General features: G+C 36.8%; 3 protein-coding genes and 2 long non-coding RNA genes across 5 annotated transcripts in view; 4 read left to right on the top strand and 1 right to left on the bottom strand.

The window, feature by feature from the left end:
* The first annotated feature begins 7,297 nt into the window (after positions 1 to 7,297).
* LOC117342442 (filamin-A-like) lies at positions 7,298 to 34,465 on the top strand. The gene is made up of 20 exons (XM_033904600.1): positions 7,298 to 7,771; positions 15,996 to 16,191; positions 16,556 to 16,621; positions 17,073 to 17,286; positions 19,015 to 19,126; positions 19,692 to 19,879; positions 20,474 to 20,629; positions 20,722 to 20,853; positions 21,614 to 21,749; positions 22,055 to 22,192; positions 22,531 to 22,704; positions 23,928 to 24,071; positions 24,629 to 24,754; positions 25,248 to 25,394; positions 25,909 to 26,013; positions 26,328 to 26,513; positions 28,039 to 28,320; positions 28,581 to 28,730; positions 29,710 to 29,877; positions 30,563 to 34,465. Exons 1-20 carry the CDS (start codon positions 7,459 to 7,461, stop codon positions 30,802 to 30,804), a joined length of 3,375 nt encoding a protein of 1,124 aa, XP_033760491.1. The 5' UTR covers positions 7,298 to 7,458; the 3' UTR covers positions 30,805 to 34,465.
* An 8,711-nt stretch (positions 34,466 to 43,176) lies between these two features.
* Positions 43,177 to 46,412, bottom strand: LOC117342160. Its single transcript, XM_033904172.1, has 2 exons — positions 46,081 to 46,412; positions 43,177 to 45,704 (listed from the first exon to the last, which is right to left on the bottom strand). Exons 1-2 carry the CDS (start codon positions 46,207 to 46,209, stop codon positions 44,067 to 44,069), a joined length of 1,767 nt encoding a protein of 588 aa, XP_033760063.1. The 5' UTR covers positions 46,210 to 46,412; the 3' UTR covers positions 43,177 to 44,066.
* Positions 46,413 to 48,698: 2,286 nt separating this feature from the next.
* Positions 48,699 to 51,679, top strand: LOC117342331 (THAP domain-containing protein 1-like). Its single transcript, XM_033904468.1, has 2 exons — positions 48,699 to 48,951; positions 51,138 to 51,679. Exons 1-2 carry the CDS (start codon positions 48,738 to 48,740, stop codon positions 51,287 to 51,289), a joined length of 366 nt encoding a protein of 121 aa, XP_033760359.1. The 5' UTR covers positions 48,699 to 48,737; the 3' UTR covers positions 51,290 to 51,679.
* Positions 51,680 to 51,717: 38 nt separating this feature from the next.
* LOC117342332 lies at positions 51,718 to 55,560 on the top strand. The gene is made up of 4 exons (XR_004535792.1): positions 51,718 to 52,122; positions 52,754 to 52,925; positions 53,285 to 53,416; positions 54,138 to 55,560. It is a non-coding gene; the product is annotated as an uncharacterized LOC117342332 (long non-coding RNA).
* An 8,531-nt stretch (positions 55,561 to 64,091) lies between these two features.
* LOC117342416 overlaps positions 64,092 to 64,423 on the top strand; it is a 3,787-nt gene continuing 3,455 nt past the window's right edge. Inside the window, exon 1 of the long non-coding RNA XR_004535859.1 lies at positions 64,092 to 64,423. This exon is cut by the window's right edge and continues 28 nt beyond it. This is a non-coding gene — a long non-coding RNA (uncharacterized LOC117342416).

The raw sequence follows: 64,423 nt of genomic DNA, 5'->3' as shown, positions 1-64,423 counted from the left end.
AATTGTTAAATTGGGATATGTGTATAAAACCATAGACTAGTATATTGGATTTTATATCAATTCATGTAAATAAACACAAACCAATAATCAGATAAAACGCATCTTATTTGTAGGGTGATCTGACATGTAAATAGAGAAATCTAAAATTAGATTGGTGTCGTTTGGAACTCCAATGCGAGAAAATAAAACAGTAACATAAATATAAAGACTTGACGCAGAATGCACCTTTATGATTGGTTGAATTTTTTTCCCATAGTTATACGAAAAAAAAATCCGAAAATCGGGCAAAAACTATGGCGTCACAATACGGCCATTGAAGTTCCGTAATGATTTGTGAAAAATATCCCTTATCTGATCAGTTAAATTGCACATAAATAACTTTAAAAATCAATTTCATAAAATCAATCATAAGATTTGATGTCAATTATTTTTGTAGTTTCTCAAGGATATGAAAAAAACCTGTTTGCAAACTTGTAAGAATCCGCCACACGGATTCATACAGTTTGCAAACAAAGATGTTTTTCATATCCCAATGAAAATAAAATACGTACAGAAAGATTCAGAATAATAATAAAAAACAAAGCAATGGTTTAAGATATTCCATTCTATGAATTTCAAAAGAGAAAGAACAAATGTCAGGCCATCGCGTTCGCGTCGCGTAGCGCTTTTTCCGGTGTTTCAAATCATGTCTTCAGCTGTAAGATAAGCATGTGATACAGCTGTCACCAATCAAGTGGCCATCGTCTACATGATTTTGATATCAGAAATTATGCAAGATTTTGACAAAACCTTCGAATGAAACATTGTCTAACACTAAAAATGTTTCTATATCACTACGTCCAGAACATTTGTAATAGATTTGTCTCTAATAAAAATGCTTGGCATCGTACTGTGTCACGTAATGTCATATGAGCTCTGTTCGTGTTTTACTGTGGGGAGTATGTCGGTAACTTTGACACGAATCGTACACAAGGATGGACTGCGGATGATTTGGGGTTGAGCAAAAGGTCATGTGGATAGATCTGGTGATGAATACATTTAAGTCATTTAAATCAATTTGGAGGATTATAAGACGCTATAAAACCTGCTGTTTTCTTCTGCCGAAAGCGGCACTGGCGGACGGAGCTTATCCCTAGCTGTTAGATGTTGGAAAGTGAGAGTTTTTCATTGTCACTTTGTTCGATGACAAACGTATGGTACCGATGGTAATACAACTCTTCTGTATATGTTAAAGTATGTCTTGACGGTATTGACGGTACAGTCATGTGATCCAACTCTAAGAGAAAAGTGATGCGCGTCCCATATAGTCATCGTGCTTCGTCCGTCGTCATCCGCTGTCCGTCGTGGTCTGTGCGTACGTTTTTCAGATTTCAAACTTATTCTCAAGTTCCACCAGTATGTGACTGAGCTCAAACTTGCTTGAAATTTCTTTAGATAATCTTGACCAATTGTTGTTATTTTTTGGGTCGATCAGAATTTCACGATGGCCGACAGTTTGAAAACACATTTTAAACTCATAGAGCTGAAAATTGGTAGGGAAATTAAGAAAGGGGAGGGGGGGCAACAAAGTGTTGATATTTTTGGTCTCACAAAAACGTTTACATTGCAGCCATGTCGGCCATTTCTTAATATACTAGTAATTGCATAATCATGGTTTTCCTGAACAACACCTAATTCAAAATTCCTCTCATGTTCCACAGGTGGGACTCAGTTCTAACATACCAGAAGTGGTCCTGAAATAGTCCTAACCAAGTCTTGTTATTTTTCGGGGCGGTCTGAAATCAAAGATGGCAGCTATTGCCGCCATCTTAAAACACATTTTAAATTTTCCCCCATTCTAATAATACCGTATTGAGCTGAAAATTGAAAATGGATATTACGTAAGGGAAGCCAACAAACTGTTGTTAATTTTAAACCACACAAAAAAATTAACATGGCCACCACAGTGGCTTTATTGTAACATGATTGCGCAAACATGGTTTTCCTGAACAACACCTATTCACCCCAAGTTCCGCCAGCGGTATTCAGCTCTAACTTACCTTGAATGATCCCGAGATAGTCCGGACCAAGTGTTGTTATTGTTCGGGTCGGTCCGAAATACATGATGGTCGCGTGGCAGCCATGTCCAACAGTGCCACTATACCCGCTACTGAGTATGTATACTACAATACAGTATAAGAGACTTTTGAGTCAGATGACTGTTTATAGGTACATGGGCTTCTTGTTTATAGCTTCTTTTTTTTCTTTGCACAGGACAACTTGCAAGTTTCCAATTCCCCACTATATAGGCTCAAGTGAAAACTAGTGTTTTGGAATCGTTCAAGAAAAACCATAGTACAGCGTTAAGTAGAAATTGATTTGCATTTCCATTCAGACGAATAGTTCCCTCAAATATCCAGAAAGTAGCGAACGTGACGACAGGGTTTCTAATCTAATGCCATCGCCAAACGTAAGATTGATACAGCGTAATACATTCTGGGGTGCGCCAAGATGTGAATCCTCCAAGTCGTTCGGAAAATCGTTGATGAAGAACAGAAAAGTATAATGTAGACAAAATCCCTCCGTGTCTCAATCAACGATTCATGTTTATCCAACGAGATTTAGTTCCATTACATAGGAAAGTGCTTTTTAGTTTTAATGTGTGAATTTGGAAAGTACGTTCCAGTTAAATCCTTTTGGTTTCAGTTTCTGAGTCCCTCTATACAAAATGAATATGCAATACAGTATTGAATGCTTTCTTTATATGGAGGAAAGTAGCATACAGATATCTGTGAAAGGTGATTGTCGCCACCAAATCAATACTCTAACAATGCATGATGAACAAGAAATACTACACTTTTCTGTGATTTTTTTTCAAAATTCATAATTGATTTAGGCAAGATTCTCCAATTTTGGTCATACCATTTTGAGAAAAAAAAATAATTAGAATTTCTCTAAGTCAAGTATCAATACTCTGATACAACTAATTATTATACAACGAACAAATCATATTTTTATATCTTTATATTATCATACATATAATACAACTTCTTACAAAACAGCTGGCGTGGCATGGCGTGGCGATTATCGAGATTTTAGCTGAGACACTTCTTTACATTTGTTGATACTGCAACAACTAGTGCAGATCTCATTAATAGAGACCTTCAAAAAATGTATTCCTGGTCCCAAAGATGGTTACTTGATTTTAATCCCTTTAAACCCGAAAGTTTAACAATCAGTAGGAAAAGTGGACGTGTAGCTCTTCCTCTGCTTTACATGAACAACATTCCTATAAACGAAGTCAGATTCCACAGACATCTAGGTGTATACAAATCCAACAACGACACATGGAAAGGTGAAGATCCCAACTGCTTGAAAGAAACAATGAAGTCCAGACTCTCTAAGGTTTGAAAGATCTCAAGAGTTGAGAGTTTTTAAAACATGCATTTATCACTTTATGACTAGTAGAGATTTAGATGAATTACGTTTATTTCCCCTATTGGGCCCCGCCCCTTTGGCCCCTCAAGAGTCAGAGCCACCATTAAAGCAAAATCTGTTCTCCTTCCCCCAAGGATGTTTCTGATTAAATTGGGTTCAAATCCATTCATAACTTTATGAGAAGTAGTGATTTAAAGGAATTACCTGTATTTCCCCTATTAGGCCCCGCCCCTTCGGAACCTCCGGGTCAGAGCCACCATTTATGTAAAATCCGTTCCCCTTCCCCCAAGGATGTTTCTGACTAAATTAGGTTCAAATCCATTCATAACTTGATGAGAAGTAGTGATTTAAAGGAATTACCTCTATTTCCCCTATTGGGCCCCGCCTCTTTGGCCACTTGGGGGTCAGAGTCACCATTTATGTAAAATCTGTTCCCCTTCCACCAAGGATGTTTCTGACCGAATTGAGTTCAAATCCATTCATAGCTTTATGACTAGTAGCGATTTAAAGAATAACCTCTATTTTCCCTATGGGGCCCTGCCACTTTGGCCCCACCAGGGTCAGAGTCACCATTTATGCAAAATCTGTTCCCCTTCCCAAAGAATGTTTCTGATCAAATTGGGTTCAAATCCATTCATAACTTTATGACAAGTCTTGATTTAAAGGAATTACCTCTAGTTCCCCTATTGGGCCCGCCTCTTTGGCCCCTTGGAGGTCAGAGTCACCATTTATGCAAAATCTGTTCCCCTTCCCCCAAGGACGTTTCTGACCAAATTGGGTTCAAATCCATTCATAACTTTATGACTAGTAGAGATTTAAAGGAATTACCTCTATTTCTGCTATTGGGCCCCGCCCCTTTGGCCCCTCAGGAGTCAGAGCCACCATTTAAGCAAAATCTGTTCTCCTTCCCCCAAGGATGTTTCTGATCAAATTGGGTTCAAATCCATTCATAACTTTATGACAAGTAGCGATTTAAAGGAATTACCTCTATTTCCTCTTTGGGGACCCGCCCCTTCGGAACCTCCGGGTCAGAGCCACCATTTATGTAAAATCTGTTCCCCTTCCCCCAAGGATATTTCTGACTAAATTAGGTTCAAATCCATTCATAACTTGATGAGAAGTAGTGATTTAAAGGAATTACCTGTATTTCCCCTATTGGGCCCTCCTCTTTGGCCCCATGGAGGTCAGAGTCACCATTTATGCAAAATCTGTTCCCCTTCCCCCAAGGATGTTTCTGACCAAATTGGGTTCAAATCCATTCATAACTTTATGACTAGTAGAGATTTAAAGGAATTACCTCTATTTCTGCTATTGGGCCTCGCCCCTTTGGCCCCTCAGGAGTCAGAGCCACCATTTAAGCAAAATCTGTTCTCCTTCCACCAAGGATGTTTCTGACCAAATTGGGTTCAAATCCATTCATTATATAATTGACAAAGTATCCTCTGAGCTTTATTTCTTAAGGCAATTTTAAAAGTTTTTTCTAGATCGGCAATCACTCCAAACCCTGTATTTTTCTTTCTTTCGTGCATTATTAAAATATTCTGACATTGTGTGGGACAATCTTACAGTTGCCCAAACAAATATTATATTAGAAAGTTTAGATTTAGAGGCCGCTAGAATTGTAACGGGAGGGACAAAGCTTACGAGTAGATTTATGTTGTACAATGAAACGGGATGGGAAACACTTGCAAAACGACGTCAGGCGCATAAACTCATAAAATGGTTCATGGTATATTGTCCCCCTTCCTTACAAGACATTCTTCTGGATAGAAACTCAGATGTACATACTCATGCAACTAGAGATGGAGAAAACCTTCGTCCATTGCTTTCTCATGCTTCTTTATTTCAGATTTCTTTCTTTCCTTCCGTCTTCAACTGCTTGAACTCACTTCCTTCCGATGTTAAAGCGAATCCGTCATTGCGGAATCTTAAGAAACACTTACATGGACCTTCCATAAAAGTTCCATTATACTTCTCCTCTGAAAGTAGACATGGTCAGATCCTACATGCAGAACTCAGAATGGAATGCAGCTCCTTGAATAGTTACCTACTTGAAAGGCTTAATTGATGATCCTCTCTGCCCATGCGGATTATCGAACGAAACTAACTTCCACTATCTTGCGATGTCCACTATACGGTAATCTCCGCACGACTAAATTACCTCTATACAATATCTCATTATAACCTTACAGACAAAATGTTATTCTTTGGAGAGGTTGACCTTTCCTCCGAAGAAAATAATGAATTGATCAACTAGGTTCAAAGTTTATCATAGCTACTAAACGTTTCTGATTTCTTATATCATGCTAACATCACTTTGGATTTAAATCACGTACCCGAGGAACCATCAAGAAATAATCAATCCGGCAAGCTCACTACCCAACAGCTTGTCCCTCTTCCTGTGATACCCTTCACTTCCTATAGATGTATAAACAGTAGACGAATCAAACTTACGGCTTTTATGATTTAATCAAATCTTCTTTCACATATTGTTTTAGTACTGATCTTGTTAATCTCATTATTGTGAATGTCAATTGAAGGGAAGTGGTTTTACATACATGTAAGCTTTACAGCTTGTTTCCATACCCTGTTTAGTCTGGAAGCGATATTGTAATATTTTGTCTTGTCTGTATGAAACGAAATAAAGTTTAAACTAAAACTGCAGCTCTATTTAATGGACGCTCATACGGTTGAGAATGACAAAGGGAGATAACTCCAACTGTTCTTGGAAACAAACTTCTAAACTATCGCTTTACACTGTTTTCTTTTCAGATGACATTGTATGTAATCACAGCATGTGGCAAAAGGCGTGGCTCCTGTCAATTCGTAGATTTTCATCCATATTGCTTGGTTGACAAAAAAGGAAACCAAAATAGATTTCCTGTCCCGTCTAAACATTTCCTATGTTTGTCATTTCTTTGGTGTTGATTAGGTTTTCTTTTATTCGTTCTGTCTTCCTGTTATTTTTCCCGTATGTTTTCTTTTTCTGTTGAATTATTGATTGAACCCCGGCCGGTATTTTGCAAAGAAAAAAATGCGGAGCTAGTCGGGTAAATTGTAATCGCTATCTTTATTTATTTATTTATTTATTTATTTATTTATATACACTGTATATATATTTTCATCTATTTTACAATTTTTATACATATTCGTTTATAACAATAAACAATTATTTTATGAATAGATCAAGCATTTAGTTGAGAAATGCTTTATATCGATTGATACAGAAATACAACCACATTGATGTTCTGTGTCAATCATCAAGCTGGCAATGCTCAATCATATGTACCCAATTCAGCAATCCTTTAAAGTTCAGGGTGTATTTAGATTTCAGAATAAAGATATTACTGGATAAGTAGTTATTATGTTTATGTACCCTGATTGGCCCACGCCTAGCTGAGGAGATCCAAATATCTCTATGCTCAACCTTTTACCATCAGATATTTATGATTAAATAATCTTACTTCAAACTGGCTGTAACATTTTTTTTATCGTTTTATCTATCTGTTGAAACAATCTCTTTATCGATAATGTTTTATAGTTAGCGTGCGCTAAACATTAACTTAAATTTTGTGTATTTTCCAACTGCTTTTTTATTTATATATTTTTCTTTCTATTTCTTTTTTAATTAACACAATTATTTGTATTTTACCATTGAACTTTTCTAAAGTTTTAGATAATGTATTCCTTGGCGATAAAACAGTACGAATATAAAATTGTACTTCACTCGCGTATAAGGTACGTTTACCTTACTTGACTCGCGCATATCACGAAGGCGATAAACCACATATAGATCCGAGTTGTCCCGCGTCCTACTGTGCCTACCGTAAGATCCGTTATCGGCCAGGAATGTAATCAATGAATGCATAGAGCGATAAATTTCAGCAGCCAGTTCGTACACACTCCGTCTAAAACTGCTACACCTGTATTTACACCTGAATGTTACACCTGTGTGATAAGGTAGAATCAATAGGGAGCTACCTGTATACAACACTATACCTGCTTAGATTGAAGTAGCAATGGACGATCTCTGAAGGAACAATGAGTACGAAAGAGACTCTGTCTAACGGGGTGGTTCCCAACCCCCCGGGATCCGACCGCTGGGTGGACATCCAGCAATCTACATTTACGAACTGGGTTAATGAACAGTTAAGTCAGTATAGTGGTCGTTCCCTCACGGACTTAAGGACAGACTTGTGTGATGGGGTACACCTTGTTGCCTTGGTGGAGACCCTCCAACTCAAGAAGATTGGGCGAGTCTACAGTAAACCACAGGGTCAGATTCAGCGGCTGGCAAATGTCTCTTTGGCCTTGACCGCCATTACAGAGGACAACGTTAAACTCGTCAACATAGGTATGTTGCACCGATATCATAAATGTGCACGTCTGCAGTTAAAATGATAACAGAAATTTATATATGAGGGGAATTTAATATGTTAGCTTTGCTGTCAATGGATTTATGTGCATTTGTTAAAATGAACACTTTTATTGCGAATAGTTTAAAATATAATTATGATTTCTGTGTTTCGTTGTAGTAGAATGTCTTTGTTATATTCTACATGTATGTAAGGTAGAATGCGATTATGAGCTGTCTGTGGCCTCGTATTATTTGTAAATTATTACCGATATTTACTCTCTTGAGATACTCGCGTGCCATATCTTTATTCCAAGCTGTGGTAATTATTTTTCTACTTTACCCTGCCTGTGATTTTATTAACCACATTCAATTTTTAAACTTCATTTGTAACTGGTGTCGTGTGGTCGTGACTATGAAAGATTTTATGATACCTTCTAGCTGTTTGTGATATAAATAACTTAAGTTGTGAAGTGTGAGAAAATATAGCTATCTTATACAACAACAGAATCCATATCCTCACTTCCGGTATTATATTCCGGGATCTTCCTAAGCATGGCCTTCCTTCAAAACATTCCCCCTTAGTGATGACTTAAATTGTTTTTGGTTCTTGATCTTTCAGTTCTGACCCCAGGCCGACTCATACCAAACTCATTAAAATGCAAGCTCGTGATTTTCAATTTAAAACTCAATCATGAAAGGAATGCGCGACGAAATAAAGCTTGCCTATTACGATGTCTTCGTCGCAAAACTACAAACGGAGAAAAATATAATCTGTTTTATACATATCATAGGCATTCTCCCATATTAAGTTCAATAAAACTAATAAAGCAGGCGTTATGTCACTTTCATCGCAAAACTACAAACAAAACAAAAATATAAACAGTTGTTATATAATATAGACAATAAGCCATACAATTAAGGATTAACATAAATACGTTTTTCTGTTATACAGTCATAACAGAAAAAACTGGAGTGTACTCTAAATAAACCGCGAAGCGGTTTATGAAGAGAGTACACTCCAGTTTTTTTTTATGTTATGACTGTATAACAGAAAAAATAATTTATGCTAATTCTTATAATTTAATTTCGTCTTATACACACCAACATATTTCACTTTCTTTGGCGAACTCTTTTCTGTGATAAATGATTACGCAACGTCATCAGCCAATCAAAAATGACGTTACATTTCGCAACGTCAAAAATTTTGTTATGGAGGTATAACAAAATTATTTCAGCCAATGAAAATGCGTGTTTCATACAAAATTAAATTATAAGTTCAATAAAGAATATAGAGCAGAAGTAATGTCACTATTATGACGTCATATATACATGACGTTACGTTATTATCCCGGTGATGAGAAGATATTCCTCGTAAACTGTCGCTACATATATAGACGATAAACAATGAAAATACATTCGTAAGCAGGTTTATTTTTCGAGTTACTTAACCTTTCAGAAGCATAAATGTTGTACTATTGAATTTATTGAACTGTTAAATTCATTCCAGGGCCTCGATTTGTGTGAAATAAACAAACTTATTTAAGTAAATTTAGTGTTACATAAACACGAGAACGAAATCGTTTAAGATTAATTTTTTGTTTGTTTGATATAACATAATGATACAAATAAAACCAGATGATCGTTGTATTAGATTGAAATCTTAAAGTCTATCATTTGTTGACAGTCGCGAACAATACATTCTTCAACGGCCATATGTATTGCCCGAGGTCTTTTGATTAACGTCCATAAATCTCTAGACTTGATCGTATCGGCCAGTCCACCTGGCCATTTTTGTACAGATAACATCTACCATTCAATAGTCCCTAAAGGTTTGGTATCTCTGTTGAAAACCTAAATTAATAAATCCATTCATGAGTTTTTTCATTGTCTAGTTACATGTTTATCGGAATATTCCTTAATAATGAAGTTTTTTCCAAAACTCAGAATTGATGTTAGTTGCTTGATATTTTACATCTCGCTGAATTCCGTCAATATTCGGGTTTGGGAACTTTTGATTGAGATAGAAACAAACTTTTTTCTTTGCTTACCCGCAAGACCTGGGGTTCTACACATGTAGTTACATGTATGAGGATTTTGAGTATTTGTGTTGGAATGGCGTGTGCCCTTTGGAGACATTTCTATTCGTACTTAGGATAGAAACTTAAAAATAACGAAGTGTGGCATTTAGAGATAGTGGACGAATTCAAATATCTTGGTATGCTTTTCAAATCCAGTGGTAAATTTCTTAAAACACACTAACATGTTGCAGATCAAAGTAGAAAAAAAATGTTTTCCTGAATATCGACATTACGTATTTATTGTTTAAATATTTGTAATTTGTCCCAGCGCATTGTTGATATTTTTGTTGGCAGTTTTACTTACATTCTGTATGTAAATCTCTAGATACAAAGTACAAATGCCTTACTGTAAACGTGATTATTTTCGCGGGGGGTTAATTTCGCGATTGCAATATGTAAACTATAAGCATGGGATTAATTTTCGAGATCGATCCACTTTCGCTTGTAGTTCAAGATATCAAAATAATACGTGTGGGGGCATTTTCGCGAACAAAAGGAGGCCATGTAATTAGCGTAAATTTCATATAGATCATGTACTCGCATTGTCTCTGATGATAAATAAGATTAATTTAACTTCATCCTTAACTTACCATTATAACAAAACCTGAGATGTAGATATAGCAAGCGATTCTATCACAGAACTCCCAATACTTCTAAGTTAACGAGGCTATTAGTATCAATGACGTAAACGAATTATGTTATCTAAGTAAGTACAGTTGAGTGTAGACAAAAGGTTACACCCAACTATACTCAGAGTCTACCTGGAGTCCTATAATACACCAAGTCTGCCCAGGTTCTCTGATCAGACTATCCTATATCATATATATCGACACTTTGATGGTTATATAAAATGTATGTATAAATATAGATAGATTATTACAAGTTACGTTTGTTCTGTTAATATTACTGTTAACGTTTGTTTATTCTACTAGGAATATTGTTTTATTGTAAATACATGGTATCAATAATGCCTACATGTTAAATTTATATTTATTAAGAGCCATTAAAGAGGGTTATTCAATTCAGGCTGTCATCAGGTTTCTATGAAAGTTTATTGCTCATTATTTCATATTTTATTAAAATTATATTGATATTGTGCCACGAGAAATGTACATGTAAGGAATCCAATGTCTGATATGGAAAACATTTACTTTGTAGCCAACTTTCCACTTTAATAAAGAATTTGTTTAATAATATTTATTACACGTATCAAATGATTCAATTGTTTGACATCTAACCTATGAGCCGGGTGACTCTCGGAAATAAAGAACTAGGAACTGAAGTTTGTATGCTGACTTTATCGTCCCGTGACCTGTCAGTGTCATATTTAGGCGGGATCTAATTATAGTTGTTTGTGGCTACCTCACTGAAAAATATATGTGAGGCCCACCGCGTGCCATTCAGAGCTATAAGGGTAAAGTTTCTTGCCCAAGGACACAACCACGACAGTACAAGCCGGCTTGCTTCTCAGCTTTGAAAAACACAAACCGACACGGGTAGGGGGGCGATCAACCACACACCTCGGATCTTCACCTGAAGTTACGTGGCCGGCACTCTGATCGACAGAGCTTTCCCCGTCAAATGATACATGTTTTTTTTTTTACATCTAACCATTTAGTCGGATGGCTCTTGGGAATAAAGAAACCGAAAATAAAGCCAGGTCTATCCTTACTTAGGAGTTGCGTGGAAAAATGTACTTGACCCAACTTATTGTCAGTAGGAGGTTTCTAGAAACTATCTCAAGTGTCTTATTTTATACGTTAAAAGGTCCAGTGTCCGTGTGTGATTAGAACATAGATAGACTGCATACCCCATACACACCCGATATCGAGGGGCGGGAGATATCGTATTGCGTAGTTAATATACACGGTAATTATTATGATCAGCATCTCAACATTTAAGTTATAAATTGTTGAAGGGACAATTTAGTAAAGTTTGTTTATTTTTTATATTTGGCGCGAGTTTTTCCGAAACTAAAATATTCATACTGGACATTGGCTATGTGGATGATTACTATAACATCTGTTGCTGCGGATTTTGCCGGATAATCTGGATAGATATTTTCAATTCTGCTAGAATTATAAAAACCATGTTTGATTAACTTGTCCCTTTAAGAAAGACAAAGAACCACTAGTTTTTCTGCTCTAAGCCAATTATATTTTATGTCTTAAGATATTAGCCATTTATCTGTCATGTAATGTGTATAGCGATGGTAGCTGCTAGTTATTTATCTTTTTATTAATCCATTCATATGTTTTTATTTATTTTTATTATTTGTTAGTATTTATTTATTTATTTGTTTATTTATCTATTAATCTTTGTTTTTTTGTGTGTGTTTTTAATGATTATTTATTTATTTATTAGTCCTTTTTTTATTGTTTGTTTGTTTACATCAGTCGATACCGTGATAAAGGTCAGTAACCATTGACCAAGGTCAGTAAATAACCGTTACCTATACCACGATGGCAGTAGATATGACATTACCCCGTATTAATACATTATTAATAGGATTTGTCTCGTTAGGTATTGCTTTATGACCTATCAACACAATAATGTTATCTACGAGAAGTTTCCATGAACGAAGTGCACTCCAAATGAAATGCTACACCTAGACTCGGTAGCGTGATACAAGATAGATAGCAAAGGATACCGATTTTACTTACTCTGGTTTGTATAAGTAAAAGGAGAGACCCCCAACCTTACTCACGAGAGTGAAACGCTCAATGCTAAGGCGAAACATGTGTCATGGTCAAGGGAAACAGAAAGAATACTTGGATTTAGAAAATGTGAAATAAGGAAAAATCGAAAACAAGTAATCTCTTACGAATAACGTAATAAAGGGAGGAGATCGGGGTGGGGGTGGGGGGGTGGGGGGGGGGGGGGGGGATGTTACAGTTGGCCTCTCTGACATCCTGTCCCATATGACCCTGGTTATTGGTACCCCACAAAAGACTCTAATCTTCGTATTACCCGTTCTCCTTGACAATCACCCACATATGACCTTGGCCATTAATACACCCTAAAGGACACCCGTCCTCATATGATCCTGGCAGTTCCGAGGAAGTCCCTTCCTACAATAAAGAATTTTGAAAATTTGTACTTATTGAAGATTGTTTTATCTACACGCTGACATGAATGCCAGCCGAATGTAGTGCAAATGGTTTTAACTTCCTGGTAGCGTGCAACGTCAAAAGTAGGTCAACACTCCGCTGTAATCTGGAAAGTATGATATAAATATGGCGAGGGAGCCACTCCAGTCGTGTTGTTTTCATGTAATATACGTCATTTGCTTTTCTGAGAAACCACTTGACAGTTGGACTTCAGAGTCGCGGAGACATACCTACTGGGGACGGTTTATTATCTTTTATCTGACAAAAATAGCGAACTGGATATGTTTAGATTGAGATTACACAACCCAAGTAGTCGAGACCGATTGGCTTATTTATTTATTTATTTTCTTTCTTTCTTTCTATATTTATTTATTCACTTTTTCGGCAAGGCCGTATAATATTCTTATGACCCCGGATATGACGCAACAGGTGGCGTTACTGGTCAAGATGAAGAATGTGATTGGTCAATGAAGCGGTAAATACAAAATGCAGATATGCAGTTAAAACCGAAACAAAGTTATGATTGAATTAATTGATTGATTTATTTTACCGGCAGTTATAAACACAAGCATTAAAAATATACTGTTTATCTTTTTTAAAGATATTTCTTGTTTATTTTGTTTTATTTATTATTTTATTTATTTATTATTTTATTTATCTATTCATTTATTTATTAATTTTTTTTTTTTTACATTTTCTTTTCTTTTTTTCCCATGTGTCTTTTTTCAAAATAAAGTATGTTCAAATGACGTTATGATCGGTAGGTTTCTTGTTTGTTGGACTTTAAATGATGGCGGACGGTTAAGGGTATACATTCTTGTCTGTTTTGAAATGTCCTCCCAAAAGATGACCCGAGATAATTATCATGATAAGACCCGTAGTTGCCTTGGACCGTTCCTGATTACATTACTCTACCAACCAGCAAACATGGGCTTTGGTGGAGATTTTTATTTGCTCAATGAGACTTGCACACACTAGTACCGAACAGCATGTTTATTTTATGACGTCACAAATGATTCCTTCTCGATAAGGGGTTTTTTTCCTGTTCCTTCAAGAAAGAGAATGTGATGTTTTAATTAAACCGCCATTTGCCGTTTATAGAGACATATTTTGTAAAATAAATGCCACTTTTTTATTGTTTCTATAGATATTTGTAAACATACCGGCATGGTTGTTTGGAGCAATATAGGTCCCGAAATATGCATTTTTCGCACATTTTGCCAAAATGTCCTCTTCTAATTGTTTTAAAATTGCATGACAACGGCAAGGTCTATGATGAGACATGATGCATACTAGGAATTTATTGAGTAATTTCTCTGAAATCTGGGCCGAATAGCGTAAATAGGCTCCTACAGTTCCTCTTCCATTTAGATGATCCTTAAATATTAGAAACAGGACTGATATGGCTTGAAAACAACAGCCACGGGAAAACTTATCATTTTGAATGTAACAAATAATCCGACTTTTATCTTTAAAACGCCTTGTCATCCGATATTGCACTGTATTATGCTCGAGAAATTTAGATTAATACTGATATATTTTTGACGAAAGTGACGGTCAATTCCGAATTCTAACACATAAAATACTAGAGTCTATTTCTCCTACATACAGAAATACAGAAGGGTAATGTAGTTCGAGAGACCAAAATAGATCTAAGCAACCCCCCCCCCCCCCCCCCCCCCCCCCCACCATTGCAACACTTAATATCGTAAATCTTTCCTTTCTTTCCTCACTCTTCTGTCTTTCTTTGCTTTGTTTTCTTCTATAGATGTCTCCTTGACACCCGTCCTCATATAACCCTGGCTGTTGGTGTCACCCTGACACCCGTTCTCATATGACCCTGGCTGTTGGTGTCACCCTGACACCCGTCCTCATATAACCCTGGCTGTTGGTGTCACCCTGACACCCGTTCTCATATGACCCTGGCTGTTGGTGTCACCCTGACACCCGTCCTCATATAACCCTGGCTGTTGGTGTCACCCTGACACCCGTTCTCATATGACCCTGGCTGTTGGTGTCACCCTGACACCCGTCCTCATATAACCCTGGCTGTTGGTGTCACCCTGACACCCGTTCTCATATAACCCTGGCTGTTGGTGTCACCCTGACACCCGTTCTCATATGACTCTGGCTGTTGGTGTCACCCTGACACCCGTCCTCATATGACCCTGGCTGTTGGTGTCTCCCTGACACCCGTCCTCATATAACCCTGGCTGTTTGTGTCTCCCTGACACCCTTCCTCAAATAACACTGGCTGTTGGTGTCTCCCTGACACCCGTCCTCATATAACCCTAGCTGTTGGTGTCTCCCTGACACCCGTCCTCATATAACCCTGGCTGTTGGTGTCTCCCTGACACCCGTCATCATATAACCCTGGCTGTTGGTGTCTCCCTGACACCCGTCATCATATGGACATGGCTGTTGCGAGGACGTTAAACCCCTGAAAACGGAACAAATTCTAAATGCAATACGGCACCCAAACCCCTACATAAAATACAATTGAAAAATGATTATGTAAATATACTTGTATAAGCTTATTGCCCTTAAGCAGGCCGCGTTTCAATTGTATTTCAATAGAGTATTGCAGAGTATTGCACGTAAGTATTAGTGGGCCTTTTAGCCGTAGACGTACAATTGTAGACGCCGCCAAGTAGAAACACGCATTGATAGTCACCAAAGGAATGAAGACAAAGACATTTTGATCAAATGAACTTCGTACTAAGTCAGGGTTTTCTATTTGAGTGAAAGCAATCTACTATTGGGATAGTATGACATCTTGACTCTATTAATTCGACGTAATGTCCCCATGGAACAAACATCATGACTGATTCTCCAATATACATGTGTTATTAGGAACGCTTACACTCTAGGAACACCTGGGTCACCTCCCCTTTAATATTATCTAGAATATATTTCTGTAGTTACATGTATAACTAATTTAACTATAATCTCTCGTCGTGTCTCTATGTATTGAAGTTTCACATTATATTCATATTTCAATACCTGTGACTGATCTTTACCAACAAATTACAGGTAACGAGGACGTCGTCAACGGAAACGTTAAACTCATCCTTGGTTTGATATGGCATCTCATTGTACGGTATCAGATATCCAACCGGAAAACCAAGTCTCCGCCAAAAAAACTGATGATGAACTGGTTCCGGTTAGCCATCCCGGACTTGGAAATCAACAATTTCAACAAAGATTGGGAAGACGGGATAGCACTTCAGTAAGCACTGTATAGTTGATAATATTCATGGGAGATTTAATTTCGCTTTTTTCCCGGTAATTAAATATAGCGCGAAAACAAATGCCAAGCAAAGATGTACATATACAAATGTAGAGAAGGGTTAATTGCAGAATCATTTCCATTGGTTTCGTGGTTAACTCGTGCGACAGGGATAGTGCCAGTTTGAAGAATTCAATACAGTAGACCTAAAATTATTTAAACTTTATCATAAAGCTGTTTTGTTTAAGAAACGTAACGTCAAACTATCACGCCAAAAAGAAAACAGCTCTGTTAGACCAACAGAAATTAATTTTCTATATATACTTAAAAATCCAATAGTTCATGTATAATATATCATTTTCAGCGCCTTAATAGAACGACTCAAGCCAGGAACAAGTCCAGACTGGAGAAAACTACACAGCAAGAACAAGTAAGAGGCTGCTTTAATACATATTAATCAACTAAAACAGATATTTTCATTGGTTAATTACAGCTTAGATGTCGAGCTAAGCATGCGCCGTGAATATCAGGCAACCGAAGTTTGATTCAGATGGAAAACGCGCATGAAAATATTTTAAAATACATATATTGACATAACAAGATGATATTTTTAGCCAGAGTTGTCGTTCTTTTCAATTAATAGTAGCTAATGCAAAGAATATCAACGCTGGTAGGAGAAACAAGGCGTGAGCAAAAAGACTTAATTTTGGATTTCATGACCCTCGGCAAGAAACTGCCAAAATGAATGTCTATGTTATCTTAATCCATAATGAGACGTTAAACAAACATAAGTTTTAGTATTTATAGTCAAGCAGGCATTTTACGATTTCATTTATATGATTATACGGCAGATTTATATGAATTTGTGGACACGATTTCAGGGTAGAGAATTGTCGCAGTGCCATGCTACTCGCCAAAGAAAAACTTAACATACCGCGGGTTATCTCCCCTGAAAACTTTGCCAGTGGTGACCTTGACGAGCTGTCGGCCATGACCTACCTGTCCTACTTTGTCAAGGTCGACTCACCTGGTTATTATGACACGCTAAACTGGGTGTGCAAACAACTACGAACAACCGCCATCACCAACCTCACGGTACGTAAGAGGACTACATTTTAAGAGTGCTACCAGTTTTGGCAATTTTTAGAGACCCTGTCTGCACTGGGGCACGATCAAGCGACCGCGCGCTTCCTAAGTGGACACCATGCTATCACTTGGAAGTCGTAGAATTTCAGTTTTACAAATGACATTACAGAGAGCGTGTTTTCTCTCATCCCTACCGGTATCATACTGGTCTGTCCAGGTAAATACACCCATGCTTGCTTTGTGTGTATTACCTCGCTTCCGGTGTAGGATAGCCACACGCGCGCAATGATACAAAAGTAGGTCGCCGAACCGAAAGTAGATATATCTATAGATTTGTAAACACAATAAAAGAACGTGTTTTTTTTTACTTAATTTATATCATAAATAAAAAAAATATTATCTGATTACATATCTTGATTCAATTTATTGTTTTTTATTAATAAAACATGGAACTATATTTTCACGCGAAAGGACACACTAGCTTGGCCGACATCAAGTGATTTGGCTTCGCTTGCAATGACAGGGCTGCTGAAACAACGTTAGACTGTGGAAATGAATGGTTTCCTTCGTTTTTAGAACAGCAAACGCCGTTTGCATATTTGGGGTATGGTAAATCGATTGGCGCTGTTTTTTTTTATTATATGCAGTAGAAAAAAAGTTTGGATTGAGAAAAAATGGCGTCTATCTGAGAAAGCTATCGACAGATAGTGCCTATTTTTGCATATTTTAGGTTGGGGAATGAGAGAAAAATACTCAATCATATGTGATTCATGTAGGATAGGGATATTTCACCCTCTGGGTCACAAAATGTGGTAAAAACCTCGGCGGAGCCTCGGGTTTTACCACATTTTGTGACCCCTCGGGTGGAATATCCCTATCCTACATGACCACATATGATAGAGTCTTATAATCCGTAACACATCCAAACGCCTCTCTTGCTAATCAGCTGAAAAGTCACACTGAAAATTAGTTTTAATAGAACTCGTATACCCTCGGGATTAATGCAAACAGAAGACTTCTGTTTCTTATATGTTTCAAAGACAAATGAATGAGTAAATGATACAATTCATTAACGTTGCATTTGATATTTTGTGGCTTATGATCTTATTTAAAGTTTATATTTTAAAACGCACATGCATTACATGTCAAAGTGTTACATCTAGTTACAATAGTTATTGTGATTTATTGAAAACAAGATATACTGTTTTTAAACCATAGCAAAAGTTCCATGTTTCATAATTCTGTTTGAGCATCTCTTTTTATTATTTAAAATTCAAAGTGATTATGTCATTAATCAATCGACAAGAAATTCCGTCATATGTCATCTCAATATTTGATTCCTAACGTTGGATTTTATAAGCGACCATTTTCGGGATGGTGTAATATTTGTTATTGACTTGTTGGTATTTATGTATTTTGATGCATTTTAACACCTCGGTGCTATTTAATGCATTTATTTTTTGTGACATGGTGTTTATGCCCGTCGGTGGCGTAACATCTTATAATTTTACAGTAAATTACAAGTATTCTTAACATATTCTGCATGAAATGACTACTTGCATACTCACTTGCTATGTTGGTCGTCACAAGGTTGTGACGTCACGCCATAATGGAAACGACACACATTTGAAATAAACACGTGAAAATAACTGCAAATCAAATCATTGATATCTAAAAAAAAAACCATTTCATTCATCAAGATTTTTTCTATGTTTCCACATTCCTCTTTTTATACAGACTGATTGGAATGATGGTCGCCATGTTTGTTCCATTGTCCATTCACTTGGAGGAGAAATCCCAGGCTGGCCCGACCTTGACCTTAGTGATCACGTGGGTAACTGGCAGAAAGGTAAAGAATTTATAAAGATCTGCATGACAACGTCACGATATGGACACACAAGAATGACGTATAATCTAAAGCAATGTGACGTGAAGTAAAACTGAAATAAACAAATGGTGTAACAATAGCGAATTATATATCTATCAATATTCCATTTTCTCTCTGCATTACTTAAAATTGTTATAAAAAGTTTTGCAGGCAATCACATATTGCCTACGTCGTCTGTCATTTATAATGACCATTTGTAATATATAAAGACAGTTCATATTAATACAAACTACAATAAGAATAGTTTTGTTTTGAATGAAAACCATTGCAAGTGTTTAACATGCTGGATACTCATTGATATGAAGTGTTTGCTTTGTAGGTTTGCGGAGAAAATTAACTTGAAGTTGAAACACAAGAGTACTGTTTGTCTCCATAAGTACTCTTGCAAAAGTATTTATACCACGAAACCATCTGCATCGGTTGAAACTATGAATGGATGTACCAACTAAATTGAAATTGTGTTAGCAAATAATTATACTTCTCAAAGAAATTAAGATGCTACTTTATTTCTTCTATTTAATATCAGCCCTCGATGGCGGTAAAGAGCTCGGAGTTGAGCCCCTACTTAAAGCTAGTGAGATGTCCGATCCGAGCCTTGACCATCTCACAATGATGGCCTACGTCGCCAGGTTTCAACAAGTGACCCCGCCAAAACGTGACAAGGACAAGGTCAAGGTCACAGCTAGTCTCAACAACACCAAGACGGGAATACAGGTAAGTCTACCTGGTCATTCGTACAATTTAGGGCCATATTTCATCATGGACCAAATTAATAGTTATGCGTGTTATACCATTGTGCTTTCAAGATGTTTCAGTGAAATTTCACTTCACGGCTAAGTTGTATTGGTCATAGGATTAAGCAATATCCCCTAACGACCTTATTATGTCGGTAAGCTATTCCAATTTCACATTATATGATATGTCATTGCTCACATTTATACGAAAGTCGAATTTCAAGGGACACATAATGGGAGCTAGCTTATATCCGTCCACCATCCGTCAGCTCTTTCCCTCTTCAACCCTCCAATCCCCCTCCCCCCCCCCCCCCCCCCTAAAAAATAAATAAAGAATACGCCCGTCAACGATTGGTTTAAGTTATAAACAAAAAAAATCATTTTCGATGGCCTGAAACTTCATTTAAAGGAAGGACTAAGACACAAAGGTTAATGTTATTGTCCTTTTTGAGAGGTCCAAAGGGCCTGTTGCAGTTCAGATGGACATATCCATGATGCATTCATTTATATACACTCTAACAAGTATGTTTCATATGTTATACTTATAAATGGTTTTAAATGTATTCCTAAACAGACATCGTTCAGCGTGGAGGCAATGGACCGGGCAGTCAAAACAGATAAAGTGGAGGTGGAGGTCAAAGGTCCGAAGAGTCGTATTGATACCGATGTCCAATGGAAACTACTTAAAGCAAACTGCAGATTTACACCGCGGGAGGTTGGGGAATACCAGGTAAAGTGAAATACCAGGAACATGTATTTGTATCACTTGACAAGACAGAACTTCTCTTTATCACATCCTAACTATGATGTTTACCGTTGTAGATATCTGTAAGCTACAACAAAGTTATGGTCACTGGATGTCCAGTTAAATTTGCTGTGAAGGCTGACATGTCCAAGGTCCGAGTACTGACCACTTCCACAGAATGTACTGTTGGCAGCACACAGCAAATACAGGTATTTCTTACAACCCATCTTCGTTCCCACAATGTAGATCTGTTCGATTTAGTCAGTAATAGGCAAAGTTCGGCTGCTAGTGGAAGGAGATGAATAAAATTTTATGGTTGTTTTTAGTGTTTGTAGTAATCTAGGAAAAGTCACAAGTAATGTTTTATAAGGCTTGCATACAGAGAACGGGTATAAGTCTAACCAGATATTTTTTTCCGACATATTTCAAAGCCATTATAAAAACCATTTATAAAATTGTAGGATTTTATTTTCGTGTATGGGGATTCTATTTTTTTTCTGTAAGAACATCAACGGAAGGAAACAAAGCGTTCGGGTGGTTGGGTGTCACAGTGGTAACGAACTTTCACCTAGGCGTAATCTCTTATGTTAATGTACTAATGTATACTACTTTCATCAAAAATTATACCAATTAAATATTTTGAAATGAAAAGTTTTGCACCTGGGAATACACAACAACAAGTCTCTTCGATAATGCTAAATAGAAAAGGCATGCAGAAACTCTGGGATCCTACAAGTACAGTGGCAAAAATTGTCCTCTCGGACGACACAAAGGGGTTCTTCCCTTAGTTTCGGCAATGTTTTGTAAAGAAAAATAATGCAAGCTGTATTGCAGAATTGGATGGTCAGTCGTCTGATAGCTATGGAAAAGCTCGACAATATTTGAACGGTTAAAGGCCACCGTCAATAAAATTATATTCATAGAATAAACGTGTTTATATCGTTGGTACATAATATAACAATGTTTTAGGTAGAGGTCAATGATACCAAATATGGTGTTATCTCGCTGGAGAGTCACTCACCGTCCGGACAGGTATATGCTCTTCCAGCGGAGGAAAACCAAAAGGACGAGCTTTATGTGGCTAACTTCCGTCCGAAACATGTCGGTAAGATAATAATACAGTTGGCTATTGTCACACTTGCATTTTAATCGAATGTTCGAAATAAAGAGAAGTAAAAGTTTGTAATTTTGGAAGAAAAAGAAGTAAAGTATATATGAATTACATAGCGGTATTACATTGGTGCAATTACTTCTCATCGAAAGTGGAGAAGTATCAAAACATCACTTTCTTTATAACGTAACGCGAGGACATATCTTAATAAATCGGACAGCAATTCTAGAGACAACCCAATATATATTTGCATATTTTTTAGAACAATAATTTTGTTTTTGCTGTCTTGAACTGTGTAGGACTTTGGATGGTCAGGGCTTACATGGACGGGGAAGAAGTTCCCAACTCACCGGTGAACTTTGATGTATCTGACCCGCAGAAAGTTTGGCTTTCCGTGCAGGGACGAGGAGTTGTGGACGAAGTAGTGTCGTGTCATGGTGAGGTGACGAAGTTGTAGCATGTGGGGCGTTTTGGGCAGGTGTATCAACTGCTATAGTGTTTTGGTGGGGGTGGGGTGGGGGTCAATGTAGGGTTGAAATTGTCCTGTGCCATCAGTGATTGTGTGGCCGTTGTTTAAGAAATAATTTGCCGCTAGCTATAACATTCTGGATAATTTGATTTGAATCTGATTAGCAGAAGTACAATTAATATCTACATTGACATGTACATAAAATCCGGGCATGTAACGTTTTCAAGCTAAGAACCGGGGTGGAAACAACGGAACTAGATACACAAAATAGTATATGGTAATGATGTGGATGGTATCTTTCCTCAGTTGATGTAAGCAACGCTGGAACGGGGAAGGTCACAGCGGAGGTAACACATCTTGGTAAGCAAACATTATGTGACATTGCCAAGCAGGAAGACGGGAATTGGTCTATCACGTTCACCCCCTCATGTCCGGGATCCTTCTTTCTAAAAGCTGCCTTCAATGGCACAACCATTACAGGTAAGAACCTTAAAGAGCTTCAATCTAGGTCGACAGGGCTAATTAAATTGATATGATAGTAACTTACTTTCGCAATCGCTGTAAAAATAAATAAATAAAAACACAGCGTACCGTAGCAAGTATTTAAAACAGCTGTTTGAATGAAGACACCCTTAGAAATAATCGCCATAACTTGACATTTATTAAGTTACAGTTAGAGAGAGACTGAGTGTGAAAGAGAGTGGCTTAAAGAGAGGATGAATGAGAGGTTGAGTGTGAGAGAGAGCGTATGAGGAGGGGAAGGGTGAGTGAGAGGGAGAGAGCAAAGGAGGATGAATGACTGAGAGAGACGGGAAGAGAGGGTGATGCAGAGGGTAAGTTAAAGAGAAGGAGAGTGAGGGTAAGAGAGTCACGGATGAGTAAGAGAAGGGTTAGTAAGAGGGAGGGAGGGAGGGTGAGTAAGGGGAGAAATGGTGGGTGAAAGGGTGAGTAAGAGTGAGGATGAGTGAGAGAATGGGTAAGACGGAGGATGAGTAAGAGGGAGGGTGTGAGTAAGAGAGGATGTTGGTGAGTGAGGGAGGTGAGATTGAGGGAAAGGGAGGTTGAGAGAGTAAGTGAGTGTAAAGGACAGGATGGGAGGGGGGAAAGAGGGAGGGTGAATGACTGAGAGACGGGAAGAGAGGGTGAGAGAGACTGGGAGGAAAGGTGAGTGAGAGGGAGCATGGTAACTCTAACGCGTATACATTAGGATAATTTAACCGTCATAACTGTATTTTTTGTAACAAAGGAAGGGAGACAATTGTGCATATCCTCTGAAAATGTGAGGAGGTTCAGAAATTTCTTGCAAGTCTTGAAAGGCTATTAGATGCACTACCAATTACGTTACTGATAAATAAAGAATCATGGTTATTTGAATGGTAAATAACACAGTCATTTATAATCACATGGATAATGAAATTGTTCTTCTTATTGAATCCTATATCTACAGTAATCAGGGCTATACATGGTGTTCTGTCTGTTATGGCTCATATAAATGGCAGAAATGAATCAAATTAGTCGATATTGCCTAAACCTGACATGAATTAGGCTAATAACACATTCTCTTTCCTCTATTAGAGTTTTGATTATTCAATAATGAAGTAAACTATGAAAAATTATTTCCTACTGATTTCGATAATCAGCATGATATTCACATAACTCATCAACGTTGCAATAAGACGAAAATTAACTGCGATGTCATACAGGATGTCCGAAATTAGTGGATGTCGTGGACCCTGGTCAGATAACGGTGACCGGAGAGGGTATCTCCCGAGGCCTGAGTGGGAAGGAGTCCAGGTTCATCGTAAACACAGGGGACCTTGGAGGAAACATCGTCGTCAACATCAGCGGTAACACAAATCATGTTTTTATATTTTCCATTGACGTAGCTACCATGCATGTATCCTTGTACGCTAAAGCGTCCACAAATTTCGACAATATTGAGTAAAGAAAAAAGCGAGAGAGAAAAAGAGAGACAAAAGTCTATTAAGCATCCTTATAATTTTCGCCTAACTACGCCGTCATTTCCCAATAAAAATTTTCTAGCCATAATGTCATTAACTCAGTCAAGCCGAACTCCACCACACATTTATTCTCTTTATCGCCACTATTACTAAGTAACAACCTTTTTCTATATATAAATCGTAAACTGGCAGCCGAATTTTATTAATTTCTATTTTGGAACTGAACAAAACATCTACTTTTGCATGTAAACTCGTGTTTATAAACAGTTTCGAGCACGTGACAGGTAAATCATATTCAGTTTAGGGAGACCAATGATGTGCTTTAATGTTTTAGCATGGCCTTACATGATACTTTAAGATCCAAAGAATTTTTAATTATCTGAGTTGCTATATGTTCTTTTCGAAAATTCAATCTGTGATAATATGTTATGCCGCACTTTCAGTGGGAGACACCGAGGTTAACACAAAGTGGGAGGAAGTCGGCTCCACGGCTCACCAATTCTCGTATACACCTCATCAGACGGGGGTCTATAGTATTACCGTGCTATGGAATGACATGAATGTTGCAGGTAAGGTCCGATAGTGTCAGTTCTGTAAAACGGTTTCCATCTTAACAGTTATCTCATATAAATACATACATAAATACATGTATTTCAACAGTCATTCACTCTGTTGATTAGACTATAATTAAAGATTTTTATATATTGAGAGTATTTGACATTACATCAATGCAGCGTTGAGTGGTCATATGATTGTACGCAATAGAATGAAATATTATCAATCTTAAATGTAAATTGAGAGATAGATACAGTAGAACCAAACTTGAATTAAACTGCATCATACAGCTGTTTCGTCTTTCTATGACTCGGGAGTAATGATATGTTCATATGGCTAAAGTATTGATTCTTAGGAGGAGACCTCAAGCGAAAAACTGAATGTAAATATCGTGATATTGGCGGAGGTACGGGAGGCAATAGACCTATGCTTAAACAAGTTCATAAATTTGGATGTTGTATTAAAAGAGATATAATTATTCACATAAGATATATGTTATTCTTACAGGAAGTCCGTTCAAAGCCAAAATTACAGACAGGTCAAAAGTGAGACTGAAAGACGATCTGAGTGGGGACAAGGATGAGAATGATTATCTTGCCTTGGTGTGTGGGGCCGACACTGTTCTCCACTTCGACATCAGTGATGCTGGTCCAGGTACATTGACATACATTGAAATATAAACATAATTTCACGAATCTAGAAATTAAAGTCGACATTATTTGAGAAAGAAAATGTTGGAAAGCATGGCATACTAGACTGTCCATCATATTTCAGTAAAACGAAGATTTATCAAAGATTGTTGTCTTTCTTACGTAAAGACTGATGTCGCAAGTCTTTCATTACATTAGTAATATATTTGTCCGTTTTTACAAAATTACATAGTTGGAATATTCTGCTAAATTATCAATTTATTTCTATTGTGAACGAAACGCCACGATAATCAAGATGACTCTAATTTGCAGTCATCGTCAATGTCAAAATTTCAGCAGCTGATCTGAACTGCTTTTGGTAATCACTGTCACCGGAGTAGTATGCTAGTTCCGTTGTGATAGAAGTGTGCTTCAGTCATTTGGTAGACCCTTTATTCTATTCCACCACGGGATATAATATCCTGCAAATGTCGCCTTAGAGCTTCTAAATAGGTGATATTTCCTACGTTATTATCCAGGATCCTTCAATGCTGAAGTGCTGGCTCCTAGCGGCAAATTGCCTGTGAATCTTGACCAACCAGATGAGGACGAAGTAGCGGTCAGTTTCAAGGCCAAAGAGGAAGGTGAGTATTTTACAATTAAGACACTATGGCTGACCAGGACTTGTGATCTACTTACGACCATTTTGTTTTTGAGGTAGTTTAATTGTGTTTATATGAACATAAATCTGTTTGCGTCATGTTGATGAAGAAGAATATGTCTTACATATGTGATTTAAACTCAGTCAGTGTATCCTATAAACATGTTATGCTCGCGTATTCGATGATTTCGTTCCCGCTGAACTGAACTAACAAAGAAAATCAGATAGCTTAAACACAAAATGTGTCAGGAAGAAATTACCAAAGTCAATCATAATTCATAACACGCGTTTTTTCAGGGGATCACTATATACACTTGTATTGGTCAAATGTCCCCCTGGACTCGTCCCCTATTCTCTCCTACTGTCCGGGACCCATACTTCCGATTGACCACACTAAGGTCAAGGTCACAGGAAAGGGAATTAAGGAAGGTCGTGCTGGAGTTCGGATGCAATTCATGATTGATGGTAAACTGGCTGGTCCAGGTATGTATATCATTATTGTATAAAAAAGATAAATATATAATTTCATATGATATTAGGAAATCGTTTCGAATTTCCGAAATTAATTCATAAGTATCATTAGAAATATTTATATATTTTACATGAATTCAATTTAGTCAGAATAATGTCAATCAACGACGGATTGTTGTCATTATTGCAGGAAAAGTTTGCACACATTTATACATATATAATTAATAGAAAATGATACACTGGTTTTTTAAGGCAATGATATTTGAAAAAAAAAATGCTTAATGCGGATTTGAACCAGATTTCAATGAGTGGTTTCGTCGATGAAGAACAACGCCTTACGGAACATCTGGTCTTGTTTTCTTTTGGAAATTGTCAGAATATGACATTAAGTAAAAAGTGTTGCTAGATATAGGTTATCTAAAATACTAAAAATGCGTCTCTAAACTTCTCTTGCGTAGCAAAATCTCAACTAGTATTTTGGTTTCGCCTGTGAAAATCAGGTGACATATAGGTCTCACTATGTCAGCGTCGACGGTCTCGGCGTCGTCCTCACAAAAGTTTCCGTGTGATAACTCAAGTTCTCTTTGGTTGATCAAACTCAAACTTAATGCAAATCTTCATTGCCACAAGTGATTGCTTTGGATTGCTTTTGAGATTCGAAGTCAAAGGTCTAAAGCACTGTTACTACAAATATGAAAACTTGTTTCTATGCGATTATTGAAGTTCCCTTAGGCCGATTAATCTCCAACTTCATTCAGATCTTTCTTACCACAAGTGATTGCAGGGGATTGCTTTCCATGCCCGAACGTCAAAGGTCAAGGTCACTGTTACTGATAATAGAAATTTATTTCCGTGCGATAACTCAAGTTCCCTTGGGTTGAACTCAATCGTTTTACAGATCTTCCTAACCACAAGTGTTTGCATGAGATTACCTTTTTACTGGTTCATGGTTCAAAGGTGAAGGATACTGTTACTATAAATAGGAAATATGTTTCTATGCAATAACTCTTGTAAACATCGAATTTTTTTAGCAGCCGACACATCCACTTTTCCATGGAAAATTCCATTGGCTTCTTGTTTTCATAATTATTATCTAAATATGTCCGATAACCCGTATCGGATGACGTTTCAAGTTTTTATTGATATAAAGAAATAAATGCAAGTGTCGTTTTATTTAGACTTGTTTCACACTAATACATGTATATATAACTAGATTCAAGTTGATACTACACACTTCAAGTTCCTTACATCACCGACGAGTAGAACGAGAAAGCTGTATGGCACGGTTTCATATTTAATATCAGTCGTGTCTGTTGAACAATATCTATAATCATTATATGATTATTAATGTGAAAGAGTCTAACAGTATCCTAAAGAAATTAGATAGTCATAGTATTCCCTAACCTAGAAAACAATAACGAATACAATCTCGTCATTCGTCGCTTACTATAACCTTAATATATGTATGTCTCTTGGTTTGTTCCGTTAACCTACAACATTGTTTGATATCTTAGTTCATTGTTTGATACAAACACAGGGGTGCCAAGGGTGGAACTGCAAGGCCTGAAATCCAGTCCGACAGTTGACATGAAAGCCTTGAAGTATGACCGATACCGCTGTCACTACACCGCCCCCTCCCCTGGGGCTTACCTTATGTACATCTACTGGTCCGAAACAAAGCTGATAGGCGTTCCTTACAAGATATCCGTGTCCCACAGGGGAGCCGGGGGAAAGGTCAAGGTCTTAGGTCGCGGGTTAAAAGGCGGATTCGTTGGTCAAGAGCTCCGAGTTATTGTCGATACAACAGTGGCCGGTTACGGTGAGTAAACGTTGCCAACAGCGGCCGGATACGGTGAGTAAACGTTTTGCAACTTAGACTTGAGTCATAAAGCTGATTCACCATTTCATAGGAAACTTTTTCTTTAAGAGAATCGCATACTATAAAAAGTAGGTAGATACATTTTTTGTAATTGTTTTTAAATTTTTCATTTTTTATTTTTATTTTTTTTTTTATGTTTTTTTTTTCATTTTGATTTTATACTTTTTAAAATCAAATGTTCATGTTAATTATGTTTATAGGCGAGGTAGAGGCAGGCATGTCTGGGCTTTTACGACCAGCTCGATGTGATATCTTGGACCAGCAGAATGGAACATACACCTTACGACTGTTTCCAACAGAGGCGTGTAGACACAGTCTCTCAGTGAGATTCGATGACGAACATGTTCCAGGTACAGTATACATTTCTATGATGTTATCTATGCCATGTTCCAGGTACAGTATACATTTCTATGATGTTATCTATGCTTTCAACCATGACAGTTAATTCCATTTGTGTGTTTTAAAGCAGATAAGAAGGATGAGCTTACTGGTACGTTTGTTGCATCTAGCCCGAGTTTCATCTGGCCCTAACACTATGGCTGATGTAAGACTAGAGCGTACTACTGCATGTATATGCAAAAACATGCAATTCATCAACACCTTTTGGTCTCACTAAGATTTTGGTTCAGACAAAATAAATCTGGTATGACCGAGCACCTATCTTACATATACATTAATGAAATGTTTATCTATCTAGAAACAAACAAAGTTTACAATATGATATGGTGTCGAGTCAAGTGTAAAGCGAGGGTATATTCTGACGGAATAAAATATCGATATGCGACTAAATGGGTGTTTTGGAGTAAATCCATCTATCTTTTATCCACGTTTTAATATAGTACTGAGATATAATCCTACGGACCAGACATGGTATCAGGGCCATAGGAAACTCGGGTTATATTGCCTCATGGTGCATGAAAGTAAATAAAATACAAACGCACACACTGACACACACATATATATACAAAAAAAATACCAAAGAAACTCCAGCCTTGTTCTCAATTCCAACAAAAATTGAATCTGCCTTTTGGTGTACGATATTAAAAACTGCTTCAATAAACACTAAGCTTACATGCTCCAAATTATCCAGCAGCGATCTTCTACATAATCAAACATTAACGATGTTCCGTATCAACCAGTAAAAATTATCAGTGACAAGCAGTACTATGAATGGTGTGTTTTCATGGCTTCAGCAATTCCAGTTTTTCGCTAGAGCCTTGTTTACAGATAGTTAGCGTGCTATATCAAAAAGCCACGAATTTTCATAATGGGGAATCTCAAGCGAAAAGAAATCCCTATTGTACAATATAAAATTGTCCCGTTTGACAGGCAGTCCGTTCAGTATTCCGGTCGGAGAACCTCCAGATCCACGGAAAGTCCGAGTGTATGGTCCAGGGATACAGGATGGACTGATTCAATCATTTGAGAGCAAGTTTCTTGTGGAAACATATGGAGCCGGTGCTGGCCAGCTGGCAGTACGGATCAGAGGGCCTAGAGGTATGAACACATAAGGATATGTATAAGGTTCACTGAAAAATGATCTTCTTTGTTCTATTACGTCATTGAAGAAGCAACAATTATGCATCCTGAAGAATCAAAAGTTTCTTCTTTGTTCTCCATAAAGGAAACATAAGCGAAGCCCTCATGTATATACCATCCACATCCTGCATAACTTTATACTGCCTCTCCTATATCATCTTAACCTTTTGGTTGTATATAGTGATACATCCATTTTCCTATAGATGACTCACAAAAGATGTTAAGCATCTACACTCAGAAATCGGTGTAAAAACCATATCAGGTGTTATCGGCGACATTGAAATGCAACTGTGAGATCTTTATGAAACTTTGTTTTATATTCGTTTCAAAAATGTATATATTCAACGTGACTTGGTTAAATAACGAAGCCAGTAAATTATACACCTGCCCTCTATTTCTATTGTTTATACAATTATATTCCCCATGTTTCATTCTGGTTCTATAGGGGGTTGACACTTGGGGCCATCATTGTTTCATTTCACTCCCGCCAAATGGCAACTTCTTCTGAAATGAACTTAATACACCTACTAAAGTCATGTGTGGTTATTTCCCCATAAACTTCGCAGTTCATAACATTTTTTTAAAGTTAATAACCCCATGCAATCCTCAAGTAATCACAGGGACATTTTCTTTCTCCTTGTAGGTGCTTTTAAAGTGGACATGGAACGAGAACGACAAAACGACCGTACGATTCTGTGTCGGTATGACCCATCCGAGCCTGGTCAGTATGACGTCAGTGTCCGGTGGTCAGGACAACATGTTAACGGAAGCCCATTTTGTGTTCAAATCTTTGAGACTCGTGAAGACCTGCATGGATATCTGGAATCCGAGAAGGGTATTACTTTAACCATGCAGAACGGATATGAATGGACTGAAGAAGTATAGATTATTTAACAACCTGCAGCCGATGTTAAAACACTGATTTTATATACAGTGGAATCTTCGCTGTCAATGTGTTTCGCCCCGGAGACCAGACGTATGTGCCCATATCAAAAGAGAACCATATTTGTATAGATGTTAAAACATCATTGTAAAATAAACTGTATGAATTTTAAAAAAAAGAAGAAGAAGTTTATATCATTATAAATGAACTTACTGTAAACCAAGTCTTTGGTGGGGACTTTATTTCGCGTTTTAATGGATAACAGCTTTTTTCGAGATTTACAATCCTCAAAGGGCTACTCTACCTGCGATTGAAACGTTTCGTGACGATTAATTTTCGCGAAAATAATTCGGTTTACAGTATGTCATTATAAAAGCTGTAGTTTGGATTGAAGTTTTTTTAAATGATTCTAGCATTAATATTTCCATCAGGTATACTTCCTCACATTGTGTTTAATCATTCGTCAGTTTATATTTGAACATCCTTTTATCAGCCTGATTCATTGAAATGTTTTCTTATGGTATTTGTAAACATTGTCATTTCTAAATATGTTTGAACAAGAAATATCGCAATACGTTATGTTTGCCTACAAACATTATTTATTTTATCATTGACATCAATTTAAATGAAATTTAAAGTCACAGACGTACCATTGATTGATGCTCAGCAATTGCGCCATTCAACACAAAGCACTATGTTGTTTGTCTTTCACAAGACGACGATGACCACGACGTTTTCTTTGGAGAGGCATTTGCCGATTATATCGGCTGTAACCATATGTCGCAGTGGAATAGGGGGACTGTGATACCATGGTATTCTTACCTCGTGTGGATTTTCTACGAATTTGGCCACCATGTCTGGTGCAGATTGATTTTTTTGTATACAGGTAGCAGTTAATGCAATATCATTCTTGGTTAGAAAACCCGTGTTTACAAAATGTTATATAAAAACGTAGTGAAAACAGGACTTAAATAATATCTTTATATGTATCTACTGCATTTTAATGTACTGTATATGGTGCATTTCTGAGCTGAGTGTATATGTTTGACGTTGTGGAATAGATACAAAGCGAGACTAATAGATATGCCTGTGCGTGAACATATTTATTTCATTTTTTTCACAATTTATGTGTTTATGAATACATATTTTCATATTTGTATATTGAATGCATTTTATCATTCAAAGAAAAAAATCGCTTTACGACACCAATTCACAACGATCGACCTGAATCGATCACTCGGGGGAGAAAAGGTCACATGCTTTAAATCGATTTAACTTTTAATATTCACTAAAATTAGGATATCATTTAATATCACATACATGGCATACTTGTTCGTCGATGCCAGAAACTGCATTCCTGCCATGTTATTTCCAACGTTAGGAATTGAACGCAGGTCACCGCCTTTGTCAACTGAACCAAAGTAGTATGTCGGTCTAGAGACAGAGACCGTATTTAACACCATGTACAAGCTAAACAAACTCGAAACTTTTAACTTTTACAAGTACATGTATGTAGTACACTGGTGTTCATTGTCATCATAGAAAGCAGAGGTTACGTTCTCAATAAGTTATTCCCTTAATAGAGATCATAAATGATTTTTACGATGTCATATGGATATTTAGGTCTTGCATGCATGCATACTACGTACGACAACTTGAGCGAAGTCTTCAAAGGAAATTATGACTAGAATTGAAAATAAATCATTTTGCAGTATTTAAACAAGGTCGAGAAAACTGTCCGAACAATTCAGATACGATGAAGATGAAATGTTGATGTAGGATTTTTATTATGTAATGAGGGTTTTCGAGAAAAGGACTCGACAAGCATTTTTTGAATGTCGTACGAAATGCCATGATTCTTACTGCCATTATAATATATTGGTTATTTGCATATTCCATAAAAACCTAAATGACCGTTTGAATTCCAGTCGCATACATGTAGTTAGAGCTTTCAAGATTTCCCTGAACATATGCAATATGTCGTTCCATGGTGCTTTTTCATACAGACATGCCAGTATTTTGAAATGATGTGTATGCTTTGCGTTATGTGGTGATCATATCTTATTTTCTGAACTAGAAGTGGCAGTGAAAGAGAACGAAATAATCTTGTTCCTATTCCAGAGTTTTATACAACATTTTTTACAAAGACGAGTTCCACAAGGGAGACAAATCCAACACATCAGATAATTAATTGTAACTTTACTTATTTTACAACATTTGCGAGACGAGTTATATCAATTTTGATTATATGATTGGTATGTAACACCATCACTCATTGGTCTAAATGAGATCACATGACATCAACTATATCCTTTGAAATACCTCATAACATCATCGTCAAGATAATATAAGGTTTTGCCAGGTCAATGGAATGCTACAATAACTTCTGCTAAAAATGGAAATTACGTCATCGGTACTGAGATATTTTCTGACAATGTTTAATATTCCTTTGATATTGTTTAGATGGATTTTTTCTGCATTGTTGATTAATTATTCATTTCTTCTTTTAACTTTTTAAGGACAATTCATTAAAAATCATATAATGAAGTAAATGCAGACTCTAGTTTCGAACACTCCTATACATCGACCTGTTTTCAGATTAATATAATGATTTATCAACCCTCGAAATGCATACATTTGACCTGGCCAATCAGGAAAGGGGAAAAATCACAGTCATATAATATATGGTTCTACGGACATGACCTGGACAATTCGGCCTCGGTAAATATTGTCCAGGTCAGGTCCGCAAATCTATGGATTGTCCTTAACCGAAGTCTGTATTTGTATATGTATAATATTAATATCGCATGCATATGTTGGTCCGGATAGAGGAGTGCGAGGTCCTAGATCATTTGGAAATGACAAAATGCGGAATTACTCCCCAGTAGTGCCCGACCTACCACATCCCCATTAGTGCCCGACCTACCACATCCCCATTAGTGCCCTAGGTTCGGATATAACCGGAACAAGGACGTAAAGCCCCATCAACAAATCAATCAAGTGTGGGAGTAAACCTGAGTGCGCGTAAGAAAACCCACGTGGTTGGGCATGTGACCCTTAACCTTTTCACGCCCGACTGGGGAATCGAACCATGGCCGCCTAGGTGAAAAGCAAGTGTGTTACCACTTTGCCTCCCGACCACCCATACAGATAATTAGCGATTTATATAAAACCTTGTATATACAATACGAAATATCATGATAAGTATAGAGCAGCTATTGTTAAAGGATTAGATTTCAACATGAAGAATTGTAAATTTCGGCCTATGAATAATAAGATATATCAATAAGTAATGTTCTCAAAGTATTCATCGACGGAAGGTAGTGTAGTGGTAGTGTATATGTATAGGAGTGAAAGGGTTACGAATGGAAAGACAGCGTATATATTTACATATTGTTATCATTGTTTTCTAACGTTTCTACCATTCGATAAAATTACGAAAATTATATATACTACTGGCTAATAAATGAAATTAAGAAACATTATGAGCAAAAGAAATTAATCCTGTATTTACCTAAATCTTGTCATAAAGCCGCGATAACAGGGTGCGTTGTAAACTAACGAAAAAATGTACACTTCCGTGTGTTTGTAATGTCGTTGTAAAAGTAAGATTTTATAAAGTTAGAAATAATCGTCAGTAATAAAATTTGTTCAAAACAATAATTTGTTTATGTTTTTTTTTTTTTTTTTTTTTCGAATATCTTCGAATATAACTTAATTGGAAATGTAACACTGCTATATAAATTGATACATTTTTCTTTCTGTATGACTCGAATATAGCGAATGACAAATCATGCTTTGTGTGGAGTTATCTAAGCTAATGAGAGAACCTAATCCGTACTGGTGACTTTCACCAGTAAATCCAGCACGACGTTCTATAACATATGTATAGTCAAGCTCAAGACAGTCAACCAGGTATTTTACATACATTGGTTGGTCAATCAAGGTACTGAGCTCATCTCCGCACCTTAGGGAAATAAGACATTGGCGCCCACCATTATATAATGTTTATTGTTTCTATGTTTAAATCAGATCTTTCCTGAACAATGATTTGTTCTTCTCTTTCGCCTTTTGAACAATACCTATCTGTCCCGCAGACATTTTTAATTAACAAAAGACGACTGTTCTTTTCTTCACCTTCCGATCAGTCGCAAACCTGGAATTGTACAACTAGTAACAAAGAACTGCCAACAAGTGATTTCCATGATTTGATCATAAAGATTAAAAGAGGAGCGGTGAAATCAAACCGTCAAAACACAAAATGGTTACCTGTCGGTCATTTTACATATAAATCTTGTGAACAAGCGGAGCAACGATATGTATTCAAAAAGAAAGATCCATCAGGCGTCATTGTTTTAGAAATACTGTTAACAGGCTTAAGTTGTCAAAATTTCAAATGCTGCCTATTGGGTTTTGGTTTCCATTCCAACATAACAACGGACCAAAGGAAATATACATACATTGTCATATGAAATTACACCAACAAACGTGAATCTACATATACGTACACAATACATTAGAGAATAACACAAAGAACTCATGAAACTGACCAAATCCAAGATGGTTGTCTAATGTCTCGTGACCATTTTGGTCATATAGAGATCAACGGGAATCTAAATACGTGTATATAACTTAAGAAAAAAATCATGATACGATTCTTGTGTATGAGCAATCACAAATTTCATATTTAAATTCAAGATATCGGCCATTTCATTTTCCTGATTAGTCTCAAGGTCGAATATGTACAAAGGACAAATACAGGAAAACATATATAAAATGTACGAAAGATTCATGCACTACTTTTTTCGAGAAATACCAATCACAAACTTCCAGCTGTCAAATTCCGGAAGGTCGCCTATTGGCCATTTTGATTTCCTGACCATTAAAAAAATGTAACATGCCCGAAAGAAAGGAAGATACAAATGAAATTTGAAAGATATTTTAAGTAATTTCTGGGAAAACTTAAAATTTCAAAATGAATAGTTCATGTCAGCGGTTTTGTTTTCCGTTAAGTTTCAAAATTGAAGATGCACAACTAGGGACCTGAGTGGGAAATCAAAACCAGAGGCGAAATTAGAGAAAGATCGTTTTTACACTTATCAGGAAATAGTGACAAGGATGTCCCCATAGGCAAACTTTCATACGAAAGGACGTTTGGCTAAAAAGTTTAAATTGCTGCACCATACCATATGCTCATGGAAACCTTGCAGGAAAAGCATGCCTGTCAAGTTTTCAAAGATAAAATAGATAAACCCTCGTATGGAGACAGGAGGGTCTTGTATCGTTCTCCTGCTACTATTGCAACTTTTGAATAATTATTGGCCACCATCGGCTGTCAAGCTGACAGAGTGAAACAAAGTGAAGTATTTATAACTCTAATGGACCAGGGCCCGGTTGTTCAAAAGGCGATTGGGCTAATAACATTTTAATAACATTTTCCAAATCCTGATATAATAATTACTGTTAGAGCTAGCTTGACAAAACTTTATGAAATTCTGTCATTCTTTAGTTCTCTTCCAGCTGGCATCATTTAAAGATGAAATACTCTTATGCTTTTCAACAAATGAGAAATGAAATTTTCATTAATGAATAGGCGATTAAACTAATCACCTTTTGAACAACAGGGGCCAGAATGCTTTAAAATTGATTTATATTATTATGTGTGCAATAGCCTGAATAACCTTTAATTCCAATATGATAGTAGAGCTAATTTAATTAATTTATACAGCTATTGTAGTTTATCATTCCAAACCAATAACAATCCTGTGTATTCTGTTTATTGATGAGATGTCATTTTAAAGAGTTAAACACCTTTGACCCCATATGACCTTGAAAGTCGGTGTCATTCAATTTTACATCATTCATCGGTAGAACCTCATCCGAGCATGCTACAATATCCTGACATTAAGGTTTAAGATTTTATTTCATTTGACATCCTATCAACAGGCAGGGTCATTAAGGACGTGGCAGGTTTTAGAGGTGGAGGAAAACTGGAGAACCTGGCGAACAAGAGTCCCAATGGGCCTGTATCGCTCACCTGACTCTACAACATCTTTGAAGTTGATTGAGGCCATTTCTGCAGACACTTTGCTGATTACCACTCTATTCAAATATCAGAGTAGGCTAGGTTTATTCATGTCAATATTTTAGTCCTTCATTCCAGCATACTATCGGCCGAATATAAGGTCTCGGAGACTCTTGGCTATCACAAAATCATTGTTTAAAGATTTAAGCCTATTTCACCACTGTGACATTGAATGTAGGTCAATGTCATTCATTTGTACAAACTTAGTAGCCCTTCAAACCAGCATGATACATGCCCAACATCAAGTCACTGGGCCACTTGGTCATTGAGAAGTTGTTTTAAGATTTTAGTCTATTCGACCCATATGACCTTGAATGAAAGTCAAAGTCATTCATTTGACCACATTTAGTAGCCCATCACACCAGCATGCCACAGGCCCAACATCAAATCCCTGGGCCTCTTGATTAATCAGAAAAAAATGATTGAAGATTATAGCCTATTTGACCCTCGTGACCTTGAATGAAGGTCAAAGTCATTCATTTGAACAAAAATGGTAACCATTCACTCCAGCATGCTACAGGCCCAATATCAAGTCCCTGAGCCCCTTGGCTATTGGGAAGAAGTTGTTAAAAAATTTAAGCCTATTTGACCTATGCGACCTTGAATGAAGGTCAATGTCATTTATTTGAACAAGCTTAATTGGTAGCCCTTCACCCTAGCATGCTACAGACCCAATATCAAGTCTCTGGGCCTCTTGCTTTTTGAGAAGAAGTCGTTTGAAGATTATAGCCTATCTGACCAATGTGACCTGGAATGAAAGTCAGTCATTCATTTAAACAAACTTGATAGCCCCTCACCCTAGCATACTACATGCCTAATATCAAGTCCCTGCCCCCCTTGGCTATTGAAAAGAAGTTGTTTGAAGATTATAGCCTATTTGACCTATGTGGCCTTGAATGCAGGTCAATGTCATTCATTTGACAAACTTGGTAGCCATTCACCCCAGTATACTACAGACCAAATATATCAAGTCCCTCGGCCTCTTGGTTAGCGAGACGTCGTTTGAAGATTATAGCCTGTATGACCCATGTCACCTTCGATGAAGGTCAATGTCATTTATTTGAACAAATTTGGTAGCACTTCACCCTAGCAAGCTACAGACCCAATATCAAGTCCCTGGGCTTCTTGGTTACCTTGAATGAATGCCAAGGTCATTCATTTGAACAAACTTGGTATTCTTTCACACCAGGTTGCTACAGGCTTTATATCAAGTCCCTGAGCCTCTTGGTTATTTTAAAACGAAGTTGTTTAAATGAAAAAGTTGACGCCGGACGGACAGGGGGACGACGGATGCTGCACCACGGCATAAGCTCCCTTGCCCTTCGGGCAGGTAAGCTAAAAACCATCGGCCTTAGGTCATTACTAGGCAACTGCCCCATGTGGGTTTCAAACTCGCAGCTCAGAGGTGGAAGCCTAGTAATATAGTCAGCACATTTGACCTCTATGACTTCAACAGTATGTAGGTCATAGTAATTAAATCTAACAAATCTGGTACATTCGTAGTCCTTCATACAAGTAATACAAGAGGCCCATGGGCCTAATGGTCACCAGAGTTTTGAAATATTTCTGTAAATTTGACCCTTTTTTACCCTGCCCACCAGCCTCTGGGGGGCAATAATTTCAATAATTGCATGCCAGCAAACTATCTTCCAAAACGACTAATTCCAATAGAAATAACACAAATGATAGTCAAAAATGTGACTTCCTTATATACATGTAAACAACAGTAAAGGGTACTTCCTCCAAAGGGGCAAACTTGAGACCCCAGGGTCATGAAATTCACAATTTTGGTTAAGCACCTTAAGACCTTTCTATCTGTGAAGAGTATTTGATTTTGCCATATCTGGAAGTTGAGGAGATTTTTGAAATTTTAGTCAGTTTGACCCTTTTTGGCCCTACCCATCAGCCCCTGGGGGTCGGTCAAGGCCAACATGTGCATACCATCAAACTGTCATCCCATGCTGATAATGTTAACCAAGTGAGGATGAATTCCAATAGAAATGAAACAAATTATAGTTAAAAATTTAATTTTCCTATATAAACTATAGCAAAGTTGATCCCTCCCCAGGGGCAAACTTGAGACCCCAGGGTCATGAAATTCATAATTTGGTAAAGCACCTTAAGACCTTTCTATCTGTGAAGAGTATTTGATTTTACCATATCTGGAAGCTGAGAAGAAGATTTTGAAATTTTAGTCATTTTGACCCTTTTTGGCCCTGCCTTTCAGGTCCCTGGGGGTTGGGGACCATATAATTCACACTTTTGGTTGGCCTTTGGCCATGGAAGCTTCCTGCCAAATTTCGTTCAATTTGGTTCAACGGTTTTGGAGCAGAAGTTGAAAATGTAAATTGTTTACGGACAGACGACGGACGACTATGGACAAAAGGCGATGATAATATATCACTTAAGACTTTGTCTCAGGTGACCTAATAAACTACTGGTAAAGTAGCACGGCACTGCGAAAATGGAAAGTAAGAAGTTGTTTAAAGACTTTAACCCATTTGACCACTGTAGCCTTGAAGGTAGTTCAAGGTCAAACATTGTATGAATTTCATGACCCTTCATATCATCTCACCATCCTACCAGCCTCATACCATAACCCTGCAGGCTCTCTTACTGAGAGGAAGTTGTTTACATATCTTACCACAAATCACTCATTTGGTCTTGCAAGTAGGTCAAGGTCACTAATTTTAACAAAGTAAATAGTTCTGCATCTAAGTATGTTACCAGTCAAATATCATCACACTGGGGCTGTGAGGGAAGCATTTCATCCAAAATTCAAATATCATTCAGTAACTTGATCTCTTTTACCTGAAGTGTAATATCCTTATTCAAACAATATACATTTGAAAACATTTACAACGAGAAATGAAATAAATTTGAAAAGCATTTATTTACATTCACATGGACATAAATGTTGTGACATTGTAGTATTTATACATTGTATCAAAGTAGAACAATTGACTGCTTTTTTTTTTAATATAGACCTCGTCAACCAAACCTCATAATTTTCTGAACCTGTTAGGTGGAACAATTTAGTGGCACATATAAATATTGTCCCACCTAGATCTTTACGGGTTTGCATCGAGTTCAATAAAAGGAACACAGAAAATTGATAGACTACCAGTTGTATATGTACAGTATATGTGTTGGATATAGGGTTACACAACGAGTGGTTGTTGGATATGGAATTTATTTGACGAAAGGAAGTTATTTTTTAAAAGTTACAAAAGACACAAGCTTTAGCGAGCATCTTTTGTAACTTTTAAAAAATAACTTACGTGTGTGAAATAAATTCTATATCCAAAAATCATAAGTTGTGTGACCTGTTTCTACCACAATAATATCGGCTTTAATCAAAGGGAAACATGGCCAAGTCTTATTTCACGTATGCAAATAATGTGTACCGGTGATGGCTGGGACTCTATTATTGATGACGTCAATAACATTCTCGACCAATCAAAAGACTGGAAGGTCATATATATCCAAACAGTCGGCACATTTATACAATGGCTTGAGTAGAGTAACACAGCATATTATGGTAGAAAATGAGTTACCCCATCCAGTCAAGAGCTGAAATTCTGTAATTCAAAAATCCTATTCTCAGAGAATCAAAGATTTTCACTAGGTCCAGAATTTAGATAAATGTTATCAAAGACATATGGTAATGGATAATCATAGAATACTTTTCTTAAACGAAGGACCTTTTTCATGAACAATAGAATTTTGCCTATGAACCAATTTGACCAAAACCAGATGTTATTTGTAGCACTCTTATAATAAGAGTGAAAACTTGACAATCGTGGGTATAATATTTAAGCAACAAAACAGTTTTGCCACCAAGCATATATATCATGTATATGTAAATTTAGAACCAGTATTCAAGTTCAAACATACATAAAACAAACACATGTTCATCATATATATCTATATACATGTATATAATTTGTCAAGTAGTAATAACGACAGTACCGACAAGTAAATTGTCAAATTTTCGAGGCGATCTGTCCCTTTATCAAGACACAAGTAAATTACAAACGATCACATATAGACATAGAAAATGGAACAGTTACATAAATATAGTGGGTATAGGTATAAACAGCAATAAATATCGCTATGTTATGAAAATGATCCCCTCGGCCAATAATTAATTCGTCGAGGGCCTAATTATAATTAGAAAACATCTATCATATCTGGACAAGCCTTTAAATTTAACCACATACACATTACCCAAAAGAAAATTTTAAAAATATACTGATATTAAGGTAATGTATGTTCATGTACATACAAACAATTATGCAATTTTCTTTTCAAATTTCATTTGATATCAATTCCATTGATTGTCTTAATAAATACTGTCTTGATAAATTATCAACATATCTAAATTGAACTAATCCTTCTGAAGGCTTCTTTATATATATAAATATATATCTCCATTTAAAGTCCAGACATACATATATAGAATGTGGACATAATAAAGTAAAATTATAAATTATAGCACAAACAATCAATTAAACAGTAGCCTTGCTAAACTTTAACAAGGCATCGCAAACGATACAAATCCCCTCGCGTGCTAACACATGAACTCTGACGGAAAATGGGGGGTTGGGTCATTGCAGGACATTGAAATAACATCAGTTGTCATTTGCACTGAACTGCAATAGACATGGATGGACTTATTATAAGGCATTGACTCATTGCCAGATAAATGTGGTATATATTGTTATGCATTCAACAGTATCTGGTTACGCATCACACTAGTAACTTCATTTCCTGATAGTTATTATAATTATGTGTGTATCTAAATGCATATACAAGCATTTTCAAGGTATTGCCATGCTGGACCAATATATTAAGTTTGGTCAGGATCCATTCAAAAAATGAAGTCGCAACAATGCTGACAAAGATTTTCTATAAATAGTAACGCTGACCTTGACCTTAACGCCCTGAAACACGAACTTGTTTGAGGTATTGCCATGCTTGACCCATATATGAAGTTGGGGCAGGATCCGTTCAAAAATGAAGTCGCAAGAGAGCTGACAAAGATTTTCTATAAATAGTAATGGTGACATTGGCTTTGACCTTTGCGCCCTAAAACACAAACTCGTTCGAGGTATTCCCATGCTGGACATATATATGAATTCTGGTCAGGATCCGTTCAGAAATGAAGTTGCAAGAGTGCTGACAAAGATTTTCTATAAATAGTAATGCTGACCTTAACCTTGGCACCCTGAATCACAAACTTGTTTGAGGTATTCCCATGCTGGACCCATATATGAAGTTTGGTCAGGATCCGTTCAAAAATGAAGTCGCAAGAGAGCTGACAAAGATTTTCTATAAATAGTAACGCTGACCTTGACCTTGGCACCCTGAAACACGAACTCGTTCGAGGTATTCCCATATCATGCTGAACATATATATGAAGTTTGATCAGGATCCGTTCAGAAATGAAGTTGCAAGAGTGCTGACAAAGATTTTCTATAAATAGTAATGGTGACCTTGACCTTGGCACCCTGAAACACGAACTCGTTCGAGGTATTCCCATGCTAGACCCATATATGAAGTGAACATACGTATGTACTTACGTACGATCGGAACGCTATATCCCCTCCCCGACTTTAGTCGCGAGGGGATAATTAGTCTCGAGCACTCTCTCTATATAAATATATTTACATTTTGTATCTTCTGCATCTGTTCCTAGGTTTATTTTTGACAAGCACTAGTAAACTTGTAATTTGATTCATAATTAAACACATAATTAAAATATAAACTTAATAACACACCATAAACAGTAACAAACCGTAATATGGTTTGATTTATAAAAGTAATTCAATAAAATAAAAGCCTATATGAAACAATAACAATATATATATTAATAATCTACTGTACATGATTCTGGGTATCATACTCTTAAGCAAACATCAGTTTCTATAAATAGAATCATCATACAGTAAGCCATGGTTACTGTGGAATTTCACCAATACCAATGCAAATTAAAGCCGATGCCAGCAGTTACATCACTAACTAAAAATAGAATTGTCAGTCATACAAAGTTTCCAAATTTTTAACACAAGATTATACCATGTGTGTATGCTAATGCTAATTCATAATTTCCATTCAAAAATTAGAAAATTCATTAAAAGCTTATTCTCATTACAAAGTAAGAAATTAAAAAAAAAATAACATAAAATCATCACATATCTTTTGTTATGCATACATTTTGTAGATCTAGCTAGATTTAGACAAAAATGTTAGGATATTTTTTATTAGATTTATGTTATTGTTTTCGTTTTTTGTTTTTTTGAGGAAGTATGTCTATAAAGCAAACATATCAATGAGAAAATTCAAGAACAAAAATGTACTATGTAGGGCATCATGAGTTAACTGCTATGCTGTACTTGTTTAATACTTTCTATATGAAAAATGAAAGTACATTTCTTTTAAATGGCAATGGATTGAGATATCCATGGTGACTCTATATAAATACATGGTATAAAAAAAAATTGATGGTACATGTATCATGTTTGTATCTTTTTTTTTTTTTTTTTTTTGGCATATTCAGAAATTTGACATGCATATGTACCATGAAAATTAAAAGCTGGATAATTATAACCACAAAATGTATGTTTCAAGTATATTTTTTTTTGTATTTCAGTACACAAGCTTATATAATTCAGCACCAAATTCAAACTGAAATACACAATGAAATTTGAAGTAAAATGTCTCATCGCTAATTGTTTGATCCATAAATCTAAAAATCTACAATACTCTACACTGTACCTACATACACAGAATACAATATACACTGTATGTATGTAATATATACACTGACTAAAATATATTGATGTTTATATATAATTAATTTGACTTAAATTAAATCTAACAGCAAATAATCAATCTTTTTTAAAATCATAAATATGTACATCGCTTCCTGTTTTTACCAGTCATCACTGTACATGTACTGTGCACTGATCATGACAGCTTGGTATTCCTCAGCGTCAGGGAATTCTCTGAACTCCAGCTATACTTCCACAATCTCCAGTTGATTATCAGATAAATGTTTGGCAACAAAAATCTAATAGTGTTCAAGAATGTATGTTTCCTGAGCTCTACTAGTTTATAAAGGTACACAACAACAAATTTCAGTTTAACAAATTGTAGATTCTACTAGATTGCCAACTAAATGTCTGACTGCAGGAATGAAATGGAGTTCAAGGATGGAAATGGACTTTTCTTGATCTCCTCTACAATGGTTCCAATGGGTGTACCTTCCTGAAATGTCCAGCACGGAGGAAGGTTATTTTGTATGGCCAGACGATCATCACATGAAGTTGAAGCATTGTCAAAAAAGCTAGCATAGTAAGCCTTTGGATAGCCTGCCCGATACATGAAGTTTACAACTGGTAAGTCATCTTGAGGATGTGATGTCAGACCGAATCCACCTGACGCTCCCATTATGAGTTTTGTTAATAATGGGGAAAATCGTCCACATCTATTTACTGGGTAATGTGTTGATTTTCGAGCTTGAGCTTGAAAACTACTTCCGAGCTTCTTACTCCAGGATTTAACAGAATCTAAGCTCAGTGCTTGCCTTGGTAGTTTGAGTGCTGTTGAATCCATAACTAATTTGCCATACGGATATTTCGGATGGAGTTGGTAGCCAGCAATGTAGACTGGAAGTTCCTGGTCGATTGTCTTGTTTGTGTATTTTGCATAGTGAGGTGGAACCTGTTCCGCATCACCAAGATCCAATCGCAGGACAGCGTAGTCAAGCTCTTTAGTTTCACTGTGAGAGAATAAACAGGGTTCAAATCCGTACTTGACTAAAGTACTTCCAGGGTGCAGTTTTTGAACACCAATTTCTGGAAAAGTAACAACCAGATCTTGCTGTAAATATTGTTCATTTTGCCAATCATCTCTTAAAAAGATCTTCTCGATACAGTGAAAACAGGTCAGGACATATCCATCACCAATGTGGGAGCAAGTTCCAACCTCTGTGAAAAAGTTTGTATGTCTTTCTCTTGCCCATATATGCCCAGTTCTTGAAGCTGCATAGTTGTACATATACATCTTCTTAGCATCATGACTGCGCCAATCATGAGTTTGGTTTGGATGGAAACAATGACCAGATGAACTACAAGCACTTTCGAAATGAGAGCTCATCCTCTGTTTATGACTGCTTTTAGCTCTTTTCTTCAAGTTATTATATCCATGTTTGTATTTAGAGTTGCTGGCTACATGTAACAGTGGATAATTTGAATGTGGTTTGATTTCTGTAGAGCCACTAACTGCAGAACCGACACCACCAATATCTGTACATGGTGCAAGGCTCTGGTCGTCAATTGCAAGGATTCGATAAAGTGATTTTAGTCTGTCATTCTTCTGTTCCAAGTATCCCCCAACTGGCTGTACTTCACACGAGTCTGTGCTGCCAAGTTGTATAAGGCTATCAGATGTACTTACAACTTCAGTTTGAGTCCATGTTGCTGATGTGCTTTTTTTGTATTGCCAAGGAATATTAATATTAATAAAGTCAGATTTTGTAACATCACTGCCACTTTCAAAGTTTCCGTAATCTTTTGGTGGTGACTTGAAACCTTGTTCAGCGTTTAATGACAAAGACCTGTACATTGTTGGCGAAAGACGGCGGACTTTTGATGCCTTAATGTTTACAACTTTGCCTTGATGAACCAGTCCATTATCACTTTCCTGAGAATTCTTGCTCTCATCATCGCCCTTCTCAATATCAGGTGGAAATAAGGCAGATTCATCCGGCGCCTCCTTATCAGAGATACCACCAGCAGCTTCTGACAGCTTCTGTGAAAACAGCAATATAGAAAATACAATTAATAATAGATAATATAGCCTAGTTATTGGCTCAATCAAGAACTTAAAAATTTATGTCAGAAATTCAACAGTATAGGAATTGAAACTTTACATGGAAATATCCTTTTTTCATAAACTAATGTCAAAACTATATGCATAATGAAGCTTTAAATTACATATGATTTTGACTGTATTGACAAATGGTCTTATGAAGCAAGTACATGTAGCCGTATATATAATTATGTGATTGGAGTCGTTGGGTAAACAGATTTATCACGAGTTTATAGCGTCGTACCCCGTAATCCCGACACAGAGAATTAATAATAATATAACATTTATATTTCCATTATCTGGCAGTAATCATTACCTCTGCTTCATTTCCACTGTTATGAGATACGGGGATTTGAGCAACTTTCCCGTCTACATTACCCCGGGACCTCGCGCCATTGTAGTTCTTGTTCCGACTTTCGGTTGGTATTCGACCCCTTGCCATCATGTAACAAATTGTTCAAATTCATTAAGGCTATTCCTCTGTATATGGATATGTTCAGTCTGTGGTTCACTTTAACTTCAGTTATCAACGACTATTTTTCAAAAGTTTCAACCAGACAGTTCACTTCCAGTGACATCCCCCTGATATAACGTTCTCGATACACATCTCTGGCTAGACAATTTTCGGAAATTCCCATTCTGGAAAAACCCAATAGATAGAATTCTGATGACGTCACACATCACGTGATCCGGCGACCGCCGCCATCTTGGGGCGAGTACAAAACCCGGAATGCACTCAGGCGTGAAGAGATTTTTGTTGATTTATTGTGTTTATTAGGTCATAATTCCGTTATTACTGAATGGATTTTTGTTCGGATACCAGCAGTAAAAGGGTTGATTTATCCCCTTTAAAATGGTATAAGTTATATCTAGCAGTATCAAAAAATAGAAGTGAAAGTGGTGGCCGGAATGAACCCATATGGAATAAAAATGTCGATATTTACAACTGTTTTCGTTATAATAAATACCCATATCTCAAATATTACTGAACAGATTTTTGTTCGGGAACCACACAAAAACGGAGAATTAAGTACTCTTTCACATGTTATAAACTGTTTGAATACATGTTCGATATTACTTTCAAAAGTGGTGGCCGGAATGAATTGATGTGGTGTGAAAAAATAGCAAAATCGTCAAAGTTACATGTAAATTTCCATATTTATTGGCCATTACTCTTTTATTACTTAACCGATTTCTGTTCGGAACACACTCTGGACAAGATAATTTTATAGGCTTTAAGCTGATATAACATTTATTAATATTCATTACAACTTCGGTGCAAAAGTGGTGGCCGGAATGAACTCAGTTGAAATTCACGGACGCCATTTTACGAGTATGTCCAAGCCGATACCACACTACGTCTATACTAAAACAACATATACTATATAGGCCTATACGGTACACCGGTCACCATGACCAGGTAACGGGCGGCTCGTTCACACCTTGATGAATATAATTAATCTTTAGATGAGCTTACGCTGGCCGATGACTGTTAACTAGGAAGCCAATTATATACTACTTATAAGATAATCCAGTCCAAGACAGTGAATCAGTTCAAGAACCTAATGTTAGTAAAGTTAGTGAATCTAAAGAAGTAGACATATCAAACGATCTCAAAACCGACAAACAACAAATAACTGATAATATTCAAGAAGGTTTAGAAAATAAAAGTCAACCATCAAATAAAAATCTGTCTCAGGTATGTTTAGCTAGATTAGTTTTAGAAAATAATGGTGTCACTTTTGTTGAAAATCAAAAAGCGTTCGTTGTATGTGGGAACAACAATTCTAAATATGCAGTTACATTATATCCAAAGGAAACTTGTCAATGTCCGTCTACTGGAACTTGTTACCATACCATGGCTGCTAGAATGAAAATGGGGGATGAAATTGTAGACAGTAAAAGAACCGTTAGTTTAAAACAGTTATCTAAAAACAGTTTAAAAAGAAACGATAAAAAATCAGGCAGAAAAAAACCAAGATGTAACGATTATGATAGGGATGTAATTGCGGCACCTGATTCGGTTACTCTTAATCAAGATAATGATACAATAATGGTATATAGTACGCCACCTAAAACGCCAAAATCTACGAAAAAACTAGGTCCATCAAAAACTCCTATTCAACAAATAAAGACTCCTACAAACCAATCTATTAAAAAGGAAACTTTAAGTCCTGTAAAAAAAGGAAACCACGTGTTCCAAAAAGAAATTAAGATTTCAGTTAGAAGATTCTGATACATGTAATATTAGCGAAGATACAATGTAATGTACAACTTGTTAAAAAACGTAAAGTCGCTGATAACACAGAGTCGCTACAAAACCCATGGGTAAATAACTTAAATGAAAGCCATAAACTTAAAATTTCCAATAAAGAATGGATTTGTTCTGATATTATAAATGAAGTACAATCAATAATGTCTAAACAATTTCCTGGTTTGAATGGTTTTCAGTTGACAAACTTAGCTCCAGTATATGATTCAAATAAATGCAAATGGAAAAACCAAATAGCTTTTCAATCTGTAGTTTCACCTTCTGTTCAAATTCACCATAATGGAAGAGACCACTGGGTTACAAGTTTTCAAACAAGTAATGGAGATATATCCGTTCTAGACAGTTTAGCATCAAAAGAAAATCATACAGTTAATACTCCGTCAATCGAACTTCAGCTTTGTAGTATTTACGGTAATATCCATATGGGTTCATTCCGGCCACCACTTTCACTTCTAATTTTTGATACTGTTAAATATTACTTATACCATTTTAAAGGGGATAAATCAACCCTTTTACTGCTGGTGTCTGAACAAAAATCCATTCAGTAATAACGGAGATATATCCTAATAAATACAAAATATTATGAAAAATCTCTTCACGCCTGAGTGCATTCCGGGTTTTGTCCTCACCCGCCATCTTGTGGGTCAAACATTTCCTGAGGTCATGATCAGTCACCCGCAGCACATGTAAACAATCACATAATGGTTCACACGTGTGTTGTTTATGGTTGTACCAATCGAGCAGACAACAGTGCGAAGCGTGGATTTTATGGTTTTCCAACAGTTAGACTACATGAAGACAAATGGTCTGAGGAACTGAGTAGGGAAAGAAGAACGAAATGGATCGCCGCCATAGGAAGAAAGGGCTTCACGCCGTCAGTTCACTCAAAAGTCTGTTCGGATCATTTCGTGGAAGGTAACATTCACTATGACTACGCTTCGAAAATTAAACTCTTATCTTCATGAGACGTGTGTTATAACCATTACTTTCATTGATAGCCTATTGGCGTTTAGATCGGCCCTTTATAGCACAAGTTATTTATGACTGTTTGCCACAGGGACACGTCTCAATATTGCCTAGCCCGAGTTTTCTCTGGCCCTGTCACCATGTCTGGTGTAGGCTACACCAGACATGGTGACAGGGCCAGAGAAAACTGCCTGGTTCAATGACCCTTATTTCCGTTTCCGTTGTACTACAATATAGGCATTCGGCTAACCTCGGCCGATTCCTTAATCTGATTGGACGAGTGCATATAATGCAAATATGAGCAAATGTATCGACGAAGTTACGATGCACTACGATGCGAGTGTCCTGTGAGGAATGAGAGTCCTGTGAGAGATTTTACACGCCCCGCTATTCGTTAATTAGTCTTTTTAAATATTTTTTTCTGCATCATACAGATGAACATTGAATCTATTACTATGCAAAATAACCAAGAGGCCCAAGGACTTGATATTGGGCCTGTAGCATGCTGGGGTGAAGGGCTACAAAGTTTGTTCAAATAAATGACCTTGACCTTCATTCAAGGTCACATGGGTCAAATAGGCTATAATCTTCAAACGACTTCTTCTCGATAACCAAGAGGCCCAGGGACTTGATATTGGGCCTGTAGCATGCTGGGATAAAGGGCTACCAATTTTGTTCACATAAATGACCTTGACCTACATTCAAGGTCCCAGGGGTGAAATCGGCTTAAATCTGTAAACAATAATTTTGCGATAGCCAAGAGCCTCCAAGACCTGAAATTATTTTAAAATATCACTTAACGAATTGCGGGGCGTGCAAAAACCCTCACAGGACACTCATTAGGCACACCCCAGAGATGTGACGGGTGCAAATAGGGTCAGACATCGCCGCCGCCATCTTGGATTTAACAGCACGTTATGTGATGTTAGTTTGACATTTTATGTCAAGTGTATAACAAAGGATTTTGGAATATGCTCTTTTCATTGGCAGTAATAATTTCGCAGAAAAATCAAGCGATTCGTTGTTACAGTGGGTCGCATTTTTGTAAACAAATAATGCCGCGGGGGGGGGGGGGGGGGGGGGGGTCCCCATTTTAATACCATCTAACACGTACCCCCTTATGAGGGAAATTCATTTTGGTAGTCTCTTCATCTTGCCTAGCCTGATATCTAAAATAGCCGCTTGGTATATAATATTACAAATTGCCATGTGATTTTGAACACACAAGTGACAAGACGACAATTTACAACTGCACCAAATTCATGGTAAAAAGCCACCCTCCTTCCATGCACATAGAGATAAATACAAATACAAATTATTTATTCAACAAACCAGGGCCATCATTGGGCAATACCTATACATTCAACACCTATTAATACTATTATTAAGACAGAGGACATCTGATTAATATACAGGATATAATATACATTCGTGTATACTGTAAGATATATCATTGTAATTTGTTGTTTCCTTTTACCTATTATAATGTAGCAGCGATTTAGTTATGAATCAATATACAAAATGTAGATATTCATGCGATTTACCATAAAGTGTATGTATAGATTATGACAAACATACATATGTTAATAAACATTGAAACATATTAGTGTATCTTAAATCCTACAAATTACGCATTTGTTCCGCAAGTGCGTAAAGTTCGTGTAAAATCTGTGTAAAATAAAAATTTACACTATTTTTACACAAATGCGTAAAAGCTTTGCGTAAAATTTATGTAAAATTTGCATAGTTTGGACTTTGTCAAAGTGCATGTTACAATGGTAAATTCTGAATATAGACATGTACATTGATCATACATGAATAATACAATCATGAGGGATGGTTGTTTGATTTAAGGCACCTTTCATTATTCGAGTGGAGGCCAGCCTGGGCACCTTTCAATGTCGGTGGACACGCCACCCCTCCCAAAAATTATTATCATATCTTCAAGGATTCATCACTTGGGGTTAGAGAAGAATAGTGCTTATAATTTGATCTTTCTAAATCTTTCAGAATGTTGATTTGTATTTGTTGAAGATTTGTCTTTTCACCACTATCCCCACCCTCCCCGCACATACAATGTCTCCCAAATTTCTTGGGACAGCTAATAAATGTCTGTGATATAATATTTGTTGTAGAATTGTTAAAATGGAGCGCATCCCATCGTTTCATGATTACTCCAGGCCAATACCTGTGTCAACAAGGAAAAGACCCAGAGGGACACCAACGGGAAAAACCCCTGTTCAAGCATCCAAAATCTTTTATGTGGTTAGAATCTGGTATTGTGTGAAGCAGCTCTCTTATTTTATTTCAAAGAATAGAAGTCCATCATCTATACCTTGTTACTTGAATTATACTGATTATACAATTTTTGTTTTTATGAAACTTATAAACTTTGTATGTGATATTAAAAATTCTAGTTGGATGAGTTTTAAATTTTGAATTATTTTTTCAAATATAAAAAGAGTCAAAAGTTTCAGCCTTTTTACGCCGTCAGTCGTAAAAAAAGTCAGTTTAAAAGTCCGTCTAAGAAAACGAAATTAAAGCGATTGAACAAGAATAAAAATCAAGTCAGGTTTTCAAATTGCAAGAATAAAATGAATAATGACAAGGAAATCATGCCTTGTGAAAAAATGAAGATAAATCTACAAATGATGGAAGAAAACAGAATCAACATATGATATATATTTAAAGCGACTATTCGGGGAAGAAATAGGTCAAAGTTGAAAAAACGGCAAATCCATAAAGAAAATACACTCTTATGAAAAATTCTTATTGAAGTTTTGGCGATATGTAACCCCTAGAATTAAAAAATAATAATTTTCTGGGGAATCCTCTCACTGTCGAATGACGAGATAAAATGCAAATTTCCCGCTTTGGGCGCATGCGCAAGAATCTAGGCAAGTAGAACGTAAACATAAGCGGCAGAAACATGGCTTCCGAAGCCAAGAGATGTCGGTCTAGAATTGTAACGAGTTCGGCAACATAGCGACGTAAATAGAAATGGTCACAGGTCAACCCGATTATACGACTGGGGAAACAACACACTAGGTGGAAGACATTCAATGAAGAAAATAGTTTCTCTACAAACGAGCATGCAGCACGGATTCTTCTGGATAAGTGGTAAGCCCGTAGCCTGCGTAGGGTCAGTTCTATTCTATTGCCGCACATTTTATATCGTTATCAGAATGTAACTCTTAAATGTCCTTAATTTTGTTGACAAACAATGCATAAAGTATGTTGCTTAAGTGTAATGGTTATTAGTTTCAAGCAACATAAATGTAAATGATGTGTAGAATGAAGAGATAGACACATTCCACCTCCGTTTTATGGGGCCCCGTAAGGGGTAATTTATACGGGTTTTTTTTATTGTTCGCATATCACAGCTATAGGCTATATTTATGCCACTATCATTTTAATTATGAAAAATTATAAATTGATGTATGACTGATGATTAATGTCAGACCTATCAAGCTTACTGTTTTCTTTATTAAATACAAAATGGTGTATGTGTAAAGTTCAGTAGGACTTTCCTGACGACTATCATATTACATGTAGGCATATAGGCCTATATGTTTCAGATATACAGTTGACTCATAATATAAACGATTTGCAAATAATATTGGTGTATGGCTTCAAATACAAGTGCTGTTTTGTTCCATTCTTTGAAATGTGGTAAAAATTACGATTTGTGGGGAAAAGATTATCATTATAACTTAGCATGCAGTACATAATTATTTTTATATTTTTCAAGTGCACTTCATTGACACAAGAAGTTCATGCAGGTGAAGACATCCCGACACCAGCTGAAACTTCTATGGGACCGCCATCACATGTGTGCACCCCTACACCAGTAACATCTACACCTGCACATGCCCATAAAGAACCTATAGCTATAGATAGACCTCCGATGTCTCAGATATAGAGTAAGTTCTTGGATCTAACTATGTTGGATTTATAACCCCTCAAAATATACATTGATGTATCTTAATTTTTTTATTCAGTGTTCATCGTTCCGTGTTGAAGTAAACTGTAGCAGGTCACACATATATGACATTGTAATTCCATAAATGTTTTTACTATTTTGTTTTTTACAACATATTTTAACTGTTAGACCCAGCACCATATTGTATGGTAGGGTGAGCAGTCAAACATACTAAATTTATATTCTGTAATTATAAACATGCTCTGCTACTGCATGTCATGAATAAATAATACACCATTTCGGGCATATATATTTGTTTTTAAAAGAATTGTGTAATTTTTCATAATTTTAATATTTCAGAGCTCAGTCATCACACTCGTCTGATTTATCTTGTGTGGAAGCATTACAATCAGACTCCCAGAGTAACATTAATGCCAGCTTGCTTTCCCATTACCAACAGAAGGCTAAAGAGGATGACACCTCATTTATTGAGTAAGTATGTTGTGTTATTTTTGATGGTGTGTTCTTATTGCTATAATAATACATTTACTTGTATATATAGTAAAGAGGTATTGGTACGCCCAATTTCCCCGCAGGACATTATGTTCTGTCACCTGTCATCCTGCACACAGTCTGTAAATGGATGACCTTGCTGTCAATGTCATTCAAGGTCACACAGGTCTAACATCCTCAATAGTAAACTAAAAGGACAAATTCGGTCAATAACCAAGAAACATATAATTATAACTGTAATATGCTGCTGTGGAGGAGTACTGGGGCGGCATCCGACGTCTGTCCCGCTGTCTTTCTGTCTGGCCATCCGGTGTCCACGTTTTACTTTAAACAACTTTTTCTCAATAACCAAGAGGCACAGGGACTTGATATTAGGCCTGTAGCATGCTGGTGTAAAAGGCTACCAAGTTTGTTCAAAATGAATGACATTCATTCTATGTAATTTGGGTTAAATATAGGCTTAATCTTTAAAAAAAATGGTTTCTCACTAGCAGAGGCTCTGAAACCTAATTGTATGCTGGAAGTTAATTGTTATTGATAAACCTAGCCTACTGTGATTTTGATAAAGCGGTAATCTTCATAGTATCTTCAGAAATAACTGAGATAACTTCAAAGTTGCTGTATAGCCAAGTGAGCGATACAGGTTCATTGGGCCTCTTGTTTAAATGAATTACATTGTACATTATCTTTTACTATCCAGTATACCTCAGACACATCAACCTGAACACTTGCCAATGGCTGAAGATCCCATAGAAATTGAAGAGGTTGATGTTGATGATGAGCTTGCAGAGGATGAAGGAGACATTGTGGAAACAGACACTCAAAATGATAGTGCTGAAGAAAGGAAATCCATATGCTTCCAAAGTGCCCTGTTGTAACTCACGTCAGTTCGAATACCCACAACTTGTCAAAGAAAAGCATGTGGTGCAAATATCATTCTCCAATGGAGATATGTTGGATGTGCAGTACAGTTGAAATGAATTGGAGGAGCAGCATTTGGTTCTAGTCCTGGATCCTCTGGTTCACCTACATTTTCGCAAAGGTCAAAAACTAGGCCTGGCTGACGATACACTAGCTGAAGAACTAAATTTATCAGTGGCTTTGGGTCCATCCTTCTGATTATATCCTAATACATAAAACAATTATTATAGAACAAATCCATGTGGGTGGGAGTACTGTAGCATTCTAATGTATAAAAATAACTGTTTTTCCTTATTTTTGGTTTTTGAGTTGATAAATTTTAATGCACTTATTAACTTATCTATTTTCCCTCAAATTTCATCCCAAATTTTTCTACTAAGGTTTTATTTAAGGTATGTATGCGTTTTTTGATAATTGTTTGTGGAAGTAAGTATGGTGTAAATGTGGTGTTCAATTTCAGAACATGTAGGAGGTAGGTGTTCACTTAATGGTGTATTGCAGGTGTTTACATTTCAGTACTAGTGTGTGTTTGAGAGTGTTCACTTGACAGTAAATGCAGGTGTTCTTTCAACATTGTGTGTAGGAAGTGTTCAATTATCAGTTTGCAGGAAGTGTTCACTTATCAGTTTGTGTAGGAAGTGTTCACTAGCAGTGTGTGTAGGAATTATTCACTATCAGTTTGTAGGAAGTGTTCAATTATCAGTGTGTGTAGGAAGTGTTCACTATCAGTTTGTAGGAAGTGTTCAATTATCAGTGTTTATACGAAGTGTTCACTTGTGAGAATGTGTTTGAGGTGCACGTGTGTACTAACATTGTGTGTAGTTATTATTAACTTATAATAACATTGTGTTCATAGATGGTTCATTCTGATAAATGTGTTAATCAAGTGTCTAGTTGCATATTTTTTCAATATTCTGTGAACTAAAATGAAATACCCCCATGTGTAATGTAAATACCTACCTAGAGAAACAGGTCTTATAACCATACCATTCACTTGGTTGGTTAAAAATTAGGTGTTCATACACATATGGGAAGTATGTTTGATGTGTGAGAGGGTCTGTGCATTTTTGGTAAAATTTAACACTTTCAGTGAGTAATAGTATAAATTGTCTCCTGAATGCTTTGGTAAAATGTCTACTGTTCTTTTTGTCTGTGTACATGCCAAAGAAATATCAAAATAAAAAAGATATGAAAAGAAATAATACAGTACTTTGTAATTGATAATCAACTAGTCAAAATAACTTGAATGATGAAGTAAATTGTGGATAACATTCATAAAACAGTAGCATACAGAAAGTCACACTACTAATATTACAAAAATATGATTATTAGCTTTGTATGATAGGAGCGCAAGGTTCATGTAGATCCCTTCTCCTTTGCTGTTGCAATGTCAGTACCCTGGCCCGATCCTCCTGCTGCAGCACAGCAATTGCAACTGTACCACGTGCACCCCTTGGCCCCCTTCCTCTACCTCGCCCTCTCCATCCTTGGACTGCTGTCTGCCCCGAGACCCCTTCCTCGACCCCTTAGACGTCCACAGGTTCCTCCCCTCCTCCTTGGGGATGTATGGACTTGTGCATATTCATAATCTATCTGATGAGAAAGCAAGAAATTATTGTAAGAGCAAAACTGAAGGAAAAAGTTTACAATGCAATGCAACAGAAAAGTTTACTGATGAATTTTATATTGCTATGCATATCGAAGACAAAATATAAATACATTTGTATATACATGTATATTTGTATACATGTACATACTAATTCATTTATATATGTGTAACAATAGAAAACTAAAGAAATTTGCATGTTCAGCAACCAAAAGTAGGTATTCTAATACACTTCAGTTAACAAGATCACATAAACCTGGTATGAAAATATGATTAGTCTATAGCTATATACGTATGCTCTATTTGGTATATTGATTATGTTTGGTGATCAATGACAGCAGCATTCCTTTAATGGTAATGATGGGGGTAAGACTTTGGTATCAAAAGAATTCTTCAAGTGCAAAATTTAAATAATGTTATACATACAGCAGTACTATGCAAACTATTACAACTTTCCATGGGGGAACTCATTATTCAAAATTAAACATAATTGAAATTTATTCAACATATAGAGACAAATAAAATAACAATATAAAATGGCATATTTTGAGTATTTCTTTTATAAAGAATCAATAGATCTTTAAATATACAAATAGTTTAGCTTTACTAATTGATAATAGTAAATTGAGCTGTCCAAAATTGGAAACTCCGTCCTAAACAGGGAGCTCGAGGTTGAATTGGCAATTCATTACATGAAGTTCTTCAAACTGATGAGAAAACAAAACACATATCGTCATGGAAGTAAGAATCTTGGAGCTAAGAGGCTTTGTCAATAGCCGTTATGTGCATGTGCATGTATACATGTATAACATATTGGTAATTGAAACGTTTCCCGAAGCTTCACTTCTGTCGAGAAATACATGTAGGTCTACATGCATGATATTTGATTGTTTAAATTACTGTAAGCATTCACCTCATCTACTCATATCCTGTTAAATCAATAACACTATGTCTTGATTGTTTTCTAATATATATATGCCTACACAACTATTGATTTAGTGTAAATGAATTGATCACGATATCACCGGTGACGATGACATACATTAGATTACCCCACATTGGGCCCCATCTCTGCATCGGATGCCGATTCACACCGATTTCAGTTTTTATTGTTATTATTGCATGTATTAAGTCATATGAAAACAATCTTTAGGCATAAGTCCCACACATGCATCATATATGACATGTTAATTAAGTGTTTACGTACCGTGTTACTGCTTTGACTGCTTGATGAATCGGACATCTCTAAAAATTCACGTGTTTCTGTTGACGTTTTCTCACTGCCTCGTTTTCGAAATACCACGTGACTTATAAAAATAGATATGTGTTATATTAGGACAGGGCTTTTCCCGAATTAAAGTGGTCAAAACTGGACAATGCAAGCAGAACTTGACCATCGCATTGCTGTGATAGAACTTTTGGAAGACCAGATAATGCATCTAGACTAAGTTTGTTTCCCCGAATAGTCGCTTTAAGCCATGCTTTGTGTAAATGTGTATACCAATTAATGTTTACCTTTTATTGCTGCCAGAACAAAGAAAATGTTAAATCCTTAAAAAAATGGCAGCCAGTTGAAAAACTGCACCTCAAAAACTATGTTACAAAAGCTACCAAAGGTTTCTCGTCAGACATGACCTACAAAGATTGGAAGGAGTGTGCAGTATACATTAAAGAAAAGGGAGGAAGTGAAAGGACAGGTATGTGCTATGAAGGGCAAGTGAGCTTATGCCGTGGCGCGGCGTCCGGCCGTCTGTCCGGCGTCAACTTTTCCATTCAAGCAACTTCTTCTCAATAACCAAAAGGCCCAGAGACCTAATATTGGGCCTGTGTCATGCTGGGGTGAAGGGCTACCAAGTTTGTTCAAATGAATGACCTTGACTTTCATTCAAGGTCACAGGGGTCAAATATGCTTAAAAAAAATTAAACAACTTCTTCTAAATAGCCAAAAGACCCAGGGACTTGATATTGGGTCTGTAGCATGCTGTGGTGAAGGGCTCCCAAGTTTGTTCAAATGAATGACTTTGACCTTCATTCAAGGTCACAGGAGTCAAAAAGGCTAAAATCGTTGAACGACTTCTTCTCAATAACCAAGCTAAGAGTCACAGGGAGTTCATATTGGGTCTGTAGCATGTTGGGGCGAAGGGCTCCCAAGTTTGTTCAAATGAATGACCTTGACATTTTTTCAAGGTCACAGGAGTCAAAAAGGCTAAAATCTTTAAACGACATCTTCTCAATAACCAAGAGTCCCAGAGACCGAATATTTGGCCTGTAGCATGCTGGGGTGAAGGGCTACCAAGTTTGTGCAAATGAATGCCCTTGACCTTCATTGAAGGTCACAGGAGTCAAAAAGGCTAAAATCTTTAAATGACTTCTTCTCAATAACCAAGAGTCCCAGAGACCTAATATTTGGCCTGTAGCATGCTGGGTTGAAGGGCTCCCAAGTTTGTTCAAATGAATGACCTTGACCTTCATTCAAGGTCACAGGAGTCAAAAAGGCTAAAATATTTGAACAACTTCTTCTCAATAACCAAGCTAAGAGTCCCAGGGAGTTCATATTGGGTCTGTAGCATGTTGGGGCAAAGGGCTCCCAAGTTTGTTCAAATGAATGACCTTGACATTTTTTCAAGGTCACAGGAGTCAAAAAGGCTAAAATCTTTAAACGACTTCTTCTCAATAACCAAGAGTCCCAGAGACCTAATATTTGGCCTGTAGCATGCTGGGGTGAAGGGCTACCAAGTTTGTTCAAATGAATGATTTTGACTTTCATTCAAGGTCACAGGAGTCAAAAAGGCTAAAATCTTTAAATGACTTCTTCTCAATAACCAAGAGTGCCAGGGAGTTGATATTTTTTCTGTAGCATGCTGGGTTGAAGAGCTCCCAAGGTTGTTCAAATGAATGACCTTGACCTTCATTCAAGGTCACAGGAGTCAAAAAGGCTAAAATCTTTAAACAACTTCTTCTCAGTAACCAAGAATCCCAGGGAGTTGATATTCAGTCTGTAGCATGCTGGGGTAAAGGGCTACCAAGTTTGTTCAAATGAATGACCTTGACCTTCATTCAAGGTCACAGGAGTCAAAAAGGCTAAAATCTTTAAACGACTTCTTCTCAATAACCAAGGGTCACAGGGAGTTGATATTCGGTCTGTAGCATGCTGGGGTGAAGGGCTGCCAAGTTTGTTCACATGAATCACCTTAACCTTCATTCAAGGTCACAGGAGTCAAAAAGGTTAAAATTTTAAATGACTTCTTCTCAATAACCAAGAGTCACAGGGAGTTGATATTCGGTCTGTAGCATGCTGGGGTGAAGGGCTGCCAAGTTTGTTCAAATGAATCACCTTAACCTTCATTCAAGGTCACAGGAGTCAAAAAGGCTAAAATCTTTAAACGACTTCTTCTCAGTAACCAAGAATCCCAGGGAGTTGATATTCGGTCTGTAGCATGCTGGGGTGAAGGGCTACCAAGTTTGTTCAAATGAATGACCTTGACCTTCATTCAAGGTCACAGGAGTCAAAAAGGCTAAAATCTTTAAACGACTTCTTCTCAATAACCAAGAGTCCCAGGGAGTTGATATTAGGTCTGTAGCATGCTGGGGTGAAGGGCTACCAAGTTTGTTCAAATGAATGACCTTGACCTTCATTCAAGGTCACAGGAGTCAAAAAGGCTAAAATCTTTAAACGACTTCTTCTCAATAACCAAGAGTCACAGGGAGTTGATATTCGGTCTGTAGCATGCTGGGGTGAAGGGCTTCCAAGTTTGTTCAAATGAATCACCTTAACCTTCATTCAAGGTCACAGGAGTCAAAAAGGTTAAAATTTTAAATGACTTCTTCTCAATAACCAAGAGTCCCAGAGACCTAATATTTGGCCTGTAGCATGCTGGGTTGAATGGCTCCCAAGTATGTTCAAATGAATGACCTTGACCTTCATTCAAGGTCATAGGAGTCAAAAAGGCTAAAATCTTTAAACGACTTCTTCTCAATAACCAAGAGTCCCAGGGAGTTGATATTAGGTCTGTAGCATGCTGGGGTGAAGGGCTACCAAGTTTGTTCAAATGAATGACCTTGACCTTCATTCAAGGTCACAGGAGTCAAAAAGGCTAAAATCTTTAAACGACTTCTTCTCAATAACCAAGAGTCACAGGGAGTTGATATTCGGTCTGTAGCATGCTGGGGTGAAGGGCTGCCAAGTTTGTTCAAATGAATCACCTTAACCTTCATTCAAGGTCACAGGAGTCAAAAAGGCTAAAATCTTTAAACGACTTCTTCTCAATAACCAAGAGTCACAGGGAGTTGATATTCGGTCTGTAGCATGCTGGGGTGAAGGGCTGCCATGTTTGTTCAAATGAATCACCTTAACCTTCATTCAAGGTCACAGGAGTCAAAAAGGTTAAAATTTTAAATGACTTCTTCTCAATAATCAAGAGTCCCAGGGAGTTGATATTGAGTCTGTAGCATGCTGGGGTGAAGGGCTCTCAAGTTTGTGCAAATGAATGCCCTTGGCTTTCATTGAAGGTCACAGGAGTCAAAAAGGCTAAAATCTTTAAATGACTTCTTCTCAATAACCAAGAGTCCCAGAGACCTAATATTTGGCCTGTAGCATGCTTGGGTAAAGGGCTCATAAGTTTGTTCAAATGCATGACCTTGACCTTCATTCAAGGTCACAGGAGTCAAAAATGGCTAAAATCTTTAAACAACTTCTTCTCAATAACCAAGAGTCCCAGGGAGTTGATATTGGGTCTGTAGCATGCTGGGGTGGAGGGCTACCAAGTTTGGTGAAGGTCTTGGATAAGTAAGAGTTCTAGAGTTAAAAGATCTGCTACTAGTTTCTTAAATCCTTTTCTGAGTACACTAATGACTTTATTCCTTGAGAGATTTTGATTAAACTTATACACTTTGCCTTCATTTATTACACATTTATGAAGCTTGAATAATAAGAGGATCTGTATTTTTTGCATTTCCTTGTTTAAGGTGTTTAGGAAAGGAAATTTTTATCAAACTTTATTTCTAACAAAAATATCATCCTTTACATCTGAAATCTTTGTAGAAAATAAATGTATCGTGCCATAAAGTAAAAGAAACAAAACATGTAAAACATATTAAGCAGTAAACCTTTAGGATATAATAATGAAGTATTAATTATTTCAATTCTATCACAATAGTAGGGGAAACCTTGACTTAAATTATTGAAATTGCAATGAACATTGGCCCTGGTTGATGAGATGAAGAACGTTGAACCTTGTTGATGAGATAAAGATCAATGACCATGCAGGTTGAAGAGATGAAGATCATTGACTCGATCTGATATATGAGAGGAAGATCTTTGATTTTGGTTGATGTAACAAAGGTCATTGACCCGGGTTGATGAGATGAAGACCATTGACTCGGATTGATGATATGAAGACCATTGACTCGGGTCGATGAGATGAAGATCTTTGACTTCGGTTAATGATCGAGACAAAGGTCATTGACCCTGGCCAATGAGATGAATGTTATTGACTGGTTGATGAAACAAAGATCATTGACCCGGGTTGATGAGATGAAGATCATTGACTCGGGTCGATGAGATGAAGATCTTTGACTCAGGTTGATGATCGAGACAAATGTCATTGACCCTCGCCAATGAGATGAATGTTATTGACTCTGGTTGATGAAACAAAGATCATTGATCCGAGTTGATGAGATGAAGATCTTTGACTCGGGTTGATGATCGAGACAAATATCATTGACACTGGCCAATCAGATGAATATTATTGACACTTGTTGATGAGACAAAGATTGTTGACCTGGGTTGATTAGGTGAAGATCTTTAACCATTCTTGATGAGACAAAGATCAATGACTCTGGTTGATGAAATGAAGATCATATTGCTCCTGGTTGATGAAAATTGCTAACCCTGTTGATGAGATGAAGATCATTGACCCTAGATGGTTGATGACGATTATGAATCTGGTAGATGAGATGAAGATAACTGGCCCAGGTAGGTGAGATCAACACCCTTTCCCTGGTAGATGATATACTTTTGAATCATGGAAACTAATAATATGGAGGTCCTTGCTAGGATAGATGGGATAAAGATAAATTTATATGGCAAGCTGTTTGGACTTGTCATATTAGAAAAAAGAGATATCTATATAGTTGAAATAAAGATACAGTCAAACCTGCTCTAACGGCCACCTTGAATAAGCGGCCACCTCTGTTAAGCGGCCAGTCTGTGGTCCGCCTGATGGAAATTATAATGAACCTTAAATAAGCGGTCACCTGTCTAACGCGGCCAACGGCCACAAAAATCTGCCCCAAGTCGTTGTGTCGTCCTGTATTCATACTTGCCAACTTTCCCGATTTAGTCGGGAATTTCCCGATTCCAGACTCCCTGCCCCGTCTCCCGATCGTATAGACAAAACATAGTGTATTCTCCCGATTTTGGAGAATATGTCTTGATAACCCCGTATGGAGCCCCTATTCATCTTGTTAGTTTGATTTAGGCCTATGACAGGTAACGCTTGCTGGCTAGTGAAAGACGTGTGGGGCATTGGTCAGTGAACTGACCTGCTTACAGACCGTAACGAAATTCTGACACTTCACTGACTGCAAGGGTGACAATACCCCGATAAATAAACAATTAATTAAAACCAATTAAGCTGAGGACGCGTGGTGATGGTTTTGTAGCAGGTCAGTCGTGGTTGATTAAACGCTTGTAAATGGCTTCGTATAATGCCTTTGATGTCAAGCGCATAAACGACCTCTACTTGACAGTATATCTCGGACAGAAAAAGTGAAAACAACATTGGCAATGTTATCAACGGAGTATCAAATTTGACAGATTACTTATTGAAATGTTAACTACATTTAAACATTGGCTGATCTTTAGATAATTAGCACAAGGAAATAAATTCACAATAACGACCATATAGACCGAAGGCCTGGTTGCCGGTAGGTAACGTCGTTTCAATCACGGTAGCATCAGCATACTTATAGTGTCAATTAGCAGAGACTTATTTTGGCTGAAACTTTCCCAATTCACATTTTGAAAGACAAAAACATGTCCACAAATACTCACTTTCTTAAACTAAATACTGTCATGTTAAAACTTTGAATTTAAGTATCAGTCCCCACCTACAAAGTACTGAGTTGTAAGCATATAGTGAATACAACTGCTGGTACAGCCCTTTTTTTTTTTTTTTTTTTTGTATTATTGTCTTTGTTGTAATACAAAGGAAACATTTGAAATTTCATTCAGATATTATATTGTACTCTAGATATTTATCGTGACATTTTAGGTATTTTTTTTGAAGTTTACTGCTGGAGAGTAAGCTTGATAGAAAGTGATATCATTGTGATAATTTGCATTTAATTGACTGACATCTATCTTACAACATAATTTTCATAACACATCTAAGTAAATACTTTTATTTAGAGTGAACAGTGAGTTAAATCATATCCAGAAATAATTAAAAATGATGTACTTTTGCAGCTATTTTTTGTAACTTGTTGCTTATATAATTATCTTTCCAAACTTGAATAAAAAAGATCACTGACCAAGCTTGAAATAAGTTTTTTCCCACCTTTTTTTCTGTGAGGGAAGGAAGCTTAAGTGTTCATGCAAGGAATTTATTTTCCAATAGCAAATTATCTCCCCTTAGTTTTTGTTTGCTAAATGTGTCGCGCGTGAAATGTGTTTTCCGGTCAAAAAAGTTGCTCACGCACTTTCTCCCCCATGAGAATTTTAAAAAGTTGGCAAGTATGTGTATTAAGCGGCTGTTTTGTCCGGAAGTAGACATCCGCAATGATCACATGACCAAATATTTTTATTAAATTCATCAAAACTTTTATCTTTGTTGGCTTTCATTTCAAAATACACTGAACATGGTATATTGTAATCAATATCAATAAGTGCATTATAATATGATAAATTCAATAAACTGTTGAAAAAGAATATGGCAACAGGCTGTTTCTGGCCAACCAGGTTTGAGCAGCCACCTGTCTTCAACAGCCAATATCTGTCGGTCCCTTGGGTGGCCGCTTAAAGGGACTAAATGGCTAGATTTCCACTTAAATAATATATAAAAAAGGGTATACGATTTAAAATGATGTAAAAAGTTAAGCACTTTATGTTAATTATACATTTCAAAAGTGTCCATAACAATTTGTTAAAATTTAATGAAAAAAATAAAATAAATTTGACTAACCTAGTAGTTATTTCATATTATTATTTTTCGATGTGTGTAAACAAATACCTCTGCGTACCTTTGCGCATGCGCGATGCGGGAAATTGGAAACATCATAACAAAAATGGCGAACACCCGATCTAAGTGGAAGGGTCCTGAATCAGTTTTAACCGAGAGCACGAAGAAACGAATAATCGAGAACGTGATTTTAACTTCACAAAGACGAACACGTATCTTAGAGACAGAGCAAGCAGATGGCATCAGTTAAAAAAGACCGAAGGGATTAAAACAGACCCT

The sequence above is a fragment of the Pecten maximus genome, chromosome 14, assembly GCF_902652985.1.
Source record: "Pecten maximus chromosome 14, xPecMax1.1, whole genome shotgun sequence".
Taxonomy (NCBI): Eukaryota; Metazoa; Mollusca; class Bivalvia; order Pectinida; family Pectinidae; genus Pecten; species Pecten maximus.
Note: the sequence above shows the minus strand (reverse complement) of the source record. Positions and strands in the feature narration are given on the sequence as shown.

What these genes read in the sequence shown, in the direction of transcription:
- LOC117342442 (XM_033904600.1), top strand. Translation starts at nt 7,459, where the DNA reads ATGAGTACGAAAGAGACTCTGTCTAACGGGGTGGTTCCCAACCCCCCG. An exon ending in GAAGACGGGATAGCACTTCA is followed by an intron (nt 16,192 to 16,555) that starts GTAAGCACTGTA and finishes TATCATTTTCAG; the next exon opens with CGCCTTAATAGAACGACTCA. An exon ending in CCGCCATCACCAACCTCACG is followed by an intron (nt 17,287 to 19,014) that starts GTACGTAAGAGG and finishes CTTTTTATACAG; the next exon opens with ACTGATTGGAATGATGGTCG.
- LOC117342160 (XM_033904172.1), bottom strand. Translation starts at nt 46,209, where the DNA reads ATGATGGCAAGGGGTCGAATACCAACCGAAAGTCGGAACAAGAACTAC. An exon ending in ACAGTGGAAATGAAGCAGAG is followed by an intron (nt 45,705 to 46,080) that starts GTAATGATTACT and finishes CTGTTTTCACAG; the next exon opens with AAGCTGTCAGAAGCTGCTGG.
- LOC117342331 (XM_033904468.1), top strand. Translation starts at nt 48,738, where the DNA reads ATGGTTCACACGTGTGTTGTTTATGGTTGTACCAATCGAGCAGACAAC. An exon ending in TTCGGATCATTTCGTGGAAG is followed by an intron (nt 48,952 to 51,137) that starts GTAACATTCACT and finishes TATTTGTTGTAG; the next exon opens with AATTGTTAAAATGGAGCGCA.